The sequence below is a fragment of the Gobius niger genome (genome assembly GCF_951799975.1).
Source record: "Gobius niger genome assembly, chromosome: 16".
Classification (NCBI taxonomy): domain Eukaryota; kingdom Metazoa; phylum Chordata; class Actinopteri; order Gobiiformes; family Gobiidae; genus Gobius; species Gobius niger.
Window position 1 is genome coordinate 2,312,916 of NC_136867.1, and position 72,089 is coordinate 2,385,004.

The window sequence follows — 72,089 nt, forward strand, 5'->3', positions numbered from 1 at the left end:
GCGGTGGTTTGGTCGCCTTAGGCTGCACCCAGTGCGGGACAGGAGGAAGGTTGTCATTCTGATTGTGGCTTCAGACAGTCTGAGTGCCAGGTGGTACCCGGACCTGGTGGGGATCGTGGTGAACGGCCCCTATAGCCTCTGCCGGACCGGGTGGACACGTTGGTTCAGGCGGGGGGGGCTCTGCACTCCCGCCCGGTATTGGGACACAGGCTCTTGGTTTGGAAGCTGAGCCGGGGGAGCTGTTGCGTTTAGGCCTTCCCTACAGCGCTCGGTGGCGTCTTTTTGAAGAATGGTGTTCAGAAAGGGCACTTGATCCCACTTCTTGCCCAATACGGGGAGTGTTGGAATTCCTACAGTTCCTCTTGGATAGAGGGCGGGCTGCCGCCACTCTGGGGGTGTTTGCGAAAGCCACTACGACCGGTCACGTGAGGTTTGGCCACCTCACGGCGAGGAGCCATCCCCTGGTTAAGCGTTTTTTGTGTGTGCGCTGCCCAGAGACTGAGACCGCCCGTGTGCTTCGCCCCTGTGGGACCTTCAGGTGGTTTTGGAGAGTTTGTCTGGCCCTCCTTTTGAGCCCCTGGACAGGTCGGACCTGTTTAAGACGGCTCTTCTCTTGGCTCTGGTCTCTGCAAGAGGGCGGGGGACCAGACTGCGTTGTCGGTGCATCCTTCCTGCATGTCCTTCAGTGAGGATGGGGGCCTGCTGGAGATGTGGCCTAATCCGGCTTTTCAGCCCAAGGTCGTCACTTCTTCTTTCAGGTCTAGGGTAATTAGGATTAGACCCTTCTTCCCCCGCCCACATACGTCTGTGGAGGATGAGAGGTGCCTCGGGTTACAACCAATAGCGAAGCTCATAGAGGGCTACGCCCATACTCACAGAACTATAGTTACGTCTAGTAACTGTAATTTTTTCTACTTGAGCAATATAGGGCAGACCTCATTGCTTTATAGGGGGCGCTGTGACGTGATATTTATATATCCCGGTTCTCCTGATGTGATACACTTCCATTCAGACAAAAACACTGAAATGAGGAGAGGGTTTGTCTTTTTTTCAGGGTTTGGATTGTCTGACTGTCTGATGTTTTTGTTTTAAAGGCTGGAGGGGGTTAGATTCAGAAAAAGGGTTTAAGTTTTCATTGAATGTGTTGTGTTGGAGAGTAGTGGACTCTACATAAAGTGTGACAACCAGCCCTGGTCCTGAAGAAGCGGAGCTCTGACTGACATGCAGACACTCTTCCACCGCAGCGACAAAAGCTTCATGTAGACAGATAAAAGTGAAGCAAAGGTGAATTATTTGTTCTTATTTGATCTGACTTGTGACTGTGAGAGTAAAGTTAAAGTAACATTCCTCTTGGTTTGGCGTCTGCAGCAGCTCTGAGTGGCTCTGTCACAGATACTCCTCTGCAGCACTCTCTCAACTTTAATGAAGCTTCTCAGACTTTTCCCACACGTCTCCACATTGTCATTCTCCTGCTGCTCTGTGAGAGGGGCTGTGTTTCCACGGCGACCACTCTCTAGCCTCGCCAACATGAATAGACTGGGGTTCACCCCACATTAGAACATTCAGAACAACCAACCAAGTAAACTCCACATCCACATGTTTGGCCCTGGAAACGAGAAATGGAACCCTTGAAGCAAAAGCACTAAGTGCTGCACACATGTCAACTTTACATTGATAATATTGATTATTATCATGTTCTTCTCCACATGAACACAGATCAGAGCTGTTTCTTTAGCAGTGGATTTAAATGACTGAGGCTCTTTCAACCTGTCATTTTAGTCTCTTCTTTTCATTTTTATTTAGTCAGTTTTAGTCGAAAATTTATGTCAAAAATGATGACTACATTTTTTTTACATATAGTGGACGAACACTGGAGTCACACAGTCCACTGTGCATCAGCCCAACATCCCACACACATGAAACAAAAGCCTTTGTCATATGAAATAGTTACTCACCAATTATTATTTTGTCATATTATTATCAAGTGCCCCGTGTGTCTCTTACTGTCTTAAGTCTTTGTACATTTTCTGCAAAATCACTTTGTTTTGAAAGAAAAACATAATATAAATGCAGTAAATCACCTCATGCAGTAAAATATGCGCTCAACAAACACAAATGATCACCAAAACATAGAGACAAAAATACACGATTTAGACTCATGTGACAACCAACCCCTGAGCCACCTGAGACAACCAGCTCCAGCTGACCCTCTGACAGTCTGAGCTGCTCTCACATGACTTCAGCTCGAAAGCTCAATTCACCTTCAATTCAAAGCTTTTGACTCTATATTCAGAATCTAATCACCACCAGGCTTTGAAGAGGGGGTATTCTGCTTTTTTCAGTCACATAGCACCAGTCTATATCACACTACAATGATGAGCAAACCTTCTGTTGGTCTGTAAATGCAGTAAATTAGAATAACTGCCTTGTATAAAATGTCTCTCTCAAAATGGCTGTAGTGAATGTCTTGAAATAGGCCTCTGTCTGTGGCATCAGTGGGGAGGGGGTTCTGCTGAGGAGCAGGAGGACTCAGACAAACCTATCCCTAAAATGGCCGCCAGTTTTTACAGATTACTCAAAAATACGTGAATGTGCCAAGGCAACACTTCAGGCATGTTTTTAATGAGGGAATGACAGAATAACATGATGGAAAGCTGGAAAAAGTCGATTTTGCATAATACCCCCCTTTAAGGCGAGGTGCTGCAGGTCAAAGTATTGATTTTTCATGTCGTGGTCAATGTGGAGATTTTTTGCTAGTTTCTCTGTTAAAGTATAAAAATGGCCAAACTTACCGTGTGCGATGCTTATTTTATTACCTTTTGTCCACGTGTCTGTGGAGGTTTCCTCGACCACTAAAAACATGTACAATAGGCCAGAATGCAGTGTGTGGATGAGTGGTTGGTTGTGCTCAGAGTATGGAGTGAATGAATAATGACGACAGTGGCACTTTGAGAAACTTGGCTTGTAAAGCGCAATCAAGTCATTAGTATTGTTGTTTATCTGCACACAATGCCTTTTGAAAACAGAACATGACAGAAACTTGCAGTAGCCTACTTTTCCCCCCTCATATTTATATCAGAATGTTCAATTTGAGAGCTCTAAATGTTTCCTATTCACCTGCTGCGTCTCGCCTTAAAACCGTCCCGAAAACAGACCCTCCCTCTCCTCATTTCCATGTTCTTCATGTGAATCACTGCAGGGGAATCAAGATCACGTCACAGCGCCCCCTAGTGTGGCAATACAAAGCAATGTGACAACCAACCCTTGTGACAACCAGCCCGGGCTGCCCTGCCTGTACAAGCCAAGGCAGTCATGTCAAAGAGGTGACAGGACGTAAAGTCCGGACCAACATACAGCAACAGCAGAGCAGACAGACATGTTCCTCTCCTTCTGCGTGTGGGGCAAACATTCCCACGTGACTAGGCCCCTCCCGCTCGCTCCTCCCACAATAGCGCGCGCGGCCGCACGCACCTCCACATGCACGCTCACCAGGCGAGTGTCGGGGAGAGAGCTCCGCGTTAAAACTTTTCCATAACTTTCCCTGGAGTTCCTGCAGCGCTGCGCTCCCGGGACCCGCGGCCGTTTACCCCGCGAGGACAGGACCAGCGCGCACCCAGATGTCTCCCATGGGACTGACTTCGGCCCCTCTCTTCGGCGATCGCCTCTAGTTGTAGAAACATGCCTGAGCAGATGAGCATTTCCGACTTCGTGGTGCTGACTGAGGAGGACCTGAGCTCTCCGGGCACGTCCACCTTCCAGGCCAGGATGAGCGAGTGCAGGAACACGGTGTCTGCGGTGGAGGAGGTGAGGAGCGCGGGGAGAGCGGGGAGAGCGGGGGCACCTTTGTCCCCCACGGGCAGCGTGTTGTTTACCTGTGGGACCAGTGACCCGGGCCTGGTGACTGCCTTTAGTCCTCCTTTAGTCAAAAACAGTCTACTTTCACCTTTAACTCCTTAAAGGGGATGAGAGAATGAACAAAGCAGTTAAATAAACTAAATATCCAATTATTGTTTTTATAGTGTTACATAGGTCATCGATTCATGTTTTGTTCTGGCTCACACAAACTGAAAAAGAGCAAAAACAACATGAACATTCACTATTTTTGATTAAAAATTGGGTTTGTTTTTAAAGAGTGCTTTGTACTGGGCTGGGCTGGATACTTGTTTAAGATAAGATAAGATAAGATGCCCTTTATTGATCTCACAATGGAGACATTTACTTGTTAAATACCAACTACTCAAATTTTCATCAAAAAGAAAAAAAAACATAGAACAGAACAATGTTCATTTATTCCATGGAAAAATATATATATTTATTTTGAATTTGTGTCGTTTAGTGGAAATAAAGGTCCTCAGTCTCCTGTCCCAGCCAGTGTCAGTGCAGCCTCCAATCGTTACAGCTCAGAGGCTGAACTCTGGAGGTTCTTAGCTTTCAAGTGTTCAAGCACAGCTGTGAGCAAACCAAGTTCAGCTGCAGTGACTTTTTAAAGCACTAAGAGCTTTATTCCATCAACATGTCCTCAAGCTGCTTTAGCTGTATGTGGGAAAAGGTGGAACATTTTCCTGCACCTTTCACTGCCGAGACATTCATGATGAATCGTCAAAATATTGTGCAAATGAATCGATTACCAAAATGATCATTAGTTGTAGGCACAGATGTGCATATAAAGCAAACAGTAATGCCCATGCAACAATATAAGTTCTTTATGGAAAATGTTGAATATAATGTAGTTAGTACTCGTCGTGTTATTTCCTCTGGTTTTGGTTTTTGGTTTTGGACGTGATGAACCTCTGGGCCTCTGTACGGCCTCACACATTCAAACTCACATATCGGACAGCTGCGGCGTGTCAGGGAGAGTTTGATATTATCCTTGTGATTGGGATCATGTGAGGGGGGATGAGTAGCCAGAACATTTACTCAAGTAAGACACTACTTTAATCATTTAGAAGTAAAGTAGAAGGAAAAAAAATACTTGAAATGGAGAAAGTGAGCATGAACGTCTGCCTTCTGACTCTGTGTCGATGGAACAGGAGGGCAGACTGAAAGTGGACCAAAGTGGACCGAGACCAGGCAAAAGTACAGGTGAATGAGGGAAACCGATGTGTGGCTCCGAGTCGGTCAGACGAGACGTTAGGGATCTAAACTTTGGCGTCTTGTGATGTCAGAGATGTTGTTGTTGTGAGCACCCACCCAGATCTTGGGCCACCCAGGGCGAATTCTATAGATATCACCTGTCAGTCACAGTAGAGTACCAACGTTTACGGGCCTACGTCGCCATAGGCAACTCGGACTGATCAGCGCGCATATCTCACCGGCCTGGAGACTAGTTGGAGACCCGAGTTACCGCTGGTCACAAGACGTCCCCTGGAGATAAAAGGAGTCTCCAGGTACTAGTGTGGGTAAAAACGAAGAGGTGAAGTGTCCGTATGGTCTCCAAGAGGTCTACACAGTCTCAAAACAGTTTCTGCAACATCGCAAACACCGTTTAGTGTCCCGAAACCTGTGACGTCTCTGCAATGTCTCCGAGACCTGTCAGAGACTTGAAAAACTCTCCATGCAGTCTCCACTGAAGTCAACCCTTTTGGTTTTTACCGAGACTACCTGGAGACTCGCGTTATCTCCAGGGGACTTTTGGAGACGTCTCCGTGACCAGCGGCAACTCTAGTCTCCAACTAGTCTTCAGCTAGTCTCCCGGCCGGTGAGATAGGCCCTTTAGGCACCCCTGATCAAAATGTCTAATAATATGAATAATGAAGGTGAAACATGTTCTGCTGTGGGACAAAGCAAATGCGTTTTGGAGACAAAAAACAGAGGTTTGGAAATAACGTGAGAAGGTGTGTCAAACTGTTAAACCTGGGACAGATCCATCATCCTCTGGGGTGGTATTGCAAGCAGTGGCACAAGGAACATGTGTAGTCAGAATGAAGATTGGATTCAGTTGATTTCCAACAAATTCTGAAGGAAAATATAGCGCCATCTGTTAAAAAGCCGTGGCCTTCACAGTCTCCAGACCTAAACATCATTGAAGATCTGCAGATAAACCTCCAAAGAGCAGCGTGTGACAGACAGCCCAGAAATCTCTTAGCTTTGGAAGACTTTTGTAAGGAAGACATTGCTAAAAACCCTCAATCGGGCTGTTGTGTTTGTATGGGAGGGTTAGGTGTGTGTACGTATGTTTGGAAAGGTGTTTTTCCCAAAAACCCTGTAGGACTGAGAAACAGGCCGTCAGGCAAAGAAATCCTCCCCAAGCTCAACAAAACAAAACGGGATCATGTAGAGCCATCACAATTATTGATTCCATTTTTTCAAATTCAAAACAAATGAATGCAGTTTTGGGGGTAGAGTCCTGGCTCCAGACAAAACCCTGTAGCCATGTTTTTTGTGTGAGGGGTACTGGAGGAAGCACAGGCTCCTCAAAGGGCCATGTTCTGAGGGTCACCACATTGTGACACATTATTCTTACTGCAATATTCATCTAATCAAGAAATCATGAGATTTACATACTATTTGTTAATATAACCCAAAATAACACGGCCCATTTCTGCATATTATTTTGTTTACTTTATAGTTTGGCGTTTTTTCCCCATGTTATTTCCCTGAGGCAAGAGAACTACTCACTCTACCACGCCACAATGAAACCCTCACTGGGCACATTCTGAGCATTAGCATTGGAGAAAAAACTGACTGAAATACAGCATGAGCTGAAGAATCCAGTATTTCAGAACAAGCTTATACTGCAGAGCTGAAGGGGAAGCAGCTTTTTGAAGACCACAGGGAGCGGGGACATTTGTTTTCAGGGTGGACAGTAATTAAAGTCCATCCATGTAGCGGTTTAGCGTGTCGGGGAGCACAGACATGAGGCGCTCTGGTGGGACTGATTACAGAGCACAGATTACAACATCACAGTCTGCAAACAGCTTTGGCTCGACATCTTCAAATGTGTGGGTGAAAGAGGGGCAAAGGGAGCTATTATTGGTTCCTCTGAAGTTGAAATGTGGATGCTCCAGTGTCAGACTGTAGAGCTGTGATTATAGATCAGTGCTCCGCAAAGTGTGGTACAAGGACTGCTGCACTTCTAATCTTGGTTTACTTTAAACTAGAGGCTAGTTTATTCACGCTTTTGTCCTGCTTTTGGGTTGAATAGCAACATCAAAATTCATGAAATGCATAAATACTTATCAAATACAGGAGGAGCCAGGCTGTGACCTGTGCACCGGCCTCTTGACCTGTCCAAAGGCGCTTTGCCCTTCTTGGTGCTGTTTCAGTACCAGCTCACCTTCAGACAGGAGAGAACTGGGGCTGAGCCGTTTTGGAGGAACTGTTTGAGCTCCTGCTCTGGGGTAGTACTCTGCAGTCAGACAAGGAACACTTGTGCATTACTGCAAGAATCTCTGTTGACCTTTACCAGCTCCTCCATGTTCACCTCCATGTTAGATCCTCAGAAAGAAGGAAACCAAGGTGTTTGAAGCTCATCACCTGTTCGATATCCTCACCTTTTATCCTTATTCTTGTGTTCCCTGAAGTCAATAACAAGCTCCTTTGCATCCCCACGGCACCAGTCTGAGTGTCCGGACCTCCTCTCATCATCCTATCGAACCTCAGTCAAATGAAGCTGTTTGTGAGGAAACCTAGGTTGACATTGAGCTGCTACAGAGAGCTTTGCTCAGATGGGTCACTGTTGGATTTGCAAGTAAATCCAACAGATTGACAAGTGAACTGGGGCTGATCCAAGTCGGCTGTGATGTGTTCTGAAAGCGTTTCATGATGGTTTGGGTCAGCCAGAAGCCGAAAGTTTAACATGAGACTCCTTTTTTGCATCTACTCTATTCATGGCTTAGACCTGGCATGGAGGTGTTTGCTTTTATTGTTCTGTTTATATCAAAGGGGAGACTTTGAACGACAAGTATGTCCTTGGGTGGTTAGTGTGAAAAGTTTCTCTGATAGATATCTGGTCCAGGTGAGGATGATGAGGCTGTGTGGATTCATTGGTTGACTTTAGTGATTTATGTCATATCGAAGACCTGACCTGAAGTATGAGTTTATTTGTAAATTGGTTCTAATAAAAGGAAGAAGGCCTATAAACTAGTACAGAGAAGACTGCAGTTTGTTATAACTGAAAGATTTCAGTTATTTGATGTTATTGATGTTTGCAGTTTATGTATGGTGACCAACTGTAGTTTCACTTTCTCGACCAACACGCGCTGCCAATACTTTTTGAAAGGTATTTATTAGAAAGAACATAATGTATTGGCATCTAAAGTTTGTAAAATCCAATGATTGGTACTTCCTGACGTTTGCCTCTGAAAAAACGTCCGTCTGCTTCAGGAAATGTCACCTGTTTGGACTTAATCTACCTGGATGTTTGTGTAAGCTCTCAGTCATGCAGATGTTTTCCAGCTGAGATGATTGATGCTAACTGAGACTCCTCCTCAGTCTGCCATCTTCAGTTGCCATGTATCCCTGTGAAGTTGAATGGGTGCCAGTGTCCTGTGGGTTCTGTCTGTACCAGAGCTCTTGTAAATCTGAGGCTGTTCACGCCGCAATTCCACCGCACACAATGGCCTTTTGTTTCCCTTGCATTCACAAAGGACGGAGACTAAAAGAACAGAGACACTTGGCAGTTTTACATGAACAAAACATTTTCTAAATTGTGTATTTCTATATGCTATAGCTGTCACATTTAACTGAGCTCACAGATGCTCCTTTAAGTGCAGAGAGATGAGTGCCATTATCCCAGCGGTCTTTATCAGACAGGTTTAAGAATCCAAGACTAATACTGCATTCATATTGGTCACGGCTGCAACTAACCATTGTTTTAATGATCAATTCATCTACAGATTCTTTTTATGATGGTGCGTGAAAATAGTATTTTTCCAAACGGTTTCCCACATAGAGCTAGTACTGGAGTAAACTTAAAGTGAATGTTTGTAGGAGACTCTTAGTGCTTTAAAAAAGCCACTGCAGCTGAACATGGTTGGCTCAAAGCTGCACATGAACACAAGCACAAGTTAATGCAACCATTTGAAAGCTTAGAACCTCCAGAGTTCAGCTTCTGAGCTGTAACGACTGCACACATTGACCTCCATCATTATACGTTTCCGTCTTGGCCAGAGTTAGTGTGGAAGCCGCCTCTTGTTTCTCCATCGTCTCCTTTCCCTCAGACTTGGACATGTTTGATTGGAGCACGGTGGCTCAGTGGTAGAGAGCCACCCACTGACCAGATGCTTGGCAGTTCATTACTCAGTCATGCTGTCATTGTTTCCTTGGGCAAGACACTCCAGCACTGTGTGTGTGATTTTGGTCAGTGTTTGATCTGACAGCTGTGAGCCTGTGTGCACAGACACTGTATAAACAGTCCTGAGAACCAGCCTCTCCTCATGTTTACCTCGGTCTGCACACAACCTGCTGCCTCCTACAACACGGAGAGAAAAAGTGGCACTGAAGTCGTTGTACATGTTATACTTTTAAAAATGAGTTCCTCATACTACATTTTCGAAAATACTTTAGTACCATGATCTCCATGGAGACGAGCTGGTGATGTCCCGCTGCAGGCTGTGTTAGGTCAGGTCAGAGGAGAAGCCAATAAAAATCAGGCCTTACATAAAGGCTTGTACTTTTTCTTCCTACTGGAGGATCACAAAACAAAGTGACCTGTTTGAGATGGCAGCAGTTCAATCAGAAAGAGCAGATAGAACAGAATGTTTAACCAGACTGTGCCACCTGCTCAGCTGTGCCCGTCACACAAACACTGGCTAAAGCCCCCAAGGCAAAGAAATGTGTCATCAAACCTGTGCAGAGGCCTGTCAACAATCAGGTTTGAAACTATCGGTCTCAGAAGGGAAAGGCTGTTCTGTGCCTTCTATCGGCTTCACTCCAGCCTTTCTGCAACATTTCCTAAGAGGAGGACGTCCCAGCGTTTATAGAGAATATATTAAAGCCTGAGCGTGTTACTGTGCCCATTTACCAACCGCATAGAAACTACGAGAGTGTATTTGCTGCAGCTCATGTCTGCTCCTCCTCACAGGCGCTGTCCCATTCAGAGTCTGCCGTTAATGAGAGGACTAACTCTTGGGAGTGGACTTTTCCGAGGCGCACTGTGTGTAAACAGCCCTGAACAACAAGGCCTTTCTACCCATTAAACTATTTGTGCAGCGGGTGGAGTCCAACATGAAGTCAGACCAATGAATCCTTTTTGTTTTGAACATGTAGAGGTCTAAACTACAGGTCTACAGAAGTGATACTTTACTGGGCTGTGAGGATTAGACTGGATTCATCTTTCCCTCTGATATAAAGCAGATGTGTTTGTTGTGAATGTGAAAGTCACACTGCAGTAGGGCGTACCTGGGCCTGGCATCACAACACAAACCTGTCTGAGCTCAGATTGATTTATTGTCACCGTGGGAGAATAAACGGAGCCCCATGGGGGTTTGAGTTATTGTTGCCTCTGCTTGTTGTAACTGCCTACGTTTTATTTGATTTGGTTACAAACTGTCATTTAACCTGGAAATTCCCGCTGAGATTCAGGATCTTTCGTTTTCAGGGGATCCTATTTTATATGTTTTTAGTGTTAGGTTTAAAGGGAGTACACGGGTGCGATAAATAGTGAGAAACAAACTATATAAAAATATATATTTCTGAAGAAAATGGGCCACGAAATACAAACTACATCTATTTAATGTGTCACATGGAGCTTTTGTAACTTTAAAATGTACTCACAGTGGCACAAGTATTTTTTACTTAGAGTAAAGATACTTCATTACAATATTACTCAAGTAGAAGTAAAAGTACTGGATGATGTAACTTCTCAATTAAGTACAGTTTCTTCCAAAAGCCACCTCTGAATTTACTCAAGTAGTTGTAAAGAGTAGTGACTCACTGACCTAAGTTTGGGAAAGCCTGGTCCTCTGCTCTCATGGTGACCCTGCTGACATGTCCCGTGTGTTTGCAGGCTCTGGAGATGGACCACAGCACTCTGCAGAGGATGAAGAAAACCATCAAAGCCATCTACACCTCTGGACTCTGTGAGTGTTTGGGAACATTTTAACTTCTTATTCAGAGTGTGCTCGGGTTGTTCTGATGCCAAACTTCATCCCCAAGACTACCTGAACTTTTACAAACTATAACATGCAGTTGGGTAAGGCTTTCTGCTGAGTCATGATGCCCTCACTTGGTAGATTTAGCTTACTGACTTTGTTTATTTTGTGTAATAAGCCATGTCGTGTTGTTTAGACTCGCTCTGTCTAGTGTCAAAGTGACACAAATCACAGAAGATTCTCTGCAATCTGAACCACAAAAACCTTCTATAAGTCCCACTTTTACATGCTCATTATTCAGTCTTCATTGTAAGCCAGGCTTTGGCATCACCTAGTGTAGTGGATGGTTGACAACAGCCCATCTGGATTAGGGATGCACCAGACCGATACTGGTATCGGATATCGCAGCCAATCCTGGAAAAATTCTATATCGGTTCCAAATATCCAATATCGAACATATACCTGTTTTGGCTCTACCTTTTTAAAAAAAACAACTAAATCTAAATGAATATGAACATGCTGCATATTATTTTGAAGCTCTGCCCCTGAAGAATGAAATTGCTATGAAATTGCTAAGCATAAAATAGTGTTGCTAGCAGCAGCATGCTAATGAAGAATGCTAATGCTAGTGGCAACTAATCAAGGCTGGGTCAGAATCTATGACTGGTTCAAGTGATAAAATAATATTGGTCAGATGTTTACATCAAAGAAAGTTATGTTGAAAAAATAAGAATCTGAAAAATAGTAGGTAGAATTACAACTACCCCTTACAGATTGTTTCTGAAGAGAAAAAAACAATTCAGGCTACTCAATTGTCTTCACTTTTGCTGTTTTACTTTATGAAATGCTGTTACAGAATAACAGATCTAACATAATTGTAATGCCCAAGATGTAATAAGATCAGACGGCTTTATGTTGGGAGTTGTTTATATTAATGTGACCTAATATCTTGTCATGTAGCCTGATCCTGATTTCCCATTCCTATTGACAGAAAGCCCCTTGATAAGGCAGCATTTTACTGATTTCACAAATTGAGAAATCCACTTTTTACAAAATAGGACCATTCACTTTCACTCACAGCAGCCACTTTTAAGAAAGTCTGGTGGTATCGGTTGATATCGGACATCTGTAGGTACTAAAACGTCCGGTGTTAGAAGCAAAAGAGCTGGATGGGTGCATCTCTAATCTGGATCCTTGGTAGTTGGTGATGTTTGATGGTTAATGGTTCGAGCTAACCGCAGTAGAGAGAGAGGGTAGTTTCCTGCTGTAGCCAGCTTGCTAACTGCTATGATCTGGAAGAGCCCTGTCTCAGCATTATCATGAACATTATTCCAAAGATCCTGCATCAGCAGAGCTGATTGACCTCAGACCTCCCTGTGCTCAGTGTTTATGAGAGGGGCCCCTTGTTTTGGCCCTCTGTGTGTGCGTAGATCCAATGACTCATGTTTACATACACATCCTCCACTGTACAGCCGTTTGGACCTCTCCGAGTGTGCAGGAGGTTTTGGGGTCGCGGACTTCAGGCGTGCATACTTCAGGCGTGCGTCACTGCGGCGTACGTCATTCCAGCACAAGCACGACCCGGGAACGGCGAAAAACGAGATCTGTGAAACATCTCCTGGACTTGTTTTTCAGCCCGTTTCCCGTTTCAGCGCGAGTGCAGTGAGTCAGTGAGTCAGAGGGTCCCAGAATGAGGCAACTGGATACGGTCAGCAGCACCTCTGTGTTTGGCTCCCGAGCTAAGTGGAGTCAGATGGAGCAGTTCCTGTAATACGTGACGAGACCCCCCAAACCCCCACTCACACTCATCTGTGTGTGGAGCATGCACTCTCTGGACTTCACTAAAGCTACTGCAATCACAACAAGTACAAGTACCTCAAGCTCAGAGGGAGTCCTTTCATGTTTATTGCAAACCAGTTTTGGGCAGATACGACCGGATAATCAGCTAAAGTAAACATAATCATGTCAATGTTTTTGTAATTGTGAAGAAATCGACCTAAAGTTGGTGCCCGTGAAGCCAAAATATGAGAAGTGGGGACACAGATAGGTCAAGATTATGATTCAAGAAGATTAAAATATTTCACTTCAGTTAGATCAGTTTTGCCTGGTTCACATGGCACATTTTAAACCGCTCCAGGAGCTTCATTAGTTTGTTATCTGCCTAAAGCAGTGGTTTTCAACCTGTGGAGCGTGTACTCAGGGTCATCTATGACTTTGAAGCTTTATTCCTTTTAATTAGAGGTCATTTCATGTCCATGTTTTCCTCGTTTAGACAGGTTTACTTACAGTTTAGTTTAGCCACTTTTAGGTCTGTTTCAGACCTAGTTTAGTCCTGACTTGATTGTGATCTCGGCCTTGGTGTTTAAGGTTTGAAAACCAATGGTCTCAGAGGATCTGAACCCACTGTCTCTCTCTCTGCAGCAGAGTGATAACTACAGCTGAACAGAAAGAGAAAGCTCTGCTCCTTGATACGAGCTAAGTTTAAAGCAGAGAACATCCTAATTATGGAATTAAATATGAACATGTGACCGTTAACTGCTCCTGATTGTTGAAAGGACAAGAAAAACAGAGCATGCAGTGAGCAGTTCTGAACCTGGACTAAACCAGGTCTAAGCCAGGTCTAAGCCAGGTCTAAGCAGGGCTCAGTGTCAATACTTGGAAGAGGAGAAACACAGCTCTACATTGGTAACATCGTGTCAGTAATGTAGAATAGGCATTCTGATGTTAAGGAGCCAAAATGCTTAACAGGATTAAATGAATTGCATTTTTTCAAAGCACAGTAATAATTATTGGATTTAACAAAGAGTTACAAATCCTCATAGAACTGTAAATTAACCCCGTATGTTCTGGACTTTTGCTTGACTTTTATTTTCACTTTGGGCCGTAGTGAAATCTAATTCAGAACCCCTGGCGTTAATCATATTTTCAGGTGTTCTGAAATATGGAAACTTGAAAAGTTCAAACCCTCCTAAAGTTGACTTGTCAGAGAGTAGAAAGTATTTGGCAGTGTTTACACAATATGAGAGAGACTTTTACTCATATAAAAGCTATTGTTTGAATAATCAATCAATGGACTATTAAAATAGTGATTTTGATTCCATTGCAGTTGTCCTACAGAGCAGGACCATTCCAACATGTGTGACGGAACCACAACACAGCTCCAGATCTGTTTGTCTCCTTTACTGTTGGTGCTCTGACTCACTGCCCCCCTCCCTCCCTCTCATCAGTGTGTGGTGAGGCGCCCACTCCTCCCCTGCACTTTCCTGCTTTCATTTTCTCTTCCCACAAACGTCCTCCTCCCTCCGTTTGTCCCGTGCGTGCAGCTGTGCGTACAAAGGTCGGAGTAAAAGCGGTGCTGGTGCTGTGACTGCAGGGTTATCTGGACAATCATTCACTCGTCCACATGTTTACGCTCCTGGAGAGAGGAGCTTTTTGTCTTGGTCAAGTGGCCACCGGATAGGACGAGATCTTTTTTATGCAGCAAACTGTGGTACTCCTAAAACCAGCACTGTGTTCCACATACAAACATGTGCAGAACTCTGCAGGAGCTAAAAATGCTAAAAACAGTTTCCAATAGCAACAGGCGAATACTGTCATTGCAATAAGATGTACTATTTATGCCTTCAAATCATGATTCAGTTTGCAGTTCTTAAGGCTAACGATGTGTGTCCTGTTGCAGCCCATGTAGAAAGCTGGGAGCAGCACATGGAGGTGCTGGAAAAGCTGGGCAACAGTCACCTGAGCCAGGACAACCACGAGGTCTCCACGGGCTTCCTCAACCTGTCGGTGTTCTCCAGAGAGACCAGCGCGCTCTGCAAGAACCTGGTACCACCTCCGCACACACGTTCACCATTGTTCATTCATTCATTCATTATGGACCAATTCAGGAAAACATTGCAAACAATGATGCTGTATTGAATGTTATGGTTTATTGTACCGAGCATCATGAGCGACAGCACTAAACCAACTGCTGCAGGCGAAAAGCCCATTTCATCCAAACACTACAGCCACGTCTTTAAAAACACACTGTGCTCATGAAACCGATCCAAACTTAGGTCTACATTTTCACCTAAACCACTGAAACAATTAGACTATGTCTAATTATATATACTATAATTTCCCTACAATAAAGTATACAAACAAACAAAAGGGTCAAAGTAAATCCTCCTGGCCGTCTGCAGGGTTTGAAGAGGACAGTGCTTTAGGTCGTGGCCGATACAAAGAAGAACTTTTGGAAACGGTTTGTGGTTTGTTTGTTTTTTTGGATTACATCTGCGTTCGATAAACTGCAAGGACAGGATGGGTTTATCCAAGTGTATAATGGTACAGCCCCTTTAACTTTATCCAACTTGGACTGAACTGTGCGCTCCTTAAACATGGGTGTGTTTATGTCTGCAGACCGCCAATGTGGGTCAGTGCCTCATTCTCAGCAGCTGTGACCGCTGACCCTGCCTGCTGATAGTCTCCATGGCGACCAATAATTCATCCTGGACCTCCCCCTCCCAACCACCAGCACCTCTCACTCCTCACATTAAGGTCTTTGAGGGTAACTACCAGGGGAGGCATGCCCCGAGAGGACCTGACCTCCCCATGTCAGAGGTCAGAGAGGACGGAGGGAAAACACTGTGCTCTACTCTGTGTTTACTTAGCCAGAGCATTTTTGCACATCCTCCAGTTAGGTACTCCTGACCATGAAGCTATAGCTCAAGATGTTCTCAACTGTTTTGGCATCAGGACCCACTTTGACCCTCGGATGACAAACTGCAACCCAAAGGAGAATTCATTCCAATCCAGAAAACAGTAAAGTTCAGTGGTTCTAAAAGCTTTTGCACCAAGAAGGAACCATCTTGGAAAATATTTGATCTCCCAAATAACACCAGGACTAGATCAGGTTGGAATCTGGACCAAACCTGGTCTGAAATAAACATACTACGGAGCTGAATTATGTTATAACTGCGTGTAAACTGTGTCTAAACCAGAAAGACATCTTCTATTACTTGTTATCTTAACCTGTTTCCTGCCACCTTAGGTTTAGGGTTAGCACATCCTGATTATTGACAGGAGAGCTTACAACCTATAAGCCAGTGTGATCCCTCATTTGAAAGCCAAGACCTTCTTGTTTCTAAAACTATGTGTAAGATCTGTGTGAGTGAAACACAACTTAGATCACATTTGCCATTCCTAACCCTAATCCTAACCCTAATCCTAACCCTAATCATGACCCTAATCATAACCCTAATCATGACCCTAATCATAACCCTAATCATAACCCTAATCATAAACCTAATCATAACCCTAATCATAACCCTAATCATAACCCTAATCCTAACCCTAATCCTAACCCTAATCATAACCCCAATCATAACCCTAATCCTAACCCTAATCCTAACCCTAATCATGACCCTAATCATGACCCTAATCATAACCCTAATCATGACCCTAATCATAACCCTAATCATAACCCTAATCATAAACCTAATCATAACCCTAATCCTAACCCTAATCATAACCCCAATCATAACCCTAATCCTAACCCTAATCCTAACCCTAATCATGACCCTAATCATGACCCTAATCATAACCCTAATCATGACCCTAATCATAACCCTAATCATAACCCTAATCATAAACCTAATCATAACCCTAATCCTAACCCTAATCATAACCCCAATCATAACCCTAATCATAACCCTGATCATAACCCTAATTAATCATAACCCTGATCATAACCCTGATCATAACCCTGATCATAACCCTGATCATAACCCTAATCATAACCCTAATCATAACCCCAATCATAACCCCAATCATAACCCTAATCATAACCCTAATCATAACCCTGATCATAACCCTGATCATAACCCTAATCATAACCCTAATCATAACCCTAATCATAACCCTGATCATAACCCCAATCATAACCCCGATCATAACCCCGATCATAACCCCAATCATAACCCCAATCATAACCCCAATCATAACCCCAATCATAACCCTAATCATGACCCCAATCATAACCCGAACTCCCTGATCAGGGGGGACGAGTAACAGGTTAAGTGAGTAAGTGTTATTTGTCACTGTACAAGTGTACAACGAAATAGTGTTCAGGTGTCATTTTAACAGACTTGGGGGGTTTTCACACTTGTTCAGTATAAATCTATTATAGAAAACGCTATCTCAATGGCCGCCGCCAGGGCGCCGCCATGTTTATTTCCCATACCGACTTTGAAGCTAAGCAGGGAAGTGCCTGGTTAGAACTGGGATGGGAGACCGTTCCTCGGATGCTAAGCAGGGAAGTGCCTGGTTAGGACTGGGATGGGAGACCGTTTGGGAACACCAGGAAGCCTGGCGACAGTACTGAGTGTGTGCGTGGTTGGTGGTGCTGCTGTCCGAGGACAACCCGCTGTCACAAAAACGCGAGTGCACGACATCTGACTGCCGTGCGTGTGCGCGCATCCAAACAGGGCGATGTGTGTGTGCGCGCGTGTGTGTTCGTGCGTGTGTGTATGTATGTGTTCGCGCGCATCCAAACACGCCGATGTGTGCGTGTGTGTGCGTGTGTGTATGTGTGTGCGTGTGCGTGCCCAAAACCTGCTCAAACACGAGCCTCTAATCAAACGCGCTGCTCCGACTGATTTATCCTCCGTGTGAGTAAAAGCGACAATGAAACCACTTAACGAGCGCCTGCACTGCGTAGTTTTTTTTCTTTTTTTTTTTCTTTGCTACTGTACCATTTGTTTTCTATTTTGCTTTCACGTATTGTGAGCCCAGAGGTACAATTTATTCTAAAGCAGCTTTGAAAGCATTGCCAATTTTATTGTAAGGTTATAAATACTGTCTAACAACGATCATTAGGCTACTTCAGTTCAAAACCTACTCATTATTTTTTTTATTGTACACTACCGTGATGCACCAAACCACGGGTCCTGCACCGTGAACCAAACCGTTAAAGCTGACCCCCTAATATTTATCCATAATTATTCCACTGCCTCTTCAATCCTGTTCCCCGACTTTAGCGAAAATATTGTGTCGTACTTTATAAGAAAGGAGTACGGGTGCATCAAACACTCCAATTGCAGTTTGTTTGAAATTGCTTTTTGCCTTCATTCTTTTACTCATTTGTAGTGGCCATAGTTTTTGGAATGGGTTGGGAACCACTGGTCTACAGCTGAACTGTGTGACCGGTTGGACATTTCTTTGTAATCACTCACAATCTCAGAATATCAAATGTGGAGACTAGCGAGGCCCGGCCGAAGGCCGGGTCTCAGCTAGTATTATAAGAAATGTTGGGCTTGCGACCCACCAAAAATAGTTCTGCGACACTCTTTTGGGGCCCAACCCACCAGTAGGAACCACTGCTGTCGCGTCATGGAAGGATGGCTCTAATGAGGAGGAAACCCCCCTTATGGGGACCAGAGGTGCCGTCGGGTCACACGGGCTCACATACTGCGCCCTTTCTCGCCTTATAGATCCATGATCTGTGCGGGACTGACAGCGATGCCACTGGGACTTAATCTTAACTCAGGACTGTTTTTTCTCCAGTTAAATACAGCTGCAGCATGAACGCAGAAAACATGGTGATGAGGTGATGATTAGAGGACAAGGACATGTTCCCATGTTTGGGAAAAGTCCTGTTCACAATGTGGACACTTCTGCCTATTGTGGAGGAATCTGTCTGTCAGAGGCTTAGTACAATCTTCATCCACATTTACAATACTTACATTCAATACTTATCCACCTAAAGTCATTTGTTGAAATACTAATGCTTAATTACTTTTTAATGAACTGACTGGAACTAGACTACAACCTTTTTTGAGTTTTCATTGACTAAAACTACCCTCCGAAACACGAAAACTAAGAGGGCTGCCATAAACAAGACTGGCCGGAGCCCACGCCTCTGAGGTTCCCTATGTCCCCCAATTTTTCCCTCATTTTTACCCAAAACTTGTTCTTGCCACAATTTCCCCAATTTTCCCACTAATGATTCCTCATTTTTCAAACATTTCCTGACATTGGAGATTAACCCGATATTGTAACTTTGAATATCTTCAACACATTATTATTCTGTTTTCTGGTTATAGATGATAAATATTTCTGTATTGGTATCGGTGTGGGAAACCAAGTATTGTTAAAGTACTGATACTGGTAACGGTACTCAGCCTTAGCCATGGGACACTAAGCTACTTAATACGACTTGACAAAATATTCCCCAAGAAACTGACCTTCCACTTCCTGATTTGTGTACACTGGTTATGAACCGAGGGGCCAGTAGATCCAAGCTGAGCCCTGGTGCTGTGCGGACGTAGTTAGCATTAGCCATGTGAGACTTTACACACGTTTGTCAGTGATTGACCAGGAAATGCCTTTATTTGAAGTTTGTTACCATGTTCCAGCCTGAAACCGGGCTTTGATTCATTCATTTTTGAATGAATATTCTACATCTCCTTCTCAAGAGCTGAAATCACTCAGTTCCACCTGCTGATGTCATGAGGTGGGCCCCTGAACGCCTCATTTCCACCGGGTACGTTTTGAACTGGACTTCACTGGACTTGCTCTGAACATTTCAGTGGCTTATTGCCTTCACTACAAAGCATTCAACTTTGTTTTGTTAGTTTCTCTTGATTCCATCGGGACTGTTACGACAATAGTGGTGTTTGGGAATTTAGAGCTGATTTGCTGATTAACTCGCCTTATTCATTATTGAGTTAAAACACATTGAGGCACTTGAACAATGCACAATGCATTTAAAGTGCGCGTTAAAGCTGGCCCATGTGTTTCCACTCAGGACAGTCAGCGTGTCCGAGAACACGCTGGGGCTGTTTACTTTACATTTGTGGAAACTGCTCCATACTCCATAACCATCCCAGTGGACGCACAAAAGTTACTGACCTCTTTTTTTGCACTCTTTTCTTCCTTCTCTCTCTACTGTCTTCGACTCTCCTGTGTTCACGTAACACTGAGCATTTTACTTGGACTGAATCAGAATATGTGTTCCCCCTGCACGGCCATGAGCCACGCCCTCTGCTGTGGGGCTTCAGTGGAGCACAGGAGGGTCAGCACTTCCAATCCCGCATGTGTCCACCTTTCCTCCAGTCAGTGTACACTGGACACTCACTGGAGGATGAATGGGTCAGTGGTTCCTTCATGTGAGACGTTTTAATGTAGGTCGGAAGCCCTGTATAAATGAGCATTATCTCAGAATACTGTTATGGACTGAGAGGACTTCATGGTAAACTGTGCTCACAGCCCGCTCTTTATACACTGTATCTGCAGTGTGGGAGAGAATACTTTGTCCAATCAGAAGACTGTATTCGGGATATTTTCAGGTGGATTTACATTATATTTATATATAAATGCGGCGTGTGATTAAAATATGGACCTACATTTGTTAAAATGCCAGATTTAGAACGCAAAAGAGCAAAATGCACCAGAAGTGCAGCACATCACACACAGTGACCATGTGCAGTGAACGACTGAGTACTCCAATGCATTCTAATATACAACTGTACCCAAATACAGCTACTCTAAAAGAGTATTCTAAACTAGGGTTGGGCCATCATATTGCATATTGTTATTGCGATATCATTTTTTATGGTTATGTTACGCTCTATCAGAGCAGCATAAACACTGACTGTGGAACAAGTGACACGTGCTTAAAAAGTCAAATGAAATGAAAGATGAAAATAGAATAGATTAAATTGCTGTTAACTAATTTGTCCATTGCCAATTAGATCGTCAAATAAATAGTTATTGTGACAATTTACAATTTATTTTCTTTTTTATATGGTGATACAGATTTTCGGCCATATTGCCCTGGCCTATTCTAAATACATGTGATCAGTTCCTCCCTGTCGCTGAGCATATGGCACATCTGTAAACATGTGCTTTCTGTCAGAGGTTCTGTAACTAAAGAAGACTTTAACCATTAGAATGTCCCAGGTAGCAATCATTGTAGGACATACAGATGTGAGGAGGTGTGAATGTGTGTGTGCTGTGTTCCAGGTGCAGAATCTCAGCAACATCATGGCCTTCCCTTTGGAGAACGTGCTGAAGACGGAGCTCCGGGACAGCAGACTCGTGAGTGTGGACATCCTTCACATTTAGGAGCGATCTGTAACCTGCATGCGCTGGAACTAACCACACCAGATCATCAGGGGTTATGGTGACAGGGGACTGATCTGTGATGTTTAAAGGAAACATCCAGGTTAATTCAAAAGTCTGTCACGAAGCGCTGTCTCTTCTGAGTCATGCACGTCCCGCTGTCTCGATTGACGTGACATTGGAACCATTGTAGATCATGTTTTTGTTACGCAATACGCTTCATGGAGTATGGCAGCTGTTACGGGAAGAGTGTCTGGCCCAAACCCTGACAAAGGACCGGTGAAAATGTTTTTGAAGTGTGCTAGATGATAAGAGAATACTCTGAGGCATGATGGACACACTGTGGATGTGTACACAGAGAGTCGTCCATTCAGAGTTGTGCTTGTAGTTGTGTGAATGCTGCTGGACCAGTCAGCTGACAGGGATGAATCAGAACTGTCTGAGGTAAGAGAAAGTATTATAAACTGTCTGAGGACTGGCAACTCTCCAGAGACACTCGTCACACTGTCTCATTGAGCGGATTAAAGGGAGGGCATGCAGCATGTGCTCCAACTGGTTTCAAAAGGCTCGTCTCTTGGTTACCTTTACTTACTTATCTGTTCAACCCAAATAACCATGAAAAGACCCACGAATTTATCAACACTTTATTCAGTACAGGTCTGTTTCCACTAATTACCATACCTAGTAGAATTACCTCTCATAGTGCCACTTTAATTGATCATATTTTTTCTAATGAAATAGAAAGTGATGCAGTCAGCGGATTAATGATAAATGATATCAGTGATCACCTTCCGGTTTTTGTATTGTACAAAAATGAACACACAAAAAAAAAAATGAACAAGGAAACTTGTATTGGTTTAGAAGAGTAAAAACAGAGATAACTATTGATGTGTTTAAGAAGGATCTATTAACGCAAGACTGGAGTAATATATACACAGAGAATGACATTAAGAAGGCATGTGATCAGTTTGTGTGAAAGTATCAAAAAGTATGTGACAAAAATTGGCCCTTGAAAAAATACTGTAAAAACAGAAAGTGTAAAGTAAACCCATAGATGTCTAAGGGATTGTTGAATGTCTGCAAGAAAAAAAATACACAAGCTGAGGATAAATATAAGATAAATAATAAATATAAGACAAAAAAAAACTAACAAGTATCATGAGAATTATTAAATTATTAGGATTATTAAAATAAGTTGTTAGATAGCAATAACAATAATATTAAAGGCCTATGGACCATCTTAAATAGTGTCATTAGATTTAGGTTTAGTTTCTCTCAACACACAAATGAAGTGACTAAGAATGAAATGCTTTACTATCACATTAATATATGTGTGTGTTTTTTCCCAGGAGCTGAAGAAGCAGATGGAGAAGAGTTGGAAGGATTACGACATCAAGATGTAAGGACACACATTTTCACACAGTCTCCTCAGTCACAGGTTCGATGTCTGTCTCCTCTGTAGAGGCCTTCACACTGAGCGTTTAGGGCAGACCTGGGCAAACTACGGCCCGCGAGATGATTGAATCCCTCCCACAACTTGTAGGGCATAAATTCCTGAGATATCCATCCATCCATCCATCCATCCATTTTCTTCCACTTGTCCGTTTCCGGGTCGTGGGGGCAGCTGGTGGAGCTGCCCAAATCACATTGCACCAGCCCCTTATGGCTCCTCCTGCAGGTGGTGGGTCCACAGAAGGACGGCCTCATGATTTTAACCGGGCCTGTCGGTCTCTCATAAGGGGCTTCTGAACCGCTCTCTGTCTGACCCATAACCTCGGACCTGTTTGTCATGGGAGACCCTACCAGGGGCACGAAGCCCTCGACAATATAGCTCCGAGGATCATTCGGGTGCTCAAACCCCTCCACCACGTTAAGGTGGCGGTTCCAGGAGGGGAAATTCCTGAGATAATAATAATAATAAATATTTTCAGAAAATAATAGTCCTACTAAATACCAGTAAGCATTAGATATTCAAAATACACAATTTAGTGTAAAGTACAATAGGATAAAGTTGCAGAATAAGTTTGAGTTATTGTTAGTGCGGCTCCGACTCATTCAGGCTTCTTATGTGGCCCCTTATGCACATTAATTACCCCCCCACTGATGGCCAGTGTTGGGGGTAACGTATTACAAAAGTAACGACTTACACAAATATGACTTTTTTTCATTAACTAAGGAAAATAAAATATTACTTACACAAAACATGGGAATATATTAGTCATTACATTTCAAGTAACTTGAGGTACAAGAGCATTTAAATGTATGAAAACAAACTCCCCCCACATAAAATGCAGAATGCCAGATCAAGTTGGACACTGGTGTATAAGATCTGCAGTCTGTAGTTAATGTCGTCAACACACCAGAGAATGAGGAAAGTGAAGGACTCCACTTTTGCTCCGTGGCATTATTTCTTATTTTCAGTTTATATTTAGCCAACGGTAACTGAAAAGTAACTCAAAGTACAGTAACTCAGCTACATTTCTGAAACAGTAATATGTAATACAAACATACTACATTTTTAAAGCTGTAACTACTAATGTTGAATATATTACAATATTAAAGTAACTTGCCCAACACTGATGATGGCCATACTGCTTGTGTTTTCTAAATGTGAAAGCCCATGCTGGTTTGAACCGGTTTAAGACTTAATCATGTCAAACATGCTCAAACCAAGTGTTGCTTTTACTGATAACATTGTTTTAATTTATTCTAGTTAAAGATGGAAAAGGCTTGGTAATGAGAGTACTTTAATTAAACCAGGATTTCATAACAACTTCATTGTGAGTTAGTGCGACATAATTAAGGCAATGAAATCACTAATGATCATGAGTAATCTGTCATAATCATGATGAATTCTGTGTGAGGAGGATACAGACCTTTGGATAAATGTACAACAAAATACTACAAGATATGAACCTACAAACAGAGACAATCTAAAGACACTAATTCATTTGCTGTTTTGTAACTACTCTTTAAATTAACTCGTTAATTTCTACAGCGTTATTCCTACTGTCACTCTAAGGTCAGTCTAACATGTGACTTCACATGACTATTTTATATTTTTGCCTTATTTTCTAAGAATTACTTCTGATCTATGTATGTTACGGTGGTGCAGTAGTGAGCTCAGAAAGCTGTAAGAGTTGTTTTTCTCGATCAATAACTGAGGGAATTGTCTTTTCTTGTTGTCATTGTTTAGAGGGAAACTGGAGAAGGACAAGAAGGAGAAGAGCCGACCGCTGGGCCTGATCCGCCTGGAGAGTTCAGAGCAGGCCGAAGACATGGAGCGAGAGCGAAGGGCCTTCCAACTGCAGATGTGTGAGGTCAGTAAAAAAAAAAAATATATATATATATACATAGAGTTAAATATATGTATATATACATATAGTTAAATATATGTATATGTAACGCCAGGTGTTTTACATAACACCTCGAGTTATGTAAAAGTTCAAAACCCTTGGAACAGGTATGTTAGATTAGTGTGTGCTGCACTGCTATTTAAATTGCGGTTGCACAAAACAAAAAGAACAAAAGAAGATAAAATCATAGTAGCAACATGCAGCAGTGAGTCATCTCCTCTCATATTTATCTTTGCACACAATCGTGTGTAATTCACACCTCTCCCCCACAGCAAAATGTCTATGGCATAGACTACTGCTGCTAAGAGGAAATGGTCCTCTGTCAACAGTGAAATCAATGGCCCTGTGGATATAACACATTTGTGTCTAAATGCTAATGGAGCTAACATGCTGACTAATGTGTGGCTAACATGTTGACTAACGTGTGGCTAATGTCTGGCTAATGTCTGGCTAACATGTTCACTAACGTGTGGCTAATGTCTGGCTTGTGTGTGGCTAACATGTTGACTAACGTGTGGCTAATGTCTGGCTAATGTGTGGCTAAGATGTTGACTAACGTGTGGCTAATGTCTGGCTTATGTGTGGCTAGCATGTTGACTAACGTGTGGCTAATGTGTAGCTAATGTTTGACTAGCATGTTGACTGACGTGTGGCTAATGTCTGGCTAACATGTTGACTAGCGTGTGGCTAATGTCTGGCTAATGTGTGGCTAACATGTTGACTAACGTGTGGCTAATGTGTGGCTAATGTGTGGCTAATGTGTGGCTAATGTGTGGCTAATGTGTGGCTAATGTGTGGCTAATGTGTGGCTAATATGTTAACTAATGTGTGGCTAACATGTTGACTAACATGTGGCTAACATGTTGACTAACGTGTGGCTAATGTCTGGCTAATGTGTGGCTAATATGTTAACTAATGTGTGGCTAATGTCTGGCTAACATGTTTACTAATGTGTGGCTAGAATGTTGACTAATTTGTGGCTAATGTGTGGCTAGCATGTTGACTAATGTGTGGCTATTGTCTAGCTAATGTGTGGCTAATGTGTGGCTTTCTTTGGGAAGTGGCTCTTTTAAAGAAAATATTTATTAAAAAATAAAAAATAGAAAAAAAAAACAGAACTAGAATGATTTGTTGGGTATTTTTTGGGACAAACAAGACCATGATGATGATTGGTTCAAAAACAGTACAGTACAGTCAATGCTACTGTATGGGGTTTTATGCAGCATGCCTATAGAGTTCGGGATGGAATTTTATTAATTCACTGTTTGTGGGTACTAGTAAACGTCACTAAACTAACATTAGACTATTAGTATAAAAAGTGGAGAAAAGAGCCGTGTCTCCACTGGCAGGCCCTCCCCCAGCACAGAGTGCGGTCCTTTTTCAGTGGAAACGCTTCTAAATGAAAACACTTTCAACGTATCAAGGATGGTTTCTCTGCAGCTCTTCCGGTGTTAGCTGTGAGCTGTTAGCTAACTGCTGTGAATTAGAGCTACATTCGTGGGTACATCGATAGTATTGTTAGGTTTTTTTCATGTCAGTGGGTTAGACATTTATTGTCATTTATTGTGTCCCGTTTGTCTCCACAGTATCTCCTAAAGATCCAGGAGCTGAAAGCCCGTCAGGGCCCAGACCTTCTGCAGAGCCTCATCAAGTTCTTCCAGGCCCAGATCAGGTGAGTCCTGCACACAGCCTATACTGTCTCTGAGGCCTCGTCTGCTAGATATCTGTTTCTCACAATGCATAGGATTTATTTTTTAGTTGAATAGAACCAGAGAAGTATTAATCGTAAAGGAATTTTAGAAACTCAAATGTTTTAATTATATGTTTTATATTATTATATATATATTATATGTTCTTTCAAATTCAAATTAGCAAGTGTTTGTATTGAACCATGACTCAGCAGTCCTTGTCTTTGTGTAGTTTCTTTCAGGACGGGCTAAAAGCTGCAGAAAACCTGTCTCCGTTCATTGACAAGCTGGCTAGCTCTGTTCACACGGTGAGCACTCTTGAAATGCTAACAGGGATTGCACATCAGCCTGACCCCATTATACACACTACTTTAACGCCATTGAAAAGTGAATACCGCACACATAACAGAATATCCATCCGTTTTAACATGGAACTCACATTGAAACAATTTGGGCTTGTCTGGGTCCGAGGCTATTCAAACTATGCAGGCCTAATTTAATCCAAAAATATTAATAGAAAATAATTTTTCAAACAAATCTGGGGTCAGTGCTATGCGTTGTCCCAGTAGACCAGGACTCTTTTGTCACTCTTTCTGAACATCAGACACTGTTTTGGAGCTGTGTTCTGGCCCCGCCCCCTCTGCTTTACATGAGCGTCTCCCTCAAACGGCAGGTAGATACAGATCTGAATGTGCCGGTTTAAGCTCTCCTTAATGTGAAGATCATTTATACGCGGGACATTACAAGCTTTGAAATGAAAATGTAAGTGACAGATGCAAAGTGGCGGGGTCTCGCTGCCGCTCCACGGATCAGAACGAGTGGAAAACACCTGGTGCAAATCCAACATAGTCTGACGACGCGTACTGGCTCCTCTCATTTATACCAGGCAGAGATGGCATTATAGCGCAATCAAACTTTGGTGCTGTTCATGTTAAAGCCGCTGCTATCGTTGCTCTCCAGGGCTCCGTGGAGTTTTACGCACTCAGATCCAAAGCGGATCTGGGGGTTTGGTTCTGGAGCGGACGGACCCGGGGGTACTGCAAAATTTGATCCTGACTGTATTGGAATGTTCTGCTGATTTGTCATGCTTTAAACTCTTAGTTTCTTTTCCCACTAACACCTTTTTTCCTTTGTATGGATGAAAGGCAGCGTGTTTTCTTTGCCCCCTTGGCTCGCAGTCATATCGCTCCACTGTGAGTCGTTCCCCGGGATGAGGCTGTTAGTGCGCAGCAGACGTTAGGCGTTTTTCTGGTTTTGCGCCACATGCGTCCTGACATGCTACACAGCGACAGCCTAGAGCTGCGCTGATTCATGGGGCGGATGGTCAGTCTTCTCTGTGCCAATGTGCGGGCTTTCTGGTATCTTTATATATGCCATTGCATGTGTTGTGCAAACAAGCTAAAGTATTATGGCAACAGCCCATTCCGATGACAACCACAACATCATCAGTCATGATCCTTGAGCCACAACTTTCCATCGCCATGGAGAGGACAAATAAGAATGACAATAAATGAAGTTTTACATCTAGGACCAGGTAGCCTTTATAGGGTTAAACATGCCTTAACTACTGCAAACCTGCACTAATCTGACTTTATTCCACCGGTGCTTTTGGTTCAATCAGACCCCAGACACTTCTGGCATACTAAACAGAAAGACAGACTCTAAACTAAGGCGGCTGAATTTTGACAAAGAACCCTATTGCGAATATTGCAATTGTGATTACAATTCGATTTGCAATTTTTATATTTGATGAGTGAAGACTGGCAAACAACATATTCTTGCTCAAATTACCCCATCTACTTTCAAAAGTATTTGGTTTTATATGGACAGCGCCATCTTCTGGAGGAGTTTCCCCGACATTCAGAGCACCTCTGGGGGACTAAAATAATAGATAGATACATTAGATAGACACTTTAGATAGACACTTTAGATAGACACTTTACATAGATACATTAGATAGATACTTTAGACCAGGGGTGTCCAAACTTTTTTCATGGGGGGCCGCATACTGAAGCGTACACAGGGTGAAGGGCCATAGATCGGTGGTTAATGCCGCAAAACCTTTGACTAACAGAGGTTTAAATTGCGCCCCACACCTTTATTTATGCTCAAAAGCTTCATGCCAGCTCTGTCTCACAGTAAAAGGTCAGTTGTTTGGTTAGAATTGTGTAGAATTATTACATTTCAAATAAAAAGGACTATCTCTGATGATGTGTCCCGATTCAGCAAGAAGGCAGAGGGCCACCAAAAATTGGTCTAAGGGCCGCATTTGGCCCCCGGGCCGCACTTTGGACACCCCTGCTTTAGATAGACACTTTAGATCAGGGGTGTCAAACATACGGCCCGCGGGCCGGATCATGATATGATTTATTCCGGCCCCTGCCCTGTAGAGCATACATTAGTATTAGAGTATGTTAAAAAAATACCATTCCTGTGTGGAGTTATTTTTTTTCTTAAAGAGGGGGTATTCTGCTTTTGTCAGTCCCATAGCCCCAGTCTATATCACACTACAATGATGAGCAAACCTTCTGTTGGTCTGTAAATGCAGTAAATTAAAATAACTGCCTTGTATAAAATGTCTCTCTCAAAATGGCTGTAGTGAATGTCTTGAAATAGGCCTCTGTCTCTTTAAGAACCTCTGACCCTTTCCGACACGCCCCCTCCACACACTGTCTGTGGCATCAGTGGGGAGGGGGTTCTGCTGAGGAGCAGTGGTTGGTTACTCGGCTGGTGACCAAAGCTCGGAGGCGTCTCCAGGAGGTGGGGGCGTTCCTAGGAGGACTCAGGCAAACCTATCCCTAAAATGGCCGCCATCAGAGTTTTTACAGATTACTCAAAAATACGTGAATGTGCCAAGGCAACACTTCAGGCATGTTTTTAATGAGGGAATGACATAATAACATGATGGAAAGCTTGAAAAAGTCCATTTTTCATAATTCTCCCCCTTTAAAGAATAACCAGGATGCTCATTCTAGGGGGCCTTAAATGTAAAAAAAAGGGAAAGAGTTCCACACGTGTCCAGCAGAGGGCACTGACATAATAAGAGCTCAGGATTTGAACACCACATTATATAGCCACGTGGTAAATGGGCAGTCTGCCCCAGGACGGCTGTGGCTTCAATAACAGCTTACCACCACCGAGTGTGTAGTAAATGAATAATGACTACTATGTAGTACTTTGAGGAACAGTTAAGTTGGGGTTTTGACCAAATCACAGCTCATTATTATTCATTTATTGGGAAAATGTTCTCTATATATGCGGCCCGCGACCCGCCGTGGGAGCTGAATTTCGGCCTGTGACCCAAAATGAGTTTGACACCCCTGCTTTAGATAGACACTTTAGATAGACACTTTAGATAAACATTTGAAACTCGACAAATGTTTTCTGATTGGTGAACATGATCTATCACTCAAATACAGAGACAGAAGAACAAACTCACCCTCAGCCTCTTGAGGTTAGATTATTGCAGTTGTCAAAACCTCGTTTGTGATTTAATACCAATAAACCTTGCAATCCTAACCTAAACAACCTTTAGAGTTGAGATCTTGTAAAACATATTTGATGTATTCCTCTACTAAAAATCTACAAACCCTGAAATAACTAATACTTTAGATTCAAAGTTTATGTGACTTTGTGTCCATTTTGTGTGAAGGTGCGTCAGGAGCAGGACGAGGAGGTGAAGAAGCTCACCCAGCTCAGAGACTCTCTGCGGCTGCTCCTGCAAGTGGAGGGGAAGGAGGTACTACACTGTAGGATCGGCACACACCTTCTTCTCACCTTTGGCTTGGCAGAAGCTCCGTCAATCAGCTATATGTGCCATGTCGTGGCTGTAGACTGCCTTGACTTTGTTTTTAGCCTGCTAAACTCTACAGAGCACTACGTGTAAGGGTTGACACTAACCTGCCACTGTGTAAAGTATTCTAGGATAGTGAGAATGCATCTTGTAGCATCTATAGCAACCCAAAACTTGAGTTTATGTGTGTGAATATGGCCTGGTCTGTGGTGTTGCCCAGGAGTACCTGAACCGGAAGAACTCTGGAAACGGCTACAGCATCCACCAGCCTCAGGGGAATAAGAAATACGGCACCGAGAAGTCCGGCTTTCTGCTCAAGAAGAGTGACGGGTAACAACACTTAGTTTGGGTATTTTACAGGAAAAGCATGTGTGTAATCTCTTTAGTGATCAGCGGCTAATTCTGTGAGATAATATTACTGCTTTATGACTGAACTGCAGATTGCAAAAGGTAATTGCATGACTTGAAGCCTCCCTTTGCCCAAAAGTAAAAGACAAAATGTGTGTTAATTTAACTCATGGTCTAAGATACACAATGATTCTGGCACTGACCCTCTCCAGTGCTGGGATGCAGCTGAAGTGAGTATATCATTGTGTTGCTTTTGACCCAAGTTTCAGGAAGAGAACTCTTCAATGGAGCTTTAAAGGTGCATAATGCAACTTTTTATGTGGGAAAAAAATGATATGTGTGTGTATTTGACCTTGTAGTGACCCAGCGGCTGTCTGAGTGGTCAGCATGGCGCCTTTACTTTCGCTCTCCAGAGCCAGTTGGAATTTTAGCAAGCGGTTACTTTGAAATTCAGCCCCCAAAAACAGAAATATATGCTACATGTTATATGACTTTACTTTGTGTTGGCACTCATGAATTGCCCCCCCTCCTTTGGCACATGTCATAATGGGGGAGAAGGGCGTTTAGTGACTCTTTTTGGTGCAATAAGAGTGCAATATCCTAGATGCTGCAATGTGCAGCGCAGGAATATATTTAAAACATGCAACAAAGGGGAAACTACAAGCACTTAGAAAGTAAACATGCAGGTGTTCCAGTGGCAGAAGCAGCTTTTTTGAAGAAGAAGTCCAGCAAAGACAGCTCACGAAACGACAAGACGGCTGGTCAGCCAGTGTTAGCCAGCTCATTTATCTGCTTTGAAAAGGGGAGAAACAGCAGCTGCCTTAATGTATGAATTGACTATGACAGTTTTGGGGTGCAGATTTTGCGAAAGAGATTTGTGCTTTGTTGCAGATTTTTGTGTAGGAAAGGATAAGATTTGTTCTATGTTCTATAGTTCTAAATTGGACATTTTCTATGTATTTTGAAAGATCCAATCCACTCCTGAACAAAAGTTAGTGGAGTACTGGGGAAAAGGAGAAGAGTCTCTTGCCGAGAGCTGTGGGAGAGGCCCTGACTGTGATTGTAATGTAGACCAGCTGTTGAGAGAGAGGCCAACTTTTACATCACACACACACTGGGGTAATGTGTGCTGTGGGGACACTACATACACTTGCATTCATTTTCTGGGAGCTCGTTTATAGAAGCCAGCACTGCGCCTCTGCCGAGAACGTGCGTCTGGCGGCCAAATAAGGTCCAGCCAGTGAACTTGTGAACGCGGCAGCGCGCACACATGTGGCGCTGGACTGCGAAGAAAACCGAGCTTTTCTGATCAAAAGAAAAAGCACAAACTTATTGATCTGGCCCTTTCTGGCATGACTGCTCTGTTGCTAAGAATAGTGTCTCATCCACTACTTTCTTAGCCTGAACACATACTGTGTAAGTTAAATTTGGGAACAATATGGAGAAGAAAACTAAGATTAAATCCATGACTCAAACCGGAGGCAACTCCCATCTCGACCTGACACAGTTGAAGCCAAATGATGGCCCAAGAATGGTCCCAGATAACAACATTTCAGAGCGATGTTTTAAGTCAGGAGGATGTCAAATGTCTGTTGGAGGAAATGGATTTGAATGATATGTGTGATGCAGGATCCGTAAGGTGTGGCAGAAGAGGAAGTGCGGGGTGAAGTTTGGATGTCTGACCATTTCCCACAGCACGGTAAGAACAATGAGCAGTACGTTGGAATGCCTTCCTCACATGGAGGAAGGGAAAGGTGTTCACTCATGTCCACCAAAATCATACCGTAGAATATAAGTCAATTCTGCTTCATTATTGGGAGCGTTTCATATTTTGCAACAAATAGTAGTTGTTCTGTTAGGGTTTAAAGCTTTAGCTCACGATAAATCAAAAGAAGCGACAGAGAGCTCCTCATAGTCTAATGATGCGATTTCAATGAAAATGACTTTCATTTTAAACTCTTAAACTCTTTATTCTTTATGTGCCCAAAAATGTGTTCAGTACCCAAAGAATATGTCGTTGTGATTATGAAGTGTGTGTAGAAATGTTAAAGCCTTGGGCGAGCGAGTTCTCAGCTGTAAGCTGTTAGGCTTTTCCCATAGAATTATCAAACTGTGAATATTTGGTTTATGAAACGTGAGCAAATGCTTTAAATTGTAGTATTTTATGTCAGCCAAGTATTAATAATAAATATAATTATTGGAGAAAATTTAGCCACAATTAAAAGAATGTATCGATTGACGGCACTAATTATTAGTCTGTGTGAAGGAACATGATCAGACCTTTAAGAGTGTAACAGAGAAGTCTTTTTTCAGTCGCATCAAAATAGCATTGCATTATGCTTTTGCACATTTGCACAATATTCTGTGATTGAAATATTGATTGTAAAGCAGATTTGAGCTCTATTATCTACTTCCTCAGCAGTAACATGGTGAATGTGTGCTTTCAGATCAACAGACCTCCAGCCAAGTTGAACCTGCTGACCTGTCAGGTGCGCCCCGACCCAGATGACAGGAGAACCTTCGACCTGGTCACCCGTACGTGCCCTCGCCCCCAGTGCCCCCTCTTCAGGAGAGAGTCTGACTCTTTGTTTGTGACTCCACAGATAATCGCACATACCACTTCCAGGCCGAGGACGAGCAGGAATGCCTGATGTAAGTGTTGGCGCGGCACCAGCCCGGTTCTGTGTTAGTGCAGGTCTGCACATGTCAGCCAGTTGTAAATATTTGATGCAAATATACCAAATACCCCCTTGCCTTCATCAGTACGTATAAGCTTTAGCCCTCTGACCGGATGGTAGCCAGTTCAAATCTGGCTCTTGGCACTTATAGCTGTGTGGACAAGATGTGACTGCTTTGGTTTTTGTCGTGACCCCAGAGGGAAAAGAACCAAATAACCATATTCTATATTGGCAGTTCTCCTCCTCACATGTGTGGCCCGGTCCAGCTGCTCAGGGCGGGGCAGGCATGTGTCGTTGTGGGGGTGTGGAAGCCCATGGCAGGCCTCCAGGCTTTGATGTTGGCTCTGTGGAGGTTTAGGAGAAACGGAAATACAGTGTTTTAGAAGTGCTTTACAAAGACAGACTTGTTCTAAAACACGCTGTAGAGAAAGTGAATATGGAGGGCTGAGAACTCCAACTACTTTGTCGTTGAAAGATTTCTGAACAAATCAGTTCAATTGTCTTCTGTTTTTTCTTCTGTTTAATGTTCAATGTGGCACGCCAGTGTATTCTTTAAAATCATTTTGTGAGCGAGTGTCAAAATGATATTTTTGCAGACTAAAATTGTACTAAAACTAAAGTAAAAGTTTTTCATGAGACTAAAACTATGACTAAAATGTCCAGGTATTTTATTTTAGTCGACTAAAATAAGACTAAATAAAAATGAAAAGACTTAAAATCATCCAAACTTCTATTGAGCGTCTGAAAGAGCCTCAGATCATGTAAATTCTCTGCCAAAGGAGCAGCTCTGAGCTTTGTTCATGTGGAGCAGCTCCATGAAGCAGAGGACCTTATTAAATATGATTATAATGAATATTATCAATGCAAAGTCGACTAAATTTGTCTTAAATTTAGTCGACTAAAACTAGACTAAAATTGAAGATATTTTTTTGACTAAATCTCGACTAAAATGTAATTGCATTTTTGTCAAAAAACTAAAACTAAATTAAAATATAATACTTCACCCATGTGCGCCGAGTGAAATGTTGAGCAAACTTGAGCCAGTCATGTGAAATGCTTTCAAAACATTTAAAACACAAACAACTCAAATGAGTATCTTTGCAACATAATTCTCTCTGACATGGTTTAAACACAAACTCTATTTTATTGTTCCATTCTATTTGACAATTATATATAAATACAACATCTGTTGCCATTTCTGTGACAATGGGAACCATCAAAAATGTGATTACTTTGTTTGATGAATGAATAAAAAAAAAAAAAAAAACTATGGTCTAGAACAAATTCAGTGAAAACTTCAAAAGTCGACCGTCCAATTAAGTTTTGAATTTCAAAAATCTTACAAAATGAAATATACCAAGACTTTTGCATTAGTGGCATTCAAATGGCATTAAAAAGCATTGAATTTGACTTGACCCCTGTAGAAACCCTGTATCCACACGCAGCTGCTTCAGCGTCTCGTCCATCAGCTCCAATGGTCATGTCCAGAGGTGGTGACCATGAGGAATAGGATTTTCAGGCAGGTTTGTGTGTGCTTTGTGTGTAGCTGGATGTCGGTCCTGCAGAACAGTAAAGAGGAGGCCCTAAACACGGCCCTTGGGGGAGAGCAGCTACAGGGAGGAGGCCTACACGAGCTGTCCCGCTCCATCATCGGCGAGCTCAGGCAGATGCCCGGCAACGAGGCCTGTGCTGACTGTGGGGCGCCAGGTGGGTCTGGAGCTTCTAATGATGTTTCCTTTGTTTCATTCAAGCACTTGAATAATGTCCCTCCAAAGCTCGAGACCCTCTGTCATTAACTGGTCATTATTCACCCAAATGCATTCTGATCATTTAGCTCTCACATTGTCTTCACTACACAGTAAAACCACTTTTATTCCAAAAGTCTGTATTTCAGCTTCATTTACCCATCAGCAGGAGTTCTTGCACGCCCTCTGCTGGCGACCGTGCCATTTTTATTATTTCAATGTACTGTATGTATGCACTAAGCTGGAGGCCTTCTCCACCGCTTGGGACAGGTGCCGCATGTCTTTAAGTTTTAAACATAATTTAGTCAAAGGATCTGCCTTGCATTCTAAACAGTGAGGCCAATTCTTTCTGATTGACATATTGACTTGAAAACCAAAAATCTAAACATAAAAACATCTACATAATGCATGTATAATGTTTTGTAATTCCAGATGTTGGCTGTAATACTTACTTGATTTAATGTTCACATGTTCACCTCATATCTGCAGACACGTGTTTTAAGAAATGTTTCATACATTTTCTACATACATCACAATCCATGTCAACAAGAAATGACTGTGCCCCAACACTAAAGAACTAACTAAAATCAGCTTGTTTGTTTGCATGGCTCCATGTACTTGTATTCCTGTTATTGACTGACATCGCCCCCTGCTGTGCACTGCAGAGCCCACGTGGCTGTCCACTAACCTGGGCATCCTGACGTGCATCGAGTGCTCGGGGATCCACCGGGAGCTGGGCGTGCACACCTCCAGGATCCAGTCCCTAACGCTGGACTTCCTCAGCACCTCCGAACTGCTGGTACTGCACACGATCTCAGTCATTTTACATACGAGCATCAGGGTTTACTTGGAGTGGGGCTGCTCATTGTCATGTGTATGATCAGCCTTGCGATTAGATGTGACAATGAAGATTCAGCTGACCTGAAGTTGTGAGCACCAGTACTTCCTGTTCATTTCCTATCAAGATTAGCTTAGACCCATTCAAACAGTCAGATTCCCTAAAGATTCCATAGTGGACAGTGAGTTCCTGACAGATGATCACTTACTGCTTGTTATTTGCAGGATGTAGGATGTAAATATGTGTGCGAAGGATAGGAGAGTTTGTCTTGAACCTAAAGGCTCACTCTCTTTTGATGAACCGTGACGAAATCTGAAATCGTTTCGGCTATAGTTTTGATGTTATTTCGATATTATTCATTTATAAACACAGGCGTCTTACATCAAGTATGTAACATGCTGTAAGTGATCATCTGCCAGGAACTCACTGTCCACCATGGAAATGATTTATTAAGGTAAACAAGTTACTTAGTACTGCTTTAAACACCAGTGAGTAAAAGTGTGTTTTTAAAGCAGACTTAAAAGCATCAACAGGGGGCGCTGTTCTAATGTGGGGAAGGGCATTCCAAAGTTTGGGGCCAACAACTGAAAATGCCCTGTCACTGCAGCACTTGTTCAAACATTGAGGTTGCATTAAGCAGACTAGACCTGAATCACCATAGAACCATCCAAGAGTCATTCCACTATTCAGAGAAAAACGATGATCATATTGAGCCTGGAGCCCTTTGCACACTCACATATGAAGTGACTAAAGAAACCCTCTTCATCTGCTAAACAGGACCTAGGCTAATGCTGTCATGTAAGGGCCTCTCTCATAGTGTTTCGTTGTTCATTAATGTACATGTTGTATGTCTTCCAGCTCGCGGTCAGTATTGGCAACACGCGGTTCAACGACATCATGGAGGCGGGTCTTCCAAATGATTCGGTGAAACCACTGCCCCAAAGCGACATGTGAGTGCCACTTTCAAAATCACACGATAGGTTTCGGACAATTCAACCAATTTAGTGGTTAGAGTTTTAAAAAGTGGCATTGGGTCCTGGGGGAAGATACTTTACTGCTTGCCTTTTCATGACTGTGGCGTGTGAGCGATTTGAAAATCTCTATATCAGAAAAGGCGTCATCATTAGCGGTCAACCGGTACGGGATTTTTGAGGCGGATGCCCATTTTTGGGCGTTTTAATTGGCCAACGCTAATTTTTACAAATTGTCAATTGTGTCAGTGTTGAATTGTGAAAGCAGGGGGCGCTCTATTCCGCGCTGAGGGCAGATTTATTCAGGACATCCTTGTTTAGTAGGTACTTAATTCGAAAGACATAAATCAGCAGATTCCAAAACAAAACTAAAAAAAACAAATCGCTATCTCTTATGGTTATTAGCAAATGTCAGCAACATAAAATATATAAAATATGATCTGAGCATCTGAGTTGTACAAACTTGTAAACAATGTTTCTCAGCTCCTCTGAGGCCTAGGAACTCCTGACTGAGCTCTTTTTATCTCATAGATATTGTAAAATACACATAGGGCTGGACGATATGGCAGAAAATATTATCACCGTTTTCTTATTTTTTATTGCTCAATCTCAATTTTCAATTTGATTTTACTTTAAATGGTGAAATAAATAGTGTGTAGCTCAAGATCTTGGACATATCTTTTATACAAAACTTCAGCTTAAACAATAAAGATTGCTTCCCTCCAGTAACTGACAAATGCCCATCTTCTTGTCCAAACTCTTAAAAAAAAGACGTTGTTTTTGTCTCTAAACCTGTTGATATATAAAGTTTCGTGACAATCACTGAGATTGACCAAAGTAGGGATTGCGATTTTGATTAATTGCCAAGCCCTATATATCGGCCCGATCGGTCAACCTCTAATTATTATCCAGTTCAACTGTCATGGAGGCAAAATCTGTGAACATTTGGATTGTGCAACAATTACTGCGATTGTCATTTATACTTGAAAATGAAGATTACAGTTTACAGTCGACATTTTAAACAGGACACAACAGGAGCATTAATATTTGAGAGCAAACTGATGTCCATCCATCCATCCATTTTCTTCCGCTTTATCCGGGGCCGGGTCGTGGGGGCAGCAGTCTCAGCAGAGATGCCCAAACTTCCCGATCCACACACACCTCCTTCAGCTGTTCTGGGGGGACCCTGAGGCGACACCAGGCCAGCTCGGAGACATAGTCCCACCACCGTGTCCTGGGTCTTCCACGAGGCCTTGTCCCACTAGGACATGCCTGGAACACCTCCCGCGGGAGGCGACCAGGAGGCATCCGGAACAGATGCCCGAGCCACCTCAGCTGGCTCCTTTCGACGTGAAGGAGCAGCGACTCTACTCCGAGCTCCTCCCGGGTAACTGAGCTCCTCACCCGATCTCGGAGGGTGTGCCCAGCCACCCTGCGAAGGAAACTCATTTCGGCCGTCTGTATTCACGGACGAAAGTCAAGTCTAAGTTAATCTAAGTTAAGACACTATGGCGAAAGCAAACTTAGTTTTTCTGCCAATTATATTCTACTATGAAATATTTCATCATTTAAATTATGATTTCAATTTTATATTTGATTCATTGTGCAGCGTTGGATATAAATGACCGGGGGGGGGGTGGAGCTTCGAGCCAAATACAAGCAGTTTCCTGCATTCTGGGTCATTTTAGCACCTGCAGAGTGATGCCCTTTAATTAAACAGACTGATGGACAAAAACATTAAATCAAGTCATTTTGGTCCCAAACAGGGCTTTGAGCAGTTTCAATAAGATTATAGACTAATATCATCCAAAGATCATAACTAATAGCTATGGGCATAATTTTATAGTAACGTTAATTCATCCAAAGTATAAGGCTCGGCATAGTCCACTCAGTCCCACTGACAGAGGAGTGAAACCAGGAACACTGGGCTCATTTCCTTAGCCATACTTTAGGAATAACTTTGCTACAGACATAGCCTGGCTAACACCAGACTAAAATCACAAGTGATATTTGTTGTGCAGATCGAAATGATTCGAGCGCACACAGCAGTCTGGCGTTAGCCAGGCTACTACAGACACAGGCTGATAGAGCACATATACAGGTGAAGAGTGCATGTCAATCCGGTTGGCCCCTCCCTCCCCTTTCTTTAGTGCACACATCCCTCTGTGCCCTTCATGGACCCTCTGCTAAGAATGTTTTTCTGACTTTTTTTTAGATCAGTGACAGTCTGTGTGACTGCAGATGATTCACAGTGCTATTGCACGTTATAAAGGAGCGTTATCTTGAGGAGTGTATTGGTTGGTCTTACCGCGCTCGTTGTGTGTCTGGTTCGTGCTCCTCGCACGGGACGCCTCCTGTCATTAAGCAGCAGCACCTACCGATCCTTCCTGACCACTGTATAACAATGACCATAACTATGCGAGTATTTGACCAATCTTCACCAAATAAACAGCAATTTTAATAACATAACACAGCACCGTGAGCATAGCACTCTTAATATGTAAATGCAGACAGTTACTGTGCATTACTTCCCCTCAGTTACCACGGCTCTCCTCGACTCTGAGGTGTGCGGGCTGGAGCTGCACTGACGTCACTGTGGGGCAGCGGCTCTGAAGACTCACAAAACACTTTTGTTTTAAAGATTAGTTAAAAATATGAAACCAATGTCAAAGAAGCCAACGCATGTATACCTGTATCCCCCCCATCCCCCCTGTAACTGTTACGCCCATGCTTCAAGCTACATAAAGTAAACTCGTGTTTAAATGGCTATATATGTACTTGTTTTGGACACAGGAATGCCCGTAAGGAATACATTGTGGCGAAGTATGCGGAACGTCGGTACGTGATGAGGAGGGAGGAGGTGGACCCAGGCAGGCTGTATGACGCGGTCAGGAGTCGGGACATCACTGCTCTGCTACAGCTGTACGCAGAAGGGGCTGACCTGGTCAAACCCCTCAGCACGCCGGACACACAGGTCAGTAACGCCGGACACACAGGTCAGTAACGCCGGACACACAGGTCAGTAACGCCGGACACACAGGTCAGTAACGCCGGACACACAGGTCAGTAACGCCGGACACACCAGTCAGTAACGCCGGACACACCGGTCAATAACGCCCTTCACACCGGTCAGTATAGCCGGACACACCGGTCAATAACGCCCTTCACACCGGTCAGTATAGCCGGACACACCGGTCAGTAACGCCGGACACACCAGTCAGTAACGCCGGACACACCGGTCAATAACGCCCTTCACACCGGTCAGTATAGCCGGACACACCGGTCAGTAACGCCGTTCACACCAGTCAGTAACGCCGGACACACAGGCCAGTAACACCCTTCACACCGGTCAGTAACGCCGGACACACTGGTCAATAACGCCCTTCACACCGGTCAGTAACACCCTTCACACCGGTCAGTAACGCCGGACACACCTGTCAGTAACACGACACTGCACTTAAATTTGTCTACAAATGATAACAAATGTCATGTCAATACCAAAGAAATATCATTGCACATACACATTGCACATACACATTTCACATACACATTTCACATACACATACACATTGTACGCATGGCTCAAATGGTTCATATTAGAGGCTCCCAACTGTATTTTTTGATGGTTCAAAGCTGTTTTGATGTATGCCAGTAGTTCTTGTTTTGACACACGTCATATTTGTATCTGAAAGCACCTGGAGAGTTTACTTTTGCAACATGTTTCAGAAGCTGAAGGAGACGGCCCTGCACTTGGCTGTGCGGATGGAAGAGAAGAGTTCTCTGGCACTGGTGGACTTCCTTTGTCAGAACAGGTCAGACACACAACCACAGCCTATCACTGCTGCCAAGGCAGAGACACCACCCCTCCACCTGAGCACCCACAGTACAGCACCCACACAACCACAGACTATCACTGCTGCCAAGGCAGAGACACCACCCCTCCACCTGAGCACCCACAGTACAGCACCCACACAACCACAGACTATCACTGCTGCCAAGGCAGAGACACCACCCCTCCACCTGAGCACCCACAGTACAGCACCCACACAGCCACAGCCTATCACTGCTGCCAAGGCAGAGACACCACCCCTCCACCTGAGCACCCACAGGACAGCACCCACACAGCCACAGACTATCACTGCTGCCAAGGCAGAGACACCACCCCTCCACCTGAGCACCCACAGTACAGCACCCACACAGCCACAGCCTATCACTGCTGCCAAGGCAGAGGGCCCCTTCAGAGGAATCACTGGGAGAGCCTAAAAATATAAGAACCCATATAATACCACTCACAAGTAACTCTTGCCCCTAGAGGCCATCAGCGCCACTGCAGGTGTCGTAGCATGTTGCGTTTTTTTACTCATTAATTGTCCGTGAGAGTAAATTCTACGTTGACAGAAAAGATAAAGGGACAGAGGGATATTGTTCATCCAGTTACACAATGGAAATATTTTTTTTAAATACTGTTTAAAGTGGCGCTAGCCGGCAGTTAGCTTTGCCTGTTAGCTTCTTCGTGATTCCATTAGTGTGTATTGTGACCCCGACTCGGTGACAGCGAGGTTGCAATTGTGGTTTTCTGGCCAGAGACACCAGGGGGAGATTAAAGACCCCCCCCAATCATGCCATTAACACTTGTATACCTTAATAAATCCTTTCCGTAGTCCCTCTGGGGGTAATATAAGTTACTTTGTACTGCTTTAAAATCCAGAAGTAAAAGGAATCTAGAAATAAATATAAAATATCACTAATATCATAAATGATCAACATAAATAAATATGTAAATAATATCAGTTAAATGTCTTCTCTAAGTGTGTGTGGTACTTAAGCATGTATGTCATTTTCCAGTAACTGTGTGGAGAAGAGGACCAGTGAGGGCAACACGGCTCTGCACTACAGCGTCCTGCACCACAAACCCGAGTCTCTGAAACTGCTGCTGAAGGCCAAGGCTGCTCTGCACACAGGTACACTACTGCACTCTACTGCTGTGCTTCTCAAACTGTGGTATGTGTACCACTGCTTAGCCTGGCCAAGGACAGATGGATATTGCAGTGCAAATTACATTAGAAAAGTAATATGAATCAATATGAGTTATATAGTCCAATATCACAATAGGAGTTGCCTCAAAGGGCTGCACCAAACATCAAAACAGTGACACAAATAACAAATGTAATGTCCAAACAAATGTAATGTCCAAACACATGTAATGAGCAAAAAAGTCAGCAGCAAATGGAAACGTGCCCCGGGCTGTAGATGGACCCAGGGCAATCAATCTGGAAAGGCTCCGATTTCAATAGATTTTTTGTATTACCCAATCAAAACAGAGTCTCAAAAAGTGGTTATGTGTTTGAAGGGAGAGCTTTAAGCTGCACAGCTGTGTGCTTATCCTTAAGCAGGGTTAGCACAAATTGTATTAATGTGACGTTCACAAAAAACCTGACAAACCAAAATGTGAAAACACCACAAAAAAACTGCATATGTGCACATTTCACTTGTATTTACCCAGATAAAACTTAATGCTACAAACAGTAAAGTCACTGACGGAGAGCACAGTTCCCTCTCCTCCTCCATCGCTCTCCTGTCTGAGTCTCCCTCGTCTTCCTCTCCTCCTCTGCTCCTCCTGTTTCTGTTTCTCTCCTCCTGTTTTTCTTCTCTTCTCTCCTCCTCTGCTTCTCCTGTTTCTGTTTCTCTCTTCCTGTTTTTCTTCTCTTCTCTCCTCCTCTGCTCCTCCTTTATTTTATAAGTATCCAAAGTAGTGTCTTCATTGTCCCTCTCCATATCTAAACGTCTTCCTGTCCATATCAAGGCGAAGTCAAACGTCATTTACAAAACCTGAAAGAAACATTGAACTGTGAACAATGAAATCATTCTCACATGTGTGTGTCCACAGTGAATGGAGCAGGGGAGACCGCTCTGGACTTGGCCCGCAGGCTGCAGCACACACACTGTGTTGAACTGGTGAGACTTTTTGTTTTGCACAACACCACCTGTAAAGGTCTCATTACCAGTAATATGAGCTTAGGTAAAGTCCTGCTTTATCTCCGTAGGTATACAGTATATTATTGTTTCATAGAGCTTATGAATACGTTGTAATGCTTTTACATGGGTTTAATTTACTTTGAAGGGTATTTGTATCTGAAGTAAAGTGTTAAGTATTGAGGTATCGTTGATCGTATATTAAAGACAGGCAGGTGGACAGTGAGTTGGTGATCACTTACTGCATGTTCAGAACTTGGTGGCTGGAGGGGGCTTTCTGTGTGGAGATTACATGTTCTCCCCGTGTCTGTAGTGTGTGAATGAGTGAGTGTTGGCCTTGCTTCTGTCTACCCAGGGCAGCTGTGGCTACATTAGTAGCTTACCACCACTAAGTATAGAGTGACTGAATAATGTCTACAGTGTAGTGCTTTGTGAAACTTGGTAACACAGGCTTGTAAAGCACAATACCAGTGTAAGCCATTATGGTTATTGTTTGTTTTGAAGCTAAAGGCTAACATGCATTTCAAAAACATAAATACCTATAAAAAATTAAAGTACAAACAGGACGAGTGATTAGTTCATATTTGCATGAAATGAATGAAGACAAACTCGCCACCTTTATAAACATAGATGAAATATTTACATCTTATGGCCACTTGTTAACATTCAGTCAGTGATCATCTACCTGCCCACCTCAGACCCCATCAGATTTCCTAAAGATTCTAAGCTAACCTTAATGGAAATGAAAACAGACAGGAAGTACTGGCACCCACAGCTTCAGCTCAGAGGAACTAGCGTAGCCACATGGTGCGATGAGCACATTAAGGTCCCAGAAGGGCCGCGCTACAGCCCGCGCCCGCCACACACAACACTTTAAATAAATAAATAAAGGTCAGATAAAGTATGCATTTATAATAATAACATCACAATATGTTCTCCTAGCCCAGACGAGTGTGTTATTTCATACCTGGCTATATGAACATATTGTCATTACTACTAGAAGACCTAATGACCCTAAATGGACTCATTATTCATAAAGCCTTAGCTGAATGTTCTTCTTGTTTTTCAGCTGGAGCTGGCGCAGAGTGGAATGTTCAACTCACAGATCCATGTGGAGTTTGAGTGGGAGAGCCAGAGCCAGGAGCTGTACGACAGTGAGGACGAACTGGACGAGCGGGTAACGGTACCCTCTGAAAGGAGGCACTACAACCAGCCTCTGCTCGCAATGGAGTCATTCATTTCAAAGATATGCTTTGTAGTGAAGCTGAGATGGATTACCCAAACTAAATTCCTGTTTTGATGAGGGAAGGTTTAAACTGTTGGAACCTCGTTGAATTCCTTTGTTCATTTAGCACGGTCATTATAGTAATTCATCAAATGCCTTTACCTTCAAGACAAGCTGTCCTCTCCTTTCATAAAGCTTATAACACGCAGTAAGTCACATCTGCATGAATTAGTCAATAACGCTCTCCACGTTTTCCACCAGGTGAGCCCATTACCCAGAAGTCAGGGCCCTCCGTTGGTGGGAAATGGAAATGCATTTGCCCGTTGGAGTGTGGCTAACGTCCCAGTTAACTCTCGGCCCTGTCAGACCTACGAGAACCTGGACTTCCTCTACAACAACCCCCCAGCCAACAGCGCCCCCACTGGAGGAGGCACGCCTCCACCGCCTCTGCCGGTCAAGTCCATCCAGAGAGGTGAGGCCTGGGAGGTCATGATCCTGCTGATCGGAATGTCTTTTTCACCACACTTCAAATGTGATAACATTTGCAACATAAAACTGCTGCTGCACAACGGAATCCAGTATTTGTCACACTGCTCTAAATTGGTTTATATAACTGCACAGGACACTTGTAGTTTGATTGACCTAATGTTTAGAATGACTCGTTTATTTGATCCTAAAATCTGATTTTTGACTGTAATCTCTTGTGTGCAGGCCGCTCTGACCCTCAGATCTCCATCTCCTGTCTGGACTCCGCTCACAGCAACAAGCGCAGCTCCAGCTCCACCAAGAGCTCCTCCAGCCCCCAGAGCCAGCCCCGACACAGCCCCACTCTCTCAGGGAGCCAGGGTAGGGGGCCAGTGGAGTCTCCACAGAGTGAGGGCCGAGGTGGAAGGACGCCCGGGTCACCACCCAGCCAGGGCGGAGGCGAGAGGGCACCAGGCACCACCGCACACAGCCATAAAGGGCCCGTCAGGTGAGATCGGCGCGAGTGGTGTAAAGTCATCCCCATCAGTCCCAGGACGTGCACTAACACTGATGGGCTGTCTGTGGCGCTGCGTTCACGCTAACAGCAGAGCGATTATTACAAAAGTCACTCACTGATTGTTCTTTTTGTTTGTATTACAAATGCATCATCAGGTAGTTACTTCATCACTACCTCATTTGAACATGTTGAATGTTGAATGTACATAAACCTTGCAGGTCAAAACAGCGTAGGTAGATGAATATAACCGACAGCAAACCAAGAACAATAAAAAGCTCCCACCTCGAGACAACCCACACATGCACAGTGCGCCCTCTGCTGGGTAAATGCTGTAATGGTGCTACTGCTCCGTAAACCAACCATCATTCTCATGAACTGAATGGAAATGATCTTTGTCATGATCATTTCTGTGAATGTTTGAACTTCTGTGACACTCACTGCCTTTATGGATTTATTTATTCAAATTTTTGATATGGCCCTTTTATTATAATCATAAGAAAGTGCACTTTTGTGCTCATTTGTAAAAAAAAAATACAAAATACAAAAAATTATAAATTTTAAAAAAGTTAAATGTTTTCCAAATAATGTTGAATGGATGTTGATGAGCCGTGTACACGACATGTGTGTCAGCCAGACCCCTCCTCCCGACACAGGAGCCTGTTTGTTGGTACAGAAGGAGCAATAGTGGCATGTGCTTTTGTGTGCAGTTCAGAGAAGACCACGTCGTACCGCAGGACCAGCAGTGTGGGCCCTGTCCAGTCCAAAGTGCTGAGTTCCAGTGCAGTGGGCAGTCAGGAGGAGCTGTACTGCAGTCTGCTCCAGTCTCCTCCTCCTGCCCCCTCCTCAGCCTCAGCACTGACCCCAGCCCCTCGTCCACGCAGGAATGCCATGGTACACACTCCTTTCATTACTGTCTTTACAGTGCAGTGTAACACATACTCTGCACATACTGCCCCCCCCCACACGCACACGCACACACACGCACACGCACACGCACACGCACGCGCACGCGCACGCGCACGCGCACGCACACGCACACGCACACGCACACGCACACGCACACGCACACGCACACACACACACACACATAAAACATGAGCCACATGTGTGTGCATGAACTGAACACTGGGCTGTGTGCAGGCGTCTGGGACCCGGCCTCATCACAAGCGAGTGCGCGCCCTGGTGGACTGTAGACCCAGCAGCTCTGAACAGCTCTTCTTCTACAAAGATGAGATCATTATAGTCACAGGCAGCAGTGACCCCCACTGGTGGGTAAGTGCAACCACATCTTTATTTGCGTAAGCGGATGATTTACTGAAATAAGGGCTGCATAATGAGAAAAAATGCAATAACGGTCTCTGATATAATAAACACAATCTGATGGCAGCAATATTTGTTTTATTTTACCAAACAAAGTAAATGTAAACAGCAATTATGTGCATCCTTTGTTAGCAAATGATCTGATCTTTTCTTACTTTTTATCTGGGCAAATTGTTCTTCCATCAAATTATTCCAAAGTGAGATTCAAATGGAAGTAAATTAGGAAAATCAGGACTTAAGTGAATGGAAATACCTCAGAGATGTTTGTCTCCGTAATACATGAAAACAAGCCACAAAAGTGTATTTCAAACATCTGCTGATATATTATGCAGCCCGAACAGAAATGGTTCAAATACATGTTTAACCCTCGGAATGGGGTTCTATGTCTCAGGTCGGTCACATTGAAGGGGACCCGTCCAGGAGTGGGACTTTTCCTGTCAACTATGTTCACAAGCTGACGTGAGGTCCCCGGGACAGCAGGACACGAGGAGCTTCTCTTACGGACCGTGGAGAGACTCGTCTTCTCCCAGTCACCTGTGCGTCTGGAGCTACATTGCACTTTGAACTTTTTGATCCTGAGTCGTGGAGCGAGCAAACGCTGCTTTTTCCCTCAGGGACTATGTTTGTGTTGGTTCATTGAAGCATGAACCCCTAAAGGTACTTTTTGATTTGTACATATCTCATTCTCATTTGAATCAAGGAGAGATTCAATGGGGGAAAGGCGGTCATTGTATTACCCTGAAACGATAACCAATCATCCACAGAGCAGTGGTGATTATAAACCTCCATCCAAACAGGGACATCTCAGCCTCCAGCCACTTTGCCGCAGCTCTAAGGCCAGGCAAATGAAAAGACTTTAAAAGACTCCACAGAAGACGTCAGTGAGTTTCCAAGTGTTGAAACTTCACACACAGCAAAACCAGTGCCTCTTTCTGAAAATGTCAGGCCAAAAAAAAAGGTTTACCTTAACTTTTGGTCCCAAACTCTTCAGTAATACAAAACCAGTCATGCTCTCTTCTTCACTCCACTGTCTGTGGGCCAGCTCTATCATCAGTCTGCTCTTCAATGTTGTTCTCTCATCCAAAACCCTCTCGCAGCTTTGAGTAATCTTTGAATCTTCCTCTGTGGCTGTTCTTAGCACTACGGCGTGACAAAAAGCTCGGTCCGTTTCTCAAAAAAGCTTCTCCCGAGGTCCTATGTGTCCAGGAAATACTTTCCTCACCTCTCCATCTCTATTTCTCACGAAATAAAAACACTCTCCATAGCTTCACTACAGCCACACGGGATATTTAGTTACGGCTGATCAACATTATATTTTCTAAAATGTACTCCACAACACTCTATTGGAAAATGATCAAAGACATTAGGTTCTCTGCTTGATATACAGGAGCTCGTCATATGATTAGAATATCATGAAAAAGTGAACTTATTTCTGTTATTCAACTTAAAATGTGAAACTAATATATGATAGACTCATGACATGCAACGTGACACATGTCAAGCCTTTGTTATCATTTTGATGATTATTGTCTCAGTCCATTTTGAAAATATTCTATATATTATTTTTTATTTGGGGTTTTTACAAGCTGAGCCATAATAATCAAAATGATAACAAATAAAGGCTACATATCTCACTTTGCATGCTATGTCTATCATTTAAGTTTCACAGTTTAAGTTGAATAACAGAAGTAAATGCTCTTTTTCATGATATTATAATTATATGTGTTGTATCAACATTAGTTTATAACGGAGCACAAGACAAGATCGAGGCGCGTGTATCGTAATATGCAGGTCTTCTTTGACTCTAGGCAAAACTCCCGGTCTCTGGAATGTGCCGTGACAGTGAGCTTCCAGATTGGCTACTGCAACTTTCATCACGTGTCTTCAAATTTGGAGGTTTTTGAGGCTCCGACTATATACACAGTTGTCTATAGTCACACACCACAAAATGATCGCCTCCATGGTCTTCTCAGGCCAGGCCTCTCGGAGCTTGGGGAAAACCAAATATCGAGCAAATGTCCCCATCTTAAGGCGAGACACGGCAGGCGAGAACATGGATGTTTCACGCACTGGTCACATTTTCTCCCATAACATCTTAGTTTTAATGTCAGCCTGAAAAACACACCAGACTTACCCCGATGATTTTATGACTTTTTGTAGGCTTTGACCGAGATAACGCTGTAATCCAAAAAATATCCTTGTTACTAATAGGGCCGGGACAAAACATCAGATCGCACTTGGATCGCAGTACTTTGTGCTGAAATACCAAGTATCAATACTTTATCAAGTATCGCAATACTTTCAATACTTTCAATGCTTGTGTTTGGAGGCATTTTTAATCCTAGTCTTTTTTTGTCACTAACAGTTACTGCACTTTTCAGTCGTAACACTTGGTGTTACGATGGTATTTGGTTTATAAACTTTGGACACATGACTTTTTACACATTTTAAGGTAAACTTATCACTTGTTATAATTACTTCAGTGTATCACAATACGTATCGGATCGGGCCCTGGGTATCGTGATATGTATCAGATCGTGACAAAAGTGGATCGTCCCAGCCCTAGTAACTAATATGTCACAAAATAAAACCATACATTTAAACCTGGCTCTATCCATTGTTTAGATTTTGTTTCTGAAAATAAATCAAGATATTAAATTGTGGATATAAGAAAACTTTACATGAAGTTAGTAATGTTCAGCCAAAGTTCCAAATCTCTATCTCTAAATATAGGAAATGTTCCCCCATTCACCTGCAGTGTCTCGCCTTAAGAAGATGTTTAGTTCTGGCTGACGAAGCCAATGCAATACTGAAGACACAGCCGTGTCTGGGCGTGGAGTGAAACAAAACAGTAATGCTCTAAGGCTGATGATGTGACGCCACAGCTGACCAATGACCACTGCACCTGCAAATATCCATCCATCCATCTTCTTCCACTTTTCCGTTTCCGGGTCATGGGGGCAGCTGTTGGAGTTACCCAAATCACATTGCACCAGCCCCCGATGGCTCCTCCTGCAGGTGGTGGGTCCACGGAAGGACGGCCTCACGATTAACCGGGCCTGTTGGTCTCTATTAAGGGGCTTCTGAACCGCTCTTTGTCTGACCTGTCACCTAGGACCTGTTTGCCCTGGGAGACCCTACCAGGGGCACGAAGCCCCGACAACAGAGCCCCCAGGATCATTCGGGTGCTCAAACCCCTCCACCACGTTAAGGTGGCGGTTCCAGGAGGGGCACCTGCAAATATCACTGAGACAAATATTCATCCACCAAACATTTGCTTGTAGATTGTAAGTGTCATAAGTGTGTTCAGTCTGCGGTTTCCTCGGTCCTGCAGTCACTGGGCTCTGTGTGGCTCCAGTCTGCCGCGTCTGCAGCGTCTGCAGCGTCTGCAGCGTCTGCAGAGGACACAGAGGAGGGAATAACATGGGACCAAATGTATTTACTTGTGTGTTGTAAATGGCACTTTGCTTTTACTGTTGTTAGACTGCATGCCTTAGGCTCATAAGAAACTGTCATTAATGTTAATGTGAGAGGTCAGAACTAAAGCATGTAAACGTGTAGATGAGGTGTAAAATAAAGCAGCTCAAGTTGTTCTTACAAACCTGTCTGTTCTGTTTAGGGCACACTTTACCCTGACACCCCATACCACACCAACCGTATTTCTAAAGCAGGTTCATATTAGATATGCCATTGATACGGAAGTTATGATCAAAACAACCCAATTGCATTCATTTTTAACAGACTCTGTTTCAGATGGATTTTTTTTTTTCTCACAACGCACTGAAAATGATTTCATGACCCACTTTGGGTCCCCACCCACTAGTTGAGAATCACTGGTTTAAACAGTGGGGTGGCAGCCTGAGTCGTACCTCCTCAGCAGCAAATATATTTGACTCTCACCATCATGACTATTCCTCAGTACGGTCCCGAGGGGGGGCATATATACAGTATACAGTATAATATGCCGAGCTCACACAGAAAGAGCGTACATGGCCTCGGTGCTTCTCCATCTGAGGCGAGAGTGTGTGCATTATGGATGTTTTAAGAATGTGGATGTGTGGCATTGATGCCTTTTCCTCAGCCCTGCCTCCCGCCCGGCCCTGATGGATGTCCGGGTCCCTCTACAGACTGGATGATGAAACACACCTGCCGCTTACATAACTGTGACCTGTTCTCCAGCTGTGCCTGCCCAGCCCGTACACATCCTCCATTACAGCAGCCCACTCACCATTCTGAGAAACACATCCTTTATTAATGGACACAGGACATGAATATTTCATGGAGGATTAATGGGTGAAAGCGGGCCAAAGCCGGTCTAATCTGCTGGAGCCTGTGCAGGTTATTAGCACTCTACATGGCTGAGGTTATGCAAAACACTCCTCTTAAATGGAAAATAATGCAGAATGTGGAGTGCTCCGGATGTTGTCCACAACATGGAAGGTCTAAAAGCCTGTGGCCCTCATTAAGTGAGCAATCCCAGTGCTAATACTTCAGTCCACAAAGGTTATCTAACACCAACATACCGACATGTGGGAATGAAAGGAAAGTATACAGTATATGGCCTTCTGCATCCCCTAAACCATCTACTGGCCTTCTGCATCCCCTAAACCATCTACTGGTATCAGCCATCATTATGACTTACAAAACATTTGACTGATGGAAAAAAAAGATTTGTGTTTTGGAGCTGATTCCCCAGGCAGGAAGCTGTCCCACACTCCCCAATCATCCTAGGACTGGATCCCGTGTGTGGATGAACCTCTCAGACCTGCATGTTCTATAGTATTTCACTGGACGGGTCAGCAGGTAGATGTTCGCTGTACTTTGACGACATGTTTCAGCAGTCGCAGTGCTGCCTTCAGCCTCACCTGACAGATCAGGTCTCATATAAATATGGTTGAGGACTAGGGCTGGACACTGTATGACGAGTGGAGAAACAACATTAATAACATTAACTATGGCTCTGTACAAGGCAACATGAACAGGCTGTACCAGTTAAAAAGGGGTGTCCAAAGTGCTGCTTGCTGAATCGGTTCACATCATCAGAGATGGTCCTTTTTATTTAATATGTAATAATTCTACACAAGTCTAACCTAACAACTAGCATTTTATTGTGAGACAGAGCTGGCATTAAGGTTTTAAGCATAAATAAAGGCATGAGGCACAATTTAAACCTCTGCTACTCGAAGGTTTCGTGGAACTAAGCACCGACCCATGGCCCTTTAACCCATGTACGCTCCAATATGTGGCGCCCCCCCCCCCCCCCCCCCCCCCATGAAAAAAGTTTGAAGTATTCTTGTTTTACAATCAGGCCTATGTTTATGCATACAAAGATTTGTTTTCCTCCTTCAAACGTCATTATCTCTTTTATCTGTAGGCTATTGTTTGTCTTTGCATTTGCTCAAGTGTTGCATCTTGGAAAATTCACTCAAATTGATTTGGTCTAATTATCTTACAAAACAGTAACGTTTCAGTAACAGTTGAAGTCAAACCTGTAAAGTGACCAGGACTGTTACTTCTGTGCGCCTCATCGAGCTTATCATTCAGGCTGCAGTTCCGCTTTGGGCCTGAGGGGGCAATCGTGAGTACAAAACTGACAAACTCCACTCTTTGATAAGTTAAATTACTTAATTACTTAAAGGTTAAGTTCCTACCCGCCCGTGAACGCACCGTCACTCGCACCACTCCCTCTGATTGCAGGATTACAGAGATGTGTGCACACCAGTGGGTTGCTTGGTGTCAGGGCTGGTACTCGGTTTCTGTGGAGTTTGCTGGGCTGATGCTCCTCGGAGGTGCCCTGAGCCCTGTTTGTGCTCCGCTCTCTGTCTGCCTAACCATGCCAAAGCTGCTCAATTTAAGCTCCGAACTTACCAGCCCTAACTCAAAGCACTTAAAGCACCGTGGCTGGTTCATGGGGGATTTGTTTGCGTTTGTTTCTATTAACGTTTTTCATTTGTTTGAGTTGATTTATTAACCTGAATGTAGCAGAGCGTTTTTTTGTTTTTTGTTTGCTTGTTTTTTTACCTTAGCTTTAAGAAACACAAGTTCCATTGAAAAAAGTGTTCCATTAGTTAAATAGGATTTATTTGTTACAAAATGTTTTTCGTTCAATGCATTTCATAAGTATGCTTGATTTAAAACCTTTAGCACAGATGCATGTTTAGTCCATAGATACAGACGGCATCTCGTCATAGAAGGGGGCGGGGCTTCGCCGAGGGGGAAAATAGAATCTCTAGAGAAAAACAATTTTCCCTCTTTTTAGCCATTTTCCGGTGGAATATCAACTTATTTATCAAACATAAATAAAGTCAAGTGTAAATCAGGCCCATATGGATATTTTCTCACAGCAGATTGTTCAGTAGAAGTGAAAAAATGGCAGTTGTAGCAAGCGCTAGCTAGCCGTTAGCATTAGCCCGATGCCAACATGTAGCATGATGTTAGCATTCTCTGTTGTTTATGTATTTATGGGCTGTTGAAAAACTTTGCTCCTCCCCATGTCCTTGCATCATTATTTAGTAGAAACTATATTCATAATTCAGCATTTGTTAAAGTAGTTTTTGAATAATTAGACAAAGTTTAGATTTTTTCAAAATTGTTTTCCCCCTTAACTGTTTTCAAAAATGACCATATATGGGCGATTCCAGAGATGCCGTCTGTATCTATGAGATACAGATTTCAGATTTGGGGCAAGAGTCCTCCAACCAGGCCCCGCCGACCACTGGACAGACCCAAATCACACAGACATTTAGAGGGAAGACAAGACGGCGACGGGCAGCGCTGGTGCCACTGCCTGCGCCTTAAAAAGGAATGCATATTATTAACAGTTATACAGATATGTTTGCCTACGCTACCCGCCGCTACCGTGCCGACCAGCGCGGAACACGCTCATCAACAGGACCATCAGGGGACCGCACACCCAATCTACTGCGATGCTCCAGCGCTGCGCCCTGACGCGCTCCCGTGAAGGGCCCACAGCAGCACCTAATCAGGGCGAGCGTAAAGGATGAATTTAAAATAAATGTTGCAGAGATATCTACCTGTCGGACAGAGCACACCAGGCAGCAGGAGATACACAAGGTCAGAGGGCAAGCAACACTAGCCCGGGGCCTTTTACAGTGCGCCCCTAGTGGCACGCACAGGAACAACACTACCACAAATTACTCACGTCACCACATTTAGTTTGCTATAGTTTTTTGTGAATATTTTCTATTGGTTTAAATTCCCCATTTACTTTAGCTATGTTTTCAGTGTTTGTTTATGGAAGGGTAATGTTTTAAGCAACTTTAATAAAATTGAACTACAATGTAAAATAAAAGAAATGTATATTTTTGCTGCCTCTGCTTTGGTTCCTTTGTTACCAGACTTACCTCGAGCATTGGCTTTGTTTAAACACCCCTAGCCTTGTGTAACCACGGGGGGTTACACTGAAATTAACGTTCACTTTAATTACTTAAATAAGTTAAAGCTACCCTAAGCCACCCCGTTTTTGCGGACCAGTATTGTTGCATTCCCACATAGATGCAGCACACTCAAAACAGCAGTGAACCGGCTGCACCTCCCTCACCTCACAGCCAACAGTTTCACATTATGACAGAAGTTTACAAAAAGATGGTGAAGTGATAAACATGTGAGCGACCTGCTCTGATCCAAACGAAATCCTCATCAAATATCTGTTTGTTTGATAATACAATATCTACAGGAGCCGTCAGGACTTTTTCCTCCTCATGATTGCAGCAGTACCCAGAGGTTGTGAGTGTGAGGCCTTCAAGGGTTGCAGGGGAAAAAGTTCTGCACTGTAAACTTATAGTTCTAAATGGAAGCATTTTGTTCTAAATGCCAAAAAAAAAGACACTTTCATGAAAGTTGCAGTTTAGAAAATAAATGTCTCAAAAATGTTTATTTTGCTACATATCTTATTTATGCTGAGACATGGCTGTCACACAAGATTAATGAGATTTCCGTATCTCATTGAATGCAATCAGAGCAGGTCTATACATTACAATAGGCGTCTCCCAGTCACATGACTAGAAATGCAAGCGTGCGACATTGTGAAGGGAAACAAAAATGGCGAATGCAACAGAAATCCATCTGTTACAACTCACTTACAAGGAAATGTGTCACTTCCATATGCAAACAAACTGTCATTGTTGGATATTACAGAGCCAGACACGCTTCCGGCCGAGATATTTACTGACGTGAAAGTTCTCAGTCAACATACCGTCACTCGAGTTTGGCGATATTTACATAGTACATAGTTTCTTGATAGACTTTCCATCTTCATCCACAGGAAAATCATTAAAAGCACATCAAAGTCTTTCTGCATACAGATATTTTGAGTCAGGATGGGTATCGAATACATCTTATGGCAACCAAAAAGAAAGGATATTCTCATTGTCATGAGTAAGGTAAGATACTTGACACTTGGCTAAACCCGCAGGCTAAGAATACTGTAAAACACCCAGCTTGTTGTATAGATATCTGTCACAGATTAACGAACAGTAAATCTCACACTGACAGTAAATCCTTCTATGCTACAGCAGTTTTCAATAGGCTAATCATTTGATGAGAAATCCGATTGAAAAGTACAATGGGACGCCATTAAAAGAGTAAAGACATGAGAAATTCTGACACCACTAATTTGCATCAAACTGCGCAACAAGTTTCAGGCATTTCAGCGGTTTTGAAATGTAGATTTGAAATGAGACGTTGGTGTGAGTTTATCTGGAGTTCATTCGCATGTGTCCCGTCAAGATGGAGTGACGTCATGCAGAAGGCACCTATACTTCACACTTCCTCGAACTCCTCATTTGCGCGTTCCCGATGATGGGTGCGAGTGCGCAGGCAGGGTGTCTCCACAGTGCTCTTTGGCCCCGCCCCCTTTGTGCCCCTGATCCACACTTCGCTGGAGCCTGCATCCAAGGGGACTTCGCGAGGCATACTGCCCATAATTCTTTGTGGTAAGACCAAAAAGGCTGAAAAATATCTGCGGATCCTGTTTCTTATTGTTGCGTTTAACTAGCGGACCCCAAAGCAGAGACTGAAGCAGCGAGTTTAACAGTTTATTTTACAATCAGTGGAGCCAGGCCGGGAGCTGGCTGATGAGGAGATGACACGAGGAGCCGAGCAAGAGCCAAGAGACCACACCAGGAGAATCGATGCAGCAGAGTTCACTACTCCACCTACTGACCATATCACTTAAGGCAGCTTTAAATACAACTACAACTACAACTGTTTTATTAAGTTATTGATCTTAATTTAAGTGTAAATATCTTGCCCCAATTTGTCATTGATTTGAGAGTCTAATTTCAAGAAAATGTCACTTATTTCAAAATGACTTTTTGCAGCATGTTGGTCCAGGGACAGCACTAAAGGAAGTGACTTGGTGGTTTCAGCTGAAATAAATGAGACACATTTAAAGGATATAGTGTTTTAGCATTTATATTCCATTTTAGCCCTATTGAGGACAAAAGGACCAGTTAATGTATAAATACAGAAGCATATGTCTCCAGTCAAGTCCTATAATGGTGCTAGTGCAGTAGTTCATTTCATCTCCGAGGTCTGGCATGGACATAGAATAAATGCAGTTACAACAGTCTTTAGTCCCGTTGGATTCCATTCTACATATGAATGTTCTGGAAGCCATGACTTGACAAATGCAGCCGCGGGAGAGGGAGCACCGATGCAGGCCTCCACATGTTATCTAACATTTGGAGTCCATCCTCTGCACTCAGTACACAGTAAGTGCAGCATAAGGCGCGTCCTACGCCAGCTGTGTTCTGCACTCTCTCAAGGTGACCCCTCCTGCAGCACAAATACAGGGAAAAGGGAAAGCCTCTGGATACAGCCGGATTCTCCACTGGGCCTTCTGTTCACCGTCTTAAATCAGATAAATGACTTAAACCTGCTCAAGGCGAGACACTGCAGGTGAATGTGGCGGCAGTACCCCTTTGAAATCCATACGGCTATTTATGTGTGAAACCTGCCAATAATGCCCTAATTACAAGGGACAGATGCAAATTCATGGAATTGAGTTTATATTTTTAAACCAAATGTACGACAGAGGGGATTTTTAATCATATCAAACACAACATCTAATGTATGTTGAGTTCACGTGTCTTAACTTTCTAAAGAGATTCTACTCTGACATTGAGGAGGAGGACGGTTCACAATTCCATGTGAAACTATCAAAACCTGTGTGTTTGTCCCGGTGTATAGTTGATATCATGGGGATCATCATCTCTGGCAGAGTTCATATTTGATAAGAGTTAAATAGACCCCATTTGGACTGGACAGTGTTGACCCAGCTGTTAATCTGCACTTTCATATTGATTTAACTAATGTGTGGACACTGTTCTTCCAACAATGAAGGATTTGAATTATATGTTTAATGAATATTTGCTGAACAATAAAACCCCCAAACATTTGTCTTATTTCCTTGTTTATTCTAACAATCAGGACCTATTACACAAAAGCCACTGAGGCTTTGATTAAAGTTTCATATTTACACGTACATTTCAGCTGTGCTCAAGTGTTCGGAAAAGACAACATTCAGAGTGAAGCCAAAAAAGCAGCACATTCGTTCGCGCTCAGCAGCAGAAACAGGTTGTTTTGGATAGAGAAGAGTGTCAGACAGTGACTGGCCTCAGGAAGTGTTCATCAAAACACCATTCTGAACTCATGTTTGGCTCCATGGTGCGGTGAGCGCCGGGGCGGGTTACACTTCACTGGCACTTGGCAAACTCACATTGGTTTTTGATGACGGCATTGTTTCAACATCAGGTCGATTCTCATCACCTGCAGCGTTTGTGGCAAAACATGAGCGCTGAATAGTCTTTGATTACACTGGGTCACAGCACAGTTGGTGTCTATGTTCCGTGAGCTGATTTAGACAATGTTGATGTGCTGAATCCAAAAGTCACTTTGGTTTTGCTCAATCAGGTCCATTTTTTAGCCCTCGGCCAAGTGTTGCCAAAGGGTACATGTCCTTCTCAAAAAATTAGCATATTGTGATAAAGTTCATTCTTTTCCATAATGTAATGATAAAAATTGAAAAACTTTCATGTATTTTAAATTCATTGCACACCAACTGAAATATTTCAGGTCTTTTATTGTTTTAAAACTGATGATTTTGGCATACAGCTCATGAAAACCCAAAATTCCTATCTAAAAAAAAATAGCATATCATGAAGAAGTTCTCAAAACAAGCTATTAACCTAATCATCTGAATCAACTCATCAACTCGAAACACCTGCAAAAGATTCCTAAGGCTTTTAAAAACTCCCAGCCTGGTTCATTACTCAAAACTGCAATCATGGGTAAGACTGCCGACCTGACTGCTGTCCAGAAGGCCATCATCGACACCCTCAAGCCTAACCCCATAGAGAATCTGTGGGATATTGTGAAGAGAAAGTTGAGAGACCCAACACTCTGGATGAGCTTAAGGCGGCTCTCGAAGCATCCTGGGCCTCCATAACACCTCAGCAGTGCCACAGGCTGATCACCTCCAGGCCACGCCGCATTGAAGCAGTTATTTCTGCAAAAGGATTCCCGACCAAGTACTGAGTGCACAACTAATTATTTGAAGGTTGACTTTTTTTGTATTAAAAACACTTTTCTTTTATTGGTCGGATGAAATATGCTAATTTTTTGAGATAGAAATTTTGGGTTTTCATGAGCTGTATGCCAAGATCATCAGTTTTAAAACAATAAAAGACCAGAAATATTTCAGTTGGTGTGCAATGAATCTAAAATATATGAAAGTTTAATTTTTATCATTACATTATGGAAAAGAATGAACTTTATCACATTATGCTAATTTTTTGAGAAGGACCTGTATTGTGTTGGTCCTGGAGCCAGTCTGGTTGGTTATTTAGGTACATCACTTATACACCGCTAAAATAACAGTGGTGTAATAATAATAATATAAAACAAAACATCAGATTTAGTGCAGAATTGACTTTTTAAAAATGAAAATCCACTTAGCACAAAATCCTGACTTGATACAGAAAAATGCATGTCTTTGTCAGATTCTGCGTTGCACAAATGTTCTAAATCAGTTCTAAGTTTTAGACACCTCACAAAAAGTCTTTTTTGTAACCCAGTGATAAGAACCCCCCTCTGTATGTTTGATGCCTGAGTCTGATACTGAAAATGGGACATTATGTTTTCATTCTTACATAGAGGCTGGACCTGTCTGAGCATTTGTAAAAGACAGGCCCAGTGCTTCTGCAGTGACTCCAACAAACATGAACATCACATTCACTACAGAGAGACAGTTTGGACCCGTTTGAACAGGAACAGAAGAGACATTTACTCAAGTACATTCACCTGAGAGACTTTGAAGAAACTGTGAAATCCAGGACTATTTTACTCATCTTTGAGCTATTATTTTGAAATGTCGATAGTCTTAGCTGCAAATGACATTAGAATAGGGTTCAAAAGCGTCTTTTCTCACACAACATTCACGAAGATTGATAAAGTGTCTGGGGAGCACATACAGCATAGGTCCAATAACTACAGACAATACAGTACATTCATTGTGCAGTGGGCCACAGGTCTGTTGTGTGTGCGGTCTGCAGTGTGAGACCTCCAATGATCCCCGCTCACACATGGGCATTTCACTGCAGAAAACACCATTAGCAATCCAGGCTTTACACACAATCCTAACATTTTCCCCCAAAAATAAATAGTTATTTCAACAAGTAACCAATGTTTTTGCTAAAACCACTTGTTTTGAATACTGCCTCTGCGTGTGGACCTTACACCTTGTTTGTCTCTAAATGTGGCTAAGGCCAGACCAATGGGCGAGGAAAGCCCTTCTCTTTGGTCCTCATGGCGGGAGCTGACATTGCTGTACTACCCCCCCCCCTGGTGGCCAGGGGCGACTCCAAAAGCCACTTTGGAAACAGGATTCTAATGTAGCTTTGGACCTCGTTTAAACTGCTTTAAAAAGATTTTTATTTTTTCTAAACTACGACCCATGTGACAACGGTGTCATATTTATAACCACACTGTTTTTGTATATTAGAAATAAAAAGTGGAAGCCTCAATCTATGACTGACAGGTGGAGCTCTGTGGAGGCTTGTAGCTTCCCGCCCTTTTGCCCTTTTAAGGAACAGGCTTCGTAGGAGGAGATTGGGCAGCCATGTTCATTTCACAGACCACTCGGGATCATTGCTCTGAATGGGGCTGAATGGGACCTGCTGATCTCTAGGCCAGACACAGGACCGGAGAAAAGGGAAACTTTTTATATTTAGATATATCAATCTGAAACTGTTGCTGTAGATTACTGATGTAAATATGAGGGGAAAAAGTGTTATTTTTTTCATGGTTTTATATGAGAGTCTTCAAAAAGTTGGACAACATCTGAATAATGGATCAAGCCAGGGTTGAATGTATGTTTTTTAGTGCTGACGTATGATGTACTAGAGACAAAGATTTTTTCAGAACAGATATTGGATCTTGTTAATTTTCAAATAAGCTATTTATTTGTGGAAAAAAGTGCAACAATGGTGAAAGGTTTTGTCCTTTGTCAGCTCAAATGTAGTTAGTGCTGAAACCTGGTAGGTCTGTCTGGTTTTGAGCCCAGTGTTTGGTCACGACTGCAGATCTCGCTTTGATCCTGACTCTGTGGTCTGTCTGTGGCGCTGGGACCGGTTTGGAGCCGTGATCTCGTGCTCGCCGACTCCCTGAGCGCTGATGCCACGCACATAAGGCAGAGCTGTGTCTGTGGACTGTCCACAGGACCGTAAGGTAAGGCCGGTCTGACTCCACGAGTGGAAGTGGTCAGAGGCAGGCGATCCGGAACATTCAGGTGTGAGGTCTCCATGGCTGTTGCACATTTATGACTAAAATCAAAATGGAACAGAAGCTTTATTTCCGCTCTGTACTGAAGCGCGTGGGTGAATTTAGCTCTGACTCTAGTATCCACCTACCTTTACATGCATTTTTATATTTTCACATGCCTTTTCGAAGGCAAGCAGCAACTCTAATAGGAGCTAATAAAGCAGTGGTTCTAAACGGATGGGTTACAGCCTATTCCAAAGATAATGAGTGAAAAGCTGTTAGGATACTCTTTGATGGTCATCCTTAGAACCATCTGTAAAGCTCTGAGAGGAGATACTGCGGTTTTTGTGTTAAACTGATTAAACACTAATCTAATGTAAAAGCTCTCAGTTGCCCAGGCATATTCAGTTACGTCTAACGTTGTTATATGTAAGAAGCAACATAATTGTAGTCACTTTAAAGCACAACATTTCAAAAGCTGACACCGCGCTGCTAAGAGAATCAAAAGATGATTTGTATGAGATTTGCACAACTTCAATGTGTAGTTTCTTGACTAGCTTAGGCTTGTTTGTATGAACTCTCAGTAATACAGGAGTTTAGCGTTAATGATTCTTACTGTACAACACTTGAGAGTAGTTTATGTGAGCACAGTCAGATCCAGCTGACAAAGCCTTTTACAGTGAGCTAAAGCAGCCAGTGCTGATGAACTTACATCCACACTTTCTTAGTTAGTGCTTCAAACTGTTTAGTTCAGGATAGTCAAATGAAGCCACGTGTGAAGATGATACTCATCTTCGTCATCATCAAATAGGAGGTTCCTATTGGCCAGGGACTTTTTCACCAGGTCAGTGACAAACACTTAAGAAGGAGACGAGCACCTGCTCATTTAGTATTGACCTGACTGTTCCCTGAGTCAGCAGAGGTGAGCAGTAATCTGTTACATTTACTCTACTTCATTAGAAACAAGCTTTTTGGTGTCTGAGTTAAACATTATAATAATATAATACAAAGTATTATTCGTGCATTAATAAAAACATTACTGCTTCTGTTCTTGCTGCTCTACACTCCTCTGCTGCGACTCAAAGTAAGATACAGTATATTCCACATTTGTCCCTCTGAGTGTAACCTGGGGAGTCTCACTGCTGGATGAATCTGCAGACACTGCACACAGAGCGATACTGTAGTCGCAGGCTCACTGCTCTGTCAGAGCACACCAAAAATAGCCCTCCCGGTGCATCGGCTGCACACACGGCCTGGGCTGCTGATTGGACGAGAGCCGCGGAGAACATGAGTCATCAGTCACCTTCTCCAGTGAGTGGAGAAAGATCTAGGCCAGGAGGAAACATCACCTACTGTCTTACGCGGAGATGAACGCTGTGTATGAGATTTAATAAAGCCTATTTCTATAAAAGCAAGTCGTAATTGTCAATAACCTTTAGGCTACGCAAGCTTTGATCTGTTTCTCCACCAGAAAGATCCCAGTTTCCATGTTACCCTAAACTAATGTGTTCTGTGGGCTTCTTCCTCTTATCTGAAAATGTTCCCAGTTCCATCCTGTGTTTCAGTTTGTCCGTCTCATGAGCTCACACAGGCCTGGAGTTTATGCTCCAACATCTGAGCTTTTCCTTTTTCTGTATTCTCCTTAGCCGTTCGTTTAAGACCTATTGGACCTTTACGGGGAATGACTTTTTTGAGCATTTACCCATGTTACGGAGGGTTTCCTAGTCAGAGCTGGAGCTGGTATTTTGCTTTGGTCGTTTCTTCTACTGTCCATCACCGGACAAACTTTTTCTTAACATTATTTTAAGTTTGGAGGGTGAACAAAATCAATGTTGAGGTGCCCAAAATCAGCTTTATAAGCCATAATTATGCATGATATCGGCTTCAGCAGTATGGGCTCTCCTGTGTCGTTACCATTCACCAAATTCACCACACATGGAGATTAAAGCTCAAAGGTCGCTCCCTCCTTCTTTCTTTTGTTTCATGTAGGCCTGAATAATCATTTTCACTCTTTTTTCATGGCGTCAGACGGTGGAATAGTTTGGAGCTCTTGAGAAGGACACAATACACTGGAATAAAAAAAAAACAACAACTCCAGAAGTCTTTTTTCATGGGGGAACGACAGGACAAATAAGTGGATTTAGCACAATATGGCCGAACTGTATCTATGACCGAGATTGGAATAAGAGCAGCAGCTTGATGCGTGCGTCCCCCGAGACGCAGAGACGGAGCGTTGCTGGGAGACTCCCGCAGAAACAGGCCACAGGTGGAGAAATGCATCCCGCTGCCGTCTGATGTGAAAAGCACTCTGCTGGCCAAGGCACAGTGTCAACGACAATCAGAAGAGCCGACATCCCAAAACAGCTATTTTACAGCGAAAGAAATCTACAGCTTCTTTTGATCCATTCCTATCAAATATGATCCGACACGTCTCCTCTATCCATCCTGGGACGTTCCTATGATGTTCCTTGGATGTAGGCACCGCTGCTGTCCTCTGACGGTCCAGCCCCCAGAGCACAGGACCAGAGCAGCTGTGTCAGGAGAAAGTGATCTTTCCGATCTGATGTAACCCAATGTCAAACAGGAAGCCAATCTGCGGTGTTACCAGAAAATAAATAATAAAAATACATTCATACAAATATATGAAATGTTGCCAGGCCAGCTGGACTAGGAGCAGAATGAGTCAGTCCTTAACTACAACTGAACCAGCTTCAACCAGCGTTATTTGCTCTTTTGCAACATTGGAGAACACAAAGATGATCCGCAACCGAGGAGCTGAAAAACAGGGATCACATAACTCCACAAAAGCATTTTAGATGAGTTTTCTTGTTGTTCTGAACATGTTGGACACAACCGGCAAACATTAAGCCAGGTAAGTAGAGTATAAAAAGGAAACTCATGTCACTATTAACCATACAACTAAGGCCCATGGTTTCACAAGGGTCTTCGAAGGACAAATAGCTGTCTGCCGTTTTTGTTACATAAAAGCAGCTCACGGAGTAAAAAGGACAAGAGCTCAGTAAAGAGATAAAAGATCTCGTATACCTGGTGCCCTCTGCGCTCTCTTGTGGTTGGTTTTTACTTTGGAGTAAAACAGTTGACCTGATTTGAATAATCACAGGGGTTTCTACAAATCCTGGTAACACCGTACGGCAACACAAATGCAGATTGCGTTGCAGATTGGTCCTACTTCAGCTTGACCGGCCAGGGCAGACACGTCCGCAGCCCCAGCATCGACGAAAACACGATGGTGGGACGGTGCTTTTTAAACTTCAGTCCTTTCTTCAAGCCCTGAGTGTTTTCCGCCACGTAGAGCTCCCCCTGCTGGGCGGAGGTGGTAATCCTGGACACAATCTCACCGTGGACCACCACCTCCTGCTCGGAGCGTACAAACACCTCCCTGAGCTCCTCCAGACGCCGCTCCATCTCCCTGATCACCTTCTGCCGCTCCTCCATCTCCAGCAGCCTCCTCCGAGCCGCCTCGAACTCCATGCTGGAGCTCGGGGTCACCAGCCTGGACGGGGGGGCCGTGGCAGAGGCGGACGGCGGGCTGGAGGTGGCCAGCAGTGTCACTCTGCGGAAGTCCCCCACGGAGATGGATCGTCGGGTGGCCGGGGATGCTAGTGCTAGCAGCGCTGTAGCCGAGGAGGATGGGAGCATGCCCAGCGTCGGGGGGGACGATGACGGGGGGGTCTCGGGCACATCCTCCATGCTGTCCTCCTCCTTGGGCCGGTCCGTCTGTCGCCGCTTCATGGCTGCGTTAAATCCGTCCGGAGAGATGAGAGAGGAATGCTTTGTGCTCCATCCGTGAGCCTGAGCAGCCTGAGTGTATGTCTGTGTGCTGAAGGGAGGGCACTGCGCTGCACTCACGCCATTGGCTGCAGAGGAGGAGAGTGCAGCGAGCTGATTGGCTGAGGGCTCTCTGTGCTGAAGGATGCTGAGCCTGTCCTCTGCTGATGCGTTCAGAACAGCACACGCAGCACGCACAGCTCAAGCTCCACTCTGCTGTTGGGGAGTTGTGGGCTGAGCCATTTACAAAAATATTGCTCCATTATTGACAGGTATATCTGATCAGTTCAAATCAATACTCAGATCACAGTGCACATTGGAGTGTTGAGAGAAGACTAACATGCATTTCAGAACATGTTTGTAAAGGTTCAAACTACAAGGTAACAAGGTTTTATTCACAGATTCTTTGGTTATTTACAGAAGATATGATGACCTGAATGTATTAAGTGCTTTATTGCAGTCATTAAAAATGCACTTTACTTTAATCCTGTCCCTGGACAATCAGCACCTAAACTTTTTTCTCTGATAAAATACTGTTATTGTTTAACAGGTACCCAGCCCTACTCCCATATGAGGAGCACCATTTTGAGAACCAGGACTCTAGGGCAACATCATGGAGTGGTTATGATTGGAAACTGCCAGGCCATTCTGAACCTAAACAGCAACCTTTTACTGCCCTATCCTCTAGACCAGAAACAACTCCTTAAAGCAGGTATTGTGTTTGAGGTAATAATATTCAATTCACTAGCAAGGACCACGCCACAACAAAGTGAAATGAAGATTTTATTCACAAGGTTATAGTGTAGATCTAGAAGGGGGGTATTATGCAAAATTGACTTTTTCAGGCTTTACATCATGTTATTGTGTCATTCCCTCATTAAAAACATGCCTGAAGTGTTGCCTTGGCACATTTTTGAGTAATCTGTAAAAACTCTGATGGCGGCCATTTTATGGATGGGTTAGCCTGAGTCCTCCTAGGAACGCCCCCACCTCCTGGAGACGCCTCGAGCTTTCATCACCAGCCGAGTAACCAACCACTGCTCCTCAGCAGAACCCCCTCCCCACTGATGCCACAGACAGCGTGTGGAGGGGGCGTGTCGGAAAGGCTCAGAGGTTCTTAAAGAGACAGAGGCCTATTTCAAGACATTCACTACAGCCATTTTGAGAGAGACATTTTATACAAGGCAGTTCTTCTAATTTACTGCATTTACAGACCAGCAGAAGGTTTGTCATCATTGTAGTGAGATATAGACTGGTGCTATGTGATTGAAAAAAGCATAATACCCCCTCTTTAACAATACGATGCTTAATCTTTCATGAAATATCGAAGGTTTTCATACCTAGTCCAAGGCATTCAACTATTTCACGCTTTTCATCAGCAGAGAGATCCTTTATCTTTCCCATATTGCTTGAAAATGATGATCTGCTTAATAAAGTGGAACATCCTTTTTCAGTAGTTTTTCCCTTAACTGGGCTTAACCTGAAAACGAATCATCCTAGGTCTCTGGGATTAATGTCAGTGATTCATAGAGCTCTGAACACAATGCCATCCATGAGTTTTCACTTTTTTACCTTTTTGACGCTGAAATATAATTTGCATAATCATGGAGCACTGATGGTTAAGTCACGGTAGATTAGCCATCATTTCAAAACACATGCGTGTCACGTGACTCAGGCTGAACCAGACTTACCATCATTGTTTCTCAACACTAGGGGAGCGTCCGGAACAAATCTGACATGGATTTTCACAACTTTCTCTATGTTTGTGTAGAGTTTCAGTGTATCTAGCTTTAGCCTAGTTGGTAAAGCTTATGCAGTTCCAAACAGAACACTCTTCTGTGGCTGAAAGTCTTTCTCATTCACTGTGTACTGCTGGCCGTCACTGGGGTTGCTCTTGTCAGTGTCTGTGTCATCTTCTCACTTGATCCCTCTCGCCAGCTGGTCCTGCATCACCACACACAGTTGCCCATAGCAACCAATACTTCCAGCACCATTTTGGCATGTTCACAGCATCTCTGAATGTCATCTTCCACTTACATTGGCATCCTCTGTGAAGGCTGAGAGGTTCAACCTGCACTATTCTGAATTGAACAATGACTGAATTCAACTTTAAGGTGGGGGGTCTAGGGTAGTGGATCCACAGTTGAGGGCCTCCCCACTGTCCTCGGAGGGGAGTGGAGGGGGCAAGGACCGAGCTGTGCATGTCTGATTGCTGAGGAGGGAAATGGGGGTAGGAATGCTATTGCATTTGCTGTCTCTGTATGGCCTCCCTGAGGGCAACAGGTCATACAAATAAAACATGACAGGGCTCAGCCAGGATGTCACAGGCTTTGACAACGACCTCCTCATACAAAGACTGAAGAGGCAGAGACTCTGATTTTTTCACTAGCTTCAGTGCTGTTGTTACCATTCTGTGCAGCTTGGTCTTACTCTGAGCCAAACCACACAGCTAATCCACTGCATATGGTGTCTACATGTTCACTCAGCTCGAGTTGAGACACTAAAGATGCAGTATTTGTACTAGGGCAGTGTTGCCAATGATCACAGAGTCGTGTGCTGCAACTCCTAAATGTATTTAATACCAAACAACTGACTATTAAAATAGGATCCCTTCTGGAGCAAGCAATCCCTTGAAAGAGATTTGGAAACTTCAGTGGGACTTTCCTGGCCAAATAACAGTCGGAAAATGAATAAATGGCAGCGTGAACAAAGCATCTCTAACCTTACACTTGATGGTATTTTAAGGGTCTTCACTTTGGACTGTCATTGTTTTACATAGAAATAGCCTCTGCATTACAGGCCCATCCGAGGAGGGAGCCCTGGGGCATTAGGCCAGCATTAGCATTACCTCGGCTCTGTCTGGACCTGGATCGATCCGTCTGAGTGATGCCAGTCTGGAGACAGCGCGCCTTGGTTCCAGTAAACACAGGGCCCAAAGCAGAACGCAGCAATACATGTGTGACCGGGTCACTGTGGGTAAAGGTATGGGGCAGTCGTTTGTCCAACTGGGGTGCTGCAGTGAACGCACCATCCAAGGTGCGTGTTTACTTCCGCTTGCCCTGATTAGTAATGCATTAAAGCTGTGGACGCCGTGCAGCATTCAGTCTCGGGGCCGTGGGTTTGAGTGGCGCATGTAAGTAGCTCGCTTTTGGTGCGTTTTAGGCCTATTAATGCACATCAATACTGTCGCTAATACAATGTACTTCTGGCCCGGGTGTTTTAGGAGGTTACGGGTACTGGCCTCTCCTGTAAAGGCGCCAGAAGCCCCGGTTTGGCCATAGTCTGGTGTACACAAGGTAAATGCGGTTCAGATTTGTTTGTTTGTTTTTTGTTTCCTAACGCACAGTGGAACTAACATGCATATGGTTGCTTCAACAGTTGGCCTCTGTTGCTCAATTTATGCTCTCAATTTATGCTCTCAAGTTTATGCTCTCAATTGGTGCTCTCCAGTTTTTTTTGTAGAGTACGTGAAGTTCGTCAGTTACTGGGTGGGTTACTGACGGGTCGCCGAAACAAAGTTGCCTTAGAGATTAACCATAGCCCTGCCCCTTAACATAGCAATGCACTTTTCCACGTAAACATTAGCACTTTGAAACCAAGCACTTTAGGCTGTGAATGTGGGTTTAGTTTATCATTTGTGTTGCTTTGACTTTGGTTTGGGTTTAGTTGCATTTTTGTTTATTATTCTATTATTTGTGTTAAACTAGTCCATGTTTACTTTCTTGAGTGTGGGTGCTTGAAAATACCTTTTAAAGAAATAACCTATTTTTAATAATTGTAAAATAAAGAGATATAAATTTTGTACTACTTCTGACTTTGCTCATTTTTGTGCCAGACCTACCTGCCTATTTTCATAGGGAAACCCTCTGCTAACTTAACATACAAGCATAGTGCAGACCAGGGGGCTCGTTGCCCCGCCCTTGTCCACAGCACGTTAGAGAGGTTACACATGAATATATGATGGGCTTCATGATGAATGTCTGTGGGATCCATGAAAGAAACTGGCTCATTTTTACAGTCTTTAAAGAAACCTGTGTGATCAGTCATAATTAGAAGTAATCAGATGTGAAGAGTGGTCACAAGTAATGTTACTTTCAAATAATTATTAAAATCATTAGGCAAGTGATGAGAGTAAAGTAATAAATAAAAGTAACTAAAGATAGGAAGCTTTCTGCCATTTGGATTTTCTTTAAAGAATACTGAAAACAGCCAGTGTCTTCATTTCAGGGGACAGAAAATCAGTGTTTGATGGTAATTTGGTGGAGATACAGTATTAAGATATTCACTTTTTGGTCACTAACCCCTCTGGTATGACTGGCACTGCGGGATGAACTGAACGTCGGGTTAATGCGCATGAAGCCGACGCTCATCAGACCCAGGAAAGGTGTTGTGAAAAGCCAATGTGATTTCTTCCCACTGCTCTGAATGTCAAAGTGAAGAACTTTTTTTGAATGGTAGGTGTAACTATGACTCTCTTAAAGGGGCTCGATGCAAGTTGGTGATTTTTATACTCACTACTGCCACCTCAGGTCGTAACTGCAGGTTCTATATAAATAATAATTATGTAATAATACCAGGAGTAGTTTGAAATCCGCGCAGTAATCTTCACTTTACTGCGCAGTAATCTTCATTTTACTGTCCAAAATAAAAAAATAAAATCCACATTGTTTAATTTTGTGTAATTATACTTTAATTTAAATAGGGAAAACGTGGAAGAGCTTGGTAGCTTCTATCTTGACCTGTTTTGGATCTATAGTGGAGAGGGGGAGAGGCTAAATGCTAACGCCGTCTGCGCTGTGTTTACGTGACTGAAGGCACGGGGGAAGATCAGACAGGTCCTAAAGAACTCGTCAAAGCTAAGGTAAGAACATATCTCAGTATGTAAAAACGGTGGCCTGTTCCTTTAAGCTCGTGCATGACGGCAATTCGGATTCGAATCAACAACGTTTTGAGTGACAGTGCAGGATTTTAGAGGCAGTTGTGGTGAATAGGTCTTAGCTCATTCTACACATTAGGAACATGCTTGAACATGAAGGGGGACCAAAATACATAATTTTAACATTTTTAAGCTCCACATAGTCCCTTTAAGGTTGCCCACGGGGAGCACAACCTGGAACACGCTGAAGAAAGAACGTCACAAATAGTCATACAATTTTCATACGATTTTGGCCTCTTCATTGTACACATTGAGTGCTGCACTGTTTTTGTGTGCTGCCAGCTAGGCCTGCCACGATACATTTTTTTTAGGATGATATATCATCTCAGAAAATATCGCAATAAACGATAATACTGAGTATAATGATAAATACTGTATGGTAAATGGTCTCAACTTATATAGCGCTTTTCCACCTACCTACTGTAGGCAATAAAAAGAAAACTGTAAGCAACTATTTTAATTGAAATGTAGTGAACTTTTGGCATTCAATTTAAACACCGACCTTACACCAAACAAAGTGCAAACGAGAAGGGTCAAAATATTCTAGGACATTCTATCCATCTGTGCTTCTCAACCTTTTTACATACCGTAACATAGACTCTCACCAGGTTCTGTGTTTGAACTAGGCCTGTCATAATTTTTTAAATAGTCAATAACGCTAATATTGCTATTTCGTCTTCATCTAGTTAAATATTTCCTTACAACTCACTTCTGAGTTCAATTGAACCTGGTTAGAATAAAATGTATATTAAATGTATGGATTCAGATGTATTACTAGAGTAGCCATATGTTTTGTTTTTTCCTTTTCTTTTCAAATATATCCTGTACACATGGCTGTTGGAGTGAAGCAGCTTGCCGACTCTTTGTCAAACCACTGTACGGAGTAAAGTCATCGGGACGATCGCGCTTGTATTTGGATAGAGGCTAAAGCGGTCGGGTTCCTCTCGCTAACATTAGCTTTGATTAGCTCTGATGCACTGACTGGACGGTGTGTTTTTTTTTTCTCATGTTGGACATACCTGCAGTGACATACATGTTGTTATTCTCTCAGTGATGAGTTCTTTTGGCTGGAATTCCAAGTATTTTTACACGAGTCCCTCTTGCTCTGCGATAAAGTTCACAGAAAGTGTCGTAATCAGCAAAGCTCTAACCTGGCTAACACCATGCTGCTGTGTGCGCTTCAATCATTTCAAACTGCACAGCAGCCTGGGGACCATGGCCGAAATTTTCGCATGGATTTGGGAACCAATCACAGAACGAGGAGGGACGGCAAGATGATGACGAGCTATTCGATATACGGAAGCTTGTAGTTTATTTAAGGATTTAAAAAAAAAAAGTTTATTTACGGATCAAACATGACAGCAGCAGACACAATGGTATTTTTCGATCGAGCTTTATGTCGTGTTTTAAATAGTTTGGCTCGAAAGTTTACAGCGGGTACGTCATACGTCATCGGATACGATGATACGATGCACTATGGACGATCGTAAACCACACCTGTCCTACGAGAAAATTAATTGGTGGTCCCCAGACTAAATATCACTTGTGATTTTAGTCTGACGTTAGCCAGGCGAGCAAAGCTCCGTAGTGTCACGGCACTTTGTTTACACCCCGCCTCCCTCCAAAAGCAGCGCAGATCTATAAATGATCTGGATACATGTGGGGATATGGCTCAATGCTGTCTTTAGCACAGGGAGACGGGTTCGATGGATACTCCACTCACTCAACGCTGTGATAGCTTAATTCTTCTGTACATTTTATGCACACGCAACACGTGCTTTTATCGAGACTAAAAAAATGTTATTGTCCTTCATTTTACTTATCGAGCGATAAGTCGATATAGTAATTACCGTGGCAGGCCTAGTGCCAATAATCCAGACCATTTTTCATGATATTTGTAACATAACATAAATATTATAATTATAATGACAATTATAATAATAATAATAATTATTATTATAGTATAATATTGATAATAAATGTATAACTTCAGTAGGCTATTTCTTGCATATCACTCAACATTGCTGAAATACTACTGATGAGGGATGGCCTGGCAAAAAACTTTGGGACAATTACTCCGACCCTGCTGCCTGGGACCGGCTCTTGCGTCGTCGTATACAACCTGATTTACCTGGGACAGGATGTCTGAAGTTGGGCGATGTAGGGGAAGGCGGATGAACAGTTGGTGGTGTTGCCAGATAGCCCATTTCAAACCCCTGGCCGAACCAGTTTAAGCCCTCCGGCCTGCTGCGTGGCTGTCTTCCCAGCCTGCCTCTGTGGTGGCTGCTGCTAGCGGCAGGTTGGCTGGAGCTGTACTGCATGACGTTAAGGAACTGTGTGGGTCTTGGCTCTTAGAAAGTTGCTGTGGCCACTGGGTGGGTACAGAGCTCGGCCTTTGGGTCAGGTCGGCCACTTGCTGAATTGCAACAACAGGTAGCTGAGTTTCTGCCAGGGGAGCATCCTGCTCAAAATCCGCCCGTTTCTGGAGTCTGGCAACGAACAGGAAGGTCTCCATAGTAAATTCCCGCCACAGGTGCTCCGGGAAATCGCCTGTTACCCTCAGCATTCACTCCATGAAGAGCCTTCTTTCGATTTGACTCTCTGCCAGGACAGTCTCAGCTTGCTGCTGTAGAACTTCTTCCTTCTCTTTGGATTTGGCCAGGAAATCCACCAGTAATCCATTCACGTCTGGGGTGATCAGCGTTTTCAGGGACTTCTTGGTTGGCTGACTTGTTGTGGCTGTTTCAATGGCAGGTTCTTCATCTTCAAGACCAGGAGGAGGAGCAGCAGCAGGGATTCGCCCGAGTTGGCTTCCGACAGGGTGGTGCACAATGTGGGATATTAAAAAGTTGAATGTATTGTAGCACCACTTCTGCCAGCCGGTCAGGGTTTTCAGGGTTTTAAGGGCAGATCCGTTCTTCTTCAATATTTTTCCCAGCATCGTCCTTTGGGATCTGTACCATAGCTTAATGGCGTTAGCTGTCAGTCCCAGTTCAGCAGCTTTTGCTTCCAGTAGCCGATCCTTCTTCTTTGTGTATTTGAACTCGCTAAGGCTCTCGTCGTAAAATGCTGGTTGTTCCCTCAGGAAATCCACGAGGACTTACTCTGTAGCTGGGGAGAGGGCGGGAACCCTGCGGCCAAGATCTTCCTCCTCCTCCTCATCGTCCTCTGGCTCTGGCTCTGCCTCTGCCTGTTCATCTGGCTCGCCCAGAGGGTCAACATCTTCTGGCTCCAAGTCTAGATTTGGCTCTGCCCCCGTTTGGTCTTCACTGGTGCTTTTGCGACCTTCGCAGCGTTGGCCTTCCTGGGTGGCATCTTTCCGACTTGTCTCTTTGGAGTTTAGCGTGGAAAAGACCAGGAGGATGCAACAAGCAGATTTTCTAGCACGATTGTCTGCACGCTTTTACGCACGACCGGCAGCAGTGACGCACAGCTGTCCACACCACTGCCCACGATCAATGTCTGTGGCCCGTAAAACACTCGCTCACCAGCCGCTCACCATTCGCGTTCTTCCTTGCACCGCTCCCATTT

The 72,089-nt window shown here is 43.5% G+C and overlaps 2 protein-coding genes across 3 annotated transcripts; one reads left to right on the top strand and one right to left on the bottom strand.

Moving 5' to 3' along the window:
* Positions 1-3,640: 3,640 nt before the first annotated feature.
* Positions 3,641-46,679, top strand: asap3 (ArfGAP with SH3 domain, ankyrin repeat and PH domain 3). 2 transcript variants are annotated; one of them, XM_079573189.1, is made up of 26 exons: positions 3,641-3,804; positions 10,949-11,021; positions 14,713-14,858; positions 21,036-21,110; positions 22,484-22,533; positions 24,331-24,454; positions 26,077-26,162; positions 26,411-26,486; positions 29,831-29,917; positions 30,192-30,301; positions 31,949-32,018; positions 32,767-32,854; positions 32,923-32,971; positions 34,544-34,704; positions 35,408-35,541; positions 36,439-36,530; positions 39,345-39,525; positions 40,278-40,363; positions 41,397-41,512; positions 42,439-42,506; positions 43,594-43,701; positions 44,011-44,221; positions 44,461-44,722; positions 45,439-45,622; positions 45,872-46,003; positions 46,443-46,679. In XM_079573189.1, exons 1-26 carry the CDS (start codon positions 3,679-3,681, stop codon positions 46,512-46,514), a joined length of 2,967 nt encoding a protein of 988 aa, XP_079429315.1. In that variant the 5' UTR covers positions 3,641-3,678; the 3' UTR covers positions 46,515-46,679. The 2 variants fall into 2 exon arrangements, with proteins under 2 accessions (XP_079429315.1, XP_079429316.1); XM_079573190.1 differs by having other exon boundaries at positions 40,281-40,363.
* Positions 46,680-62,647: 15,968 nt separating this feature from the next.
* LOC306975624 (TMF-regulated nuclear protein 1-like) lies at positions 62,648-63,680 on the bottom strand. Its single transcript, XM_079573236.1, has one exon. It carries the CDS (start codon positions 63,584-63,586, stop codon positions 63,020-63,022), a length of 567 nt encoding a protein of 188 aa, XP_079429362.1. The 5' UTR covers positions 63,587-63,680; the 3' UTR covers positions 62,648-63,019.
* Between the last annotated feature and the right edge of the window lie 8,409 nt (positions 63,681-72,089).

Bases quoted from the DNA above. Each gene is read 5' to 3' on its own strand.
- asap3 (XM_079573189.1), top strand. From the start codon at position 3,679: ATGCCTGAGCAGATGAGCATTTCCGACTTCGTGGTGCTGACTGAGGAG. The intron at 43,702-44,010 runs GTAACGGTACCC...GTTTTCCACCAG, and splicing joins AGGACGAACTGGACGAGCGG to GTGAGCCCATTACCCAGAAG. The intron at 44,723-45,438 runs GTGAGATCGGCG...TTTTGTGTGCAG, and splicing joins AGCCATAAAGGGCCCGTCAG to TTCAGAGAAGACCACGTCGT.
- LOC306975624 (XM_079573236.1), bottom strand. From the start codon at position 63,586: ATGAAGCGGCGACAGACGGACCGGCCCAAGGAGGAGGACAGCATGGAG.